Source organism: Gossypium raimondii, chromosome 6 (assembly GCF_025698545.1).
Source record: "Gossypium raimondii isolate GPD5lz chromosome 6, ASM2569854v1, whole genome shotgun sequence".
NCBI classification, from domain to species: Eukaryota; Viridiplantae; Streptophyta; class Magnoliopsida; order Malvales; family Malvaceae; genus Gossypium; species Gossypium raimondii.
The window spans coordinates 47,713,480-47,782,226 of record NC_068570.1 but is presented as its reverse complement, the minus strand read 5'-3'; the positions used below and the strand labels follow the sequence as shown (position 1 = coordinate 47,782,226).

Here is a 68,747-nt window from a genome sequence, read left to right as displayed (position 1 = left end):
CAGGTTCCTTTAAAGCAAGAATCATATGTGAAGCCAGGTACTAAAAAGCTTCAGTTCACGCCAATTTCAATGTCGTACAAGGAGCTGTATCAAAGCTTATTCAATACGCATGTTGTTGCTCCTTTACATGTGAAACCTCCACAGCCCCCGTATCCCAAATGGTACGACACAGGTGCATAATGCGATTATCATGCGGGAATTACGGGGCACTCAATAGAGAATTGCATTGCCTTCAAAAAGCTAGTTGAAAAATTCATCAACATGGGTATTGTCAAGTTGGATGACTCATCTAATGCAGGAAATTCGCTACCCAATCATGATTGATAATGGTATGAATGCAATATATGAAGAGGTGTTGAGAAGTGTTCACATACGGAGACACAATTGAAAAGGGACCTTGTTAGATGTCTGCCCTTATAAAATTTTGGAGTGTTCTAAGTAATTGGATTGCGAAAGAAATCTCTGTAGTCTTTAGAGCTTGTTTAGAGTAATGTTTGGAACATTCTTGTTGCTTTTAGCCTAAAAACGATAGGAATTCCTTTGTGAAATAGGCTCATGTCTGAACATCATTATTCTAATAACATACATCTTTGCATTTGAGCCAATATTTTTTCATTCTTTGCGAGTAATTATTCTTTCATTCTTTTGGATTTTCTTCCAGATCATTCTTTCGTTCATAATTATATTGTATAAATAATCATTCGTAAATTCACACATTCTTTTGTATATTCTTTTGCAATTACTATGGGTCCTCAGATATCAATGACATGAGTGACGCTGCTACTAACTCAGAATCTCCTTCTGAGCGAGACATGTGTTTAGAGGGATCTCATAACTTTGAAGATGTCATAGATCGTAGCCTATTTCTGGACCTGTTAAGGATGGTAGAACAAGTCGAAAACTGGATCTCACCCTACAAAGAATTATCAAGGTACATGACTTCTCCTTATGTGGGGCATGGAGGTCATTTGGTCGATCTCGCCAAAAGAGTCTGACGGTCATCAATTCATCTTTGTGATAGTCAATTACTTTACTAAATGTGTGGAAGCTGCTTCGTATGTCAATTCTTGAAGAATCATATAGAACGCCAAAAGGATCATATCTGACAATGTACTAAATTTGAACAATGGCTCAATATCAAAAGTTTGCAGTCTGTTCACGATTAATGCTATATTGCCCAAAGAAAAGATGGCAAAAAAAGAACTCTACCGGGGCAATGACTTTCTCTTGGGCCTATCGTGGTTTTGCCTATTGAAGGCAAGATTTTTTCACTCTGAGTTTTAAGATCTAATTGAAGAGGAATGTTCAAAGTTATCCATCATGGTCAAATGCGCCAAAAGAAAATTATGCGAGCTCACAAAAAAGGGTCCGCATTAGAGAACTCCTTGAGAGGGACCTGGTATTGAAGAGGATCTTTCCCATACAAAAAGAATTTTATCCAAGTTGAGAAGGACCTTATATTGAGGGCCTTATCTGGAAAAGCGTCGATCAGAAGGGATAACAAGGACATGCCTAATCCTATGAGTTCAGATTCAATCAAAAAATATTTCAAAAAAAAAAGAGGAAAAAGTAAAGGAAAAAGGAAAAAAGTAAAAGTAAAAGTAAAAGGAGAGGCAAAGGTGAAAATCTGCAAAGGACGCCTTGAGACCAAAGGGAATTTGAGTTGAAAACCCGAAAAGGGCGGCTCAAATATTGATCAAAATGGGGCATGAGGTGATCAGAGCAGTTCAAATTTTGATCAGATTGGGGCATATGATGATCTTGCTATACTTGAATCAACAGGAAAGGGTAGACGACATCTTGAGGCATCAACAGAGTACTGTAGATCTCTCAAACACATGTCAAACTCAAGAGGGTCTTCAGAAAGTTTGTACAGAGAAGTTCAAGCTGCAATATTTGGGGCATCCAAATTTTTTTTATATTGAATTTGTTATTCTTGGAATACTTCATTCTTTTCCAAGATACACATTCCCAATCAATTTCTTTTCTATCCTTATCTACTTTTGTTGATAATTTATTCCTTTCGAGCTATGCTCAGAACCAATTGTATTCGCATCCATTGTTATACCCTTTTAGCAAACATGTTGCATTGGAATAATGATTAATGGACTAATAAAACTTTCACAATGGAGGTTTTGCATATTACTTTAGAAGTTTTTAAATAATACAGGAACCTGAAACAGGACTATTGTTTAGAACGCACCAAGTTTTAAAAAGGTTAGAAATCTGAGAAGGAAGAGTCTAAATGAAGACTATCTCTTTGGATTTTGTTGTCAAAAAACATTGATCGAACAAAATGAAAAGACGTCAGGTGGGTGACAAAGTAATGATCACCGGGCAATAGAAAGAGGTTACCTTAAGGAAGAGAGCCTTCATTTGCGCATGAGCCTTTGGTACGACACCCTGGGAATGGTGTAAGAGACCAGAAAGATTTAGATCCTATATCCTTGAGTTGTGATAGGAGAAGATTGAAGAAAAGCCACATACCCTTAGGTTACAGTGGGAGAACAATGGTATGAATTTTTGCGCCCCAATGGATTAAACTTTGAGGTTTACAGTGGGGGCAACCTGACTAAATATTTCTTCAGAAAATCCAGCCAAGCAAGAAAGCGTTGTAGCACGTCAGTGTTAAAGCCTTAATAACCTTCGAACAATGACAACCCAGGTGGGATCATTCTCTTAAAAAAAACATTCATGCAAACATCATTCGCACATGTCTAGTTAGGAGCATTTGATGCATTTGGATCATGCCATCCTAATCTTAGGCATAATATAGGTTCATTATACAGGTCATGTTCCCCAGAGAACAGATCAGTGAAAATTGTAGATCTTATCTCCCTAAACAGTAGTGGAGCAGATCGAAGACTTATTTGACGAATCTTATCTTTCCAAGATAGTGGGAAGCAAATTTAAGCCACCAAGCCTTGTCTCCCTGAGCAGCAGCGGAGAAGGTTGAAGATTGTAAGTAGTGGAGCAGATCGAAGACAGCGAATCTTATCTATCCAAGATAGTGGGAAGCAAATTTAAGCCACCAAGCCTTGTCTCCCTGAGCAGTAGCGAAGAAGGTTGAAAATTGTAGATTTTATCTCCCTAAGCAGTAGTGGAGCATATCAAAGACGGTGAATCTTATATTTCCAAGATATTGGGAAGCAGATTTAAGCCACCAAGCCTTGTCTCCCTGAGCAGCAGCGGAGAAGGTTGAAAATTGTAGATCTTATCTCCCTAAGCAGTAGTGGAGCAGATCGAAGACGACAAATCTTATCTTTCCAAGATAGTGGGAAGCAGATTTAAGCCACCAAGCCTTGTTTCCCTGAGCAGCAGCGGAGTAGGTTGAAGATTGTAAATCTTATCTCCCTAAGCAGTAGTGGAGCAGATCGAATACGACAAATCATATATTTCCAAGATAGTGGGAAGCAGATTAAAGTTGACAATCCTATCTCCCTGAAGTTGCAGTGGAGCGGATTAAAATCACAGATCTTATCCCTCTGAAGTTGCAGAGAGCAAATCGCATCTAGTCTTATCTCCCTGAAGTTGCAGTGGAGCAGACTAAGTTAGCAAGTCTTATCCTTCTAAAGTTACAGTGAGGCAGACTGAAGATGGCAAATCTTATCTTCCTGAAGTTGCAGTGGAGCAGATTAAAGCCGACAATCATATCTCCCTGAAGTTGCAGTGGAGCGGATTAAAATTACAGATCTTATCTCTCTGAAGTTACAGAGAGCAGATCGCATCTAGTCTTATCTCCCTGAAGTTGCGGTGGACAATACTAAGTAAGCAAGTCTTATCCTCCTGAAGTTACAGTGAGGCAGACTGAAGATGGCAAATCTTATCTTCCTAAAGTTGCAGTAGAGCAGATTAAAGCCGACAATCCTATCTCCCTGAAGTTACAGTGGAGCGGATTAAAATTACAAATCTTATCTCTCTGAAGTTACAGAGAGCAGATCGCATCTAGTCTTATCTCCCTAAAGTTGCGGTGGACAAGATTGAAGCACTAATTCCTATACCTCTGAAGATGCAGTAGGAAGGAATAAGGCTACTTAAAGAAGAAGAGTACCAAGATCCAACAGGACCGGACAAAATCGGGCATTTTTAAAGTCTTTGTTTCGTCCCTGTTACACAAGAACGAGCAAAGAGGGGCAGCTGTAATACCCAATTTTAGCCCGGGCTCACATATGGAAACATAATTTTTGAGGATATGCAATCTTAGATATGATATGCAATCCAAGAGATGATATATAATCTTAGATATGATATGCAATCTTAGAATATATGATTTTGTAATCTTAGAGATTTAATTTGTAGATACCCTTTAATCTCAGCCGTTGATGTAACTGATCTGTACCGTTGGATTTGGGGAGGCTCAGCTATAAATAGAGGCCTCTCCCTTCATTGTAAAAAAAAGAGAAAAGGGAAGGAGGAGAAATAATAATAAAAAAAGAGAACGATTGGCAGTTTTTTAAAGGTGGCTTACTATTTTTTTCGTTCGATTATTTTTTACTTATTTACATTTTTAAAAAAAGGAGAAGGTGATACCACTGCGAATTTTATTTATCTATTTTTATTTAGCCCCTCCGCCTTTTAATGTTTTTGTAATTAAGGTTTTTTATTTTTTTAATTTACCCTTTTATTTATTTTAAATTCCAATTTAATCCTTTTGAACGGCGCCGTTTTAGAGGAGAAGGGAAAATTTCCTTTCCAGCCCCTCTATGTAACTCGCGCGTTCAAATAGTCCTTTTACTTTTATTTATTTGTGGATTTACCCCAGATTTTTTAATTGCAATTCAATTTAGTTTTTTATGTTCTTTTTATTTATTTTATTAATTAATAGTGTAATTATTATTTTTATTCTAATTCTTTTATTTATATATATTCCTTTTATATGTACACATATATATATATATATTTTTTAAAAACGAATATTTTCCTTTTTTTAAATGAATATTTTCATATATATATGTATATATTTACGTTTTAAGTGATTAAATACTCACCTTTTTTCCTTTTTTAAAATATATTTTTTTCCTTATTTTCATAATTATATTATGTGTTGTATTTATATATAAATTCTATAACCTAAAATTTTATTTGTAAATTATATGTATATTTTAATCTTCATAATTTCCATGTGTACATCTTTTGATCCTTATTTATTTGTTTGCTATCCCATCCATTGTATAATTGTGTTTACATTTAATATTTTGCATGTCATGGATTACCCTTTTTTTATTTCGTTTTATTCATTTGCTTATATTATTTTTATGTCGATGATGTATTTATTATTGTTATTATTATTATAGCATTTGTATGTATAAAATTACGTTACATCATTTTTTACTCAAATTTAAAGATAGAAATTTTTTTAAAAATTGAGATAATGTTCAAGGGAATTGAGCCCTAACGTATTGGGTTCCGATTTTCTTCGTTAAATCCGACAATCGAGCATTTCTCTTCAATCAAAAAAAATAAAAACTCATTATTGGGAATTCAACACGTTGTGTCCTAACGTATTGGATGTGACGCATTGATTTCTAGAAATAAAGATTTTTTTTAAAAATAATAAATGAAATATTCCGAGTTTGGGATTTTAAAGGAATTGTGCCCTAACGTATTGGGTGTGATTTCTTAAATCTTGGATAAGTGGATGTTCTTTTAAAGTAAAGGAAATATTCCAAGTTTGGGATTCTAGAGGAATCGTGCCCTAACATATTGGGTGTGATTTCTTAAATCTTGGATGAGTGGATGTTCTTTTAAAGTTTTATTGTACAAGTATTTTGGCCCAATTCATTTTGGGGAAAATTAGAATGCTGTGCCCTAACGCATTGGGTGTGGTATATTCTTTTTCTGAAATAATAAGGGTCTTAATACGTAGCCTTTTAAGTTTTGCTAAGGATTACGTTTTTTCCAAATTCTCGACCTTAAGATACTAATTAATTAACTAGGTACCAATTTTGGGCGTTACGAGGGTGCTAATCCTTTCTCGTACGTAACTGACTCACGGATCCGTTTTTTTAAAACTCGTAGACCAAAGCCGTTTTTTTAAGTGATCCAATCACACCTCAATAAAAGATTGGTGCCGACTCCCAAATTTTCATTTTTTTTAGAGTCGACAACCTAAATTTTTTGTTTTCAAAAAATGGTTTCGACAGATTAAATTATAAATGTGCAAAAAGTAGAGAGATTGAGAGCAAAACTAGAAAAAAAATCCCAAACCACGTTGACTAAAAATAATGGTAATTATTGTTTTTGAAATGCATGAGTATAATGTAATTGCAAAACAGATACTTATAATTCTGAAATTTCGGTTAAACAAGTATTCAGTTTTAAATTAGAAGGACGAGTTTCGTTTTAATTTTAATTTTTATTAGTATTCATTATTCATATTTTTATATTTCCATAAGTTTTAAAGGCGATAACTTAATCAAATATTTTTAAAATTTTATTTAAATTGAACCTAAAATGCTCAAATGGCAAAAACAAAAGAAAAATGTGAATATTGGGGATTGGCCCGATTAAGCAATGAACAAGTAAAAATAGCGGAAGAAATTGAGAAATTGAACACACAAATTTAACGTGGAAAAACCCCTCCAAAGAGGATAAAAAACCACGGGCAAAATAATTTTACTATAATGGCAAAAGAACGAAGAGTATAAAAGATAGAGATAAAAACTAAATCCCAAAAAACTCGAAAACAAATAACCCTCAAAACATAAACACAAAATTCTCTAAAAGTGTTATGAGTTCTAATCTCTAATGAATGTATTTTTTTAAGGTTGTAAAAGAGCCTATTTATAGGCTAAATTCATAGGTAATAATAATAAAATAATCTAGCCTAATCAAAGTTTGATTGAAACAAATAAACAAAGTTTAACTAGAAGATTATTTATCAAATTTGACTGAAATAGGAGTCATACTTAACAAATCTTCACCTTAACTCATATTTCCACAACGCCATCTTTGCCAAAGTCCGCCACGGCCCTATCTTGAACTATGTAGGGAATTAACTGAGTCGAATATGCGCTTACAAACTGGAAGACTTCTAGCCTTCGACTTGTACATTGCCAAATCAAAACTAACCCAAGTCTAATTTTTACGAACACAGTGTCCTAACTTTTCAAAACCTGCATTCAAAAGAGAACCTCTCTTCAACGAAACAGTCATACATTTTTCCCTCCTATGACCAAGTTGTCTCCGCTCCAAACAAGTTGACTTCGACTCCGTAATGGACGAGGGACGTCCCATTTCACCGGTCACTATAGAACCTTCCAGAATATAAAGAGTGTCAGTTATTTTACCTTTTAACAAAACGAGAGCTCCACGAGATACTTTAATGTCACTCGACTCGATGTTGATTCTGCATCCTTTCAAGTCTAAATACTCAAAAAGATGAGATTCTTTGGTAAATCAGGTACATAACTGACATTTGAAAGTGTCTTAATTGTCCCATCGTGTATCTTAATTTTAACAGTACCAATACCAATTACCTTACTGGATAAATCGATTCACATGCGCACAACTCCACCTTAAACCGAACTATATGTGGAGAACCATTTTCTATTGGGACACATGTGAAAAAACAACCCGAATCTAGGAATCACTCGAACATAAGCTTAGAGTTATCACTCGTTGACACTAACAAGAAATCATCACCGCTTTCATCGGCCAAATTAGCACCAACTACATCTTCCTTATTACTCTCAGCAGCTCTTTTATTTCGCAGTTTATAACGATCTACTTTAACGTGACCTAACTTTTTACAATAGCGACACCTTTTGTCTTGCTTCTTTGATGCTACCAAAATGGAAGTTTGCCTATCTGTCTTGCTATCCGAACCAAACTCATTGTCAAGTTTGTCTCTACTTAACAAATGGCCCTTCACATCTTCGAACGAGAGTTTGTCTCTGCCATAAATCAGGGCCTCTCTGAAAGACTTGTATGAAGGGGGTAAAGAGTACAATAATAGCATAGCCTGATCTTCATCGTCAATCTGAACCTCAATATTCTTTAAATCATTTAAAAGAGTAATGATTTGACTGATGTGATCTCTAAGAAGCTCACTTTCGTTCATGCGAAACGTAAATAGATGTTGTTTCAACACAAAATGGTTAGCCAGAGACTTGGTCAGATAAAAAGTTTCTAACCTTTTCCACAAGGCAGATGAGGTCTTCTCCATCAATACCTCCTGCAATACCGTATTTACGAGGCACAACTGGATTGTAGACAAGGCCTTTTCACCAAGCTCTTCCCGGTAACAATCTTTTTCAAGCCGGTTTGAACTAGAATTGTCATCTGAACTTGCCGCATATTGAAATTTGTGACACCATCGAACTTCTCAATTTCAAACCTTGTTGTTGCCATATCTGAATGGGCTGATCTACGAAAATTGAACTAGCTCTGATACCACTTGTTGGGGATTGACCCGATTAAGCAACGAATAAGTAAAAATAGCGAAAGAAATTGAGAAATTGAACACACAAATTTAACATAGAAAAATCCCTCCAAAGAGGATAAAAATCACAGGCAAAATAATTTTACTATAATGGCAAAAGAACGAAGAGTACAAAAGATAGAGATAAAAATTAAACCCCAAAAACCCCGAAAATAAAGAACTCTCTAAATGTAAACACAAAATTCTCTAAAAGTGTTATGAGTTTTAAGCTCTAATGGGTGTATTTTTTTAAGGTTGTAAAAGAGTCTATTTATAGGCTAAATTTATAGGTCAAATAATAATAAAATAATCTAAACTAATTAGAGTTTGATTGAAACAAATAAATTGAGTTTAACTAGAAGATTATTTCTCAAATTTGACTAAAATAGAAGTCGTACTTAACAGTGAATAATTTAAATTTGAAATTATATGAATCCAACATAATTTAAATTACGCACCATTGATTTAATCTAAACTCAAAATAATTTAAATATGAAATAATCATCTAAAATAATATATATATTCAACCCTCTCTATAACAGTCTCATTTGTCTATCAAAATTTTGCTTGTTACAGAGAAATGGTTGACAAGAAGTTGTTATAGAGAGATGATTATTATAAATTTACTATAGAATTCATATATTGAATTTTCATCAAATGAAAAAAGTGAAAATTATGTTTAAAAAAAAAAGAAAAGTGGAAATTAAAAACATACCCGTGCATGCATTATTACTTTCATTTTACATTATGAAGTTTATAAATCTAATAAGTTCAATTAATCAGTCTAAGTTATCAAATTAAATTAATTAATTAATCATGAATTATTAAATTCAAGTAATCAATTTACAAGTTTGATGTTCCAAATTCATACTATAAAATGTAATTAGAAATTTTAATAGTTTATTGAATTAATATATTTAATTCCACTCATTAAAAATTAATTCATTTAATAAAATATAACTAATAGATTTTTCATATGAAATTTAAACATTTTATTGAAATAATATTTTAATTAACATCTTTTTATTTAATAAATTATAGTTAACGGTTTTACTTGTATGAAATAGCTATAATTTTATTTTAAATTTCTGCAAATATATTATTTTAAGTAAAAATTATTATAAAAATTCAAAATAAAACATAAAATTTCAATTCTGTTAAATACTTTACTATTATAACGATTAGGCACATAGAAAGGGCTCACCCGCATGAATGGTCAAGGAGATTCACTATAGCAATCAGTTGAATTCTCCGATTGGCTGATTTTAGCCTCCTTAATCCTTCTCATGGAAGACAAACTACTCCACTCATGAATTTGACAAACGTTCTATGGTTACCCAAACTTTTCATTTTGTTTAAAATTTTTCATGTATCAAATACTAGACCCATAATGTTGATAAAAATATTTATATAAATAAACTTATAAAAATAAATATTAAAATGATATGCGACTTTAATTGAAATAGTAGCAACACCAATTATTCTGATGTATATGTAATTTTTTTTAAATTATCAGAAATTTAAAAAAATTTAATACCCTAAGAATAATGTGCAATAAATAATGGTAAATAGATAAACCAGATTCGAAATTCATCCGAATTTGTGCCAAGTGAAACAAAATTATCCTTTTATACGCTTTGATTCAGTGTTAAAGCAAAACCAAATTGCCAGTATTGCAACTTAAAACATTGTAATACAAGAAATTTCAAAATAGGTAAGTGTTAACATATTAAATGTCACAGCTTCAAAACGGTTTGCATCTCAGAGATGATAATGCATTGAAGACAAAAGCTGTTGCATCATACCAACTTCAGAAGTTAAAATACAACGGCAACATAGACAAAATTAGCTTCTTCATAACATTAATTCATTATAAATAAGGTTTGCAGAACAATTTCTACTGCACATATTAAACCCTTAATATAAACACCCACAAGCATACCAACACAAGCTAATCTACTATAAATGAATTTTGTTTATTTTTCTTTCTCAAGTTTAAAAACCCTCAAATTGCCTAAAAAAATGATTACTAGAATGTCAAAAGCAACCAGTGATTTTTCCATAAAAACATGCTAAAATAATTTGAGTTTCCCGTGGGATAGAGTCGACCTTGCGTGCTGCAGTTTACACGTTGCTCTCTCTGTTCCTTCCAAGCCAGAACATGTGTCTGTAGCTCCTAGAGTAACAGCAAAGTAAAGGTAGATAGTACATAAGAATGCTAAGAGTCCCAAAGCTGTTAAGAGGAATCTATGCCTCTGAACAAGTGTTGACCAGCTCCCCAACTCATCTTTTGGGAATTGTTTCCTCATTGATCCTGATCTCCGATGGGGAGAAGATACAATGCCATCAAGAACCATAACTTAGAATTTAGATACTAATAGTCCTTAGCCGATGTGACCTGAAATGATGTAGCCAATTCGATACATCACTACATGTAAGAGCAGACTCAAAAACAAAGAAAGTTTTAAATCACAATACGTCAAAATTACCTAATTTCTCAAGGGAATAACCCATGTAAACCCCTGCTTTAATGCAGCAGCCCGGACCTCACTCAAAATGCTTTTTTACGACAGCCTCATTTCAAATGCAAATATCTAAACTATTGGAAAGAATACACAAAAGATTGAATCGAACACATCTAGTTAAACACATATGCGAATATCTAAATGATTCACCAACCCTAACAGGAAAATCTTATATATATATATATATATATATATATATATCAGTATCAGCTAAAAGCAGGGTGCAAATTTCCCTTATCAACAACACTACAAAGTACAAACTTTTGTAAAATATTTTTCTACAGATTCCGTCCGAGCTTGAAGATCGATAACGCTTTAAACCATAATTGCCAAACAAATACATATAGCAACTCATGAATTAGCTTCATCAATGTTCAATTGTTATATAACAAAGAATAAATCCTTAATTTCCCTTTCACCTGAAAGCTATTTATACTTTAACTATTTGAGACAGATATTTAACCTAAAATGTTATTATTTCAGCTAGATCATGATAGATCTTTTCTAGTCCTTAATCGCGCTCATGAAAACATACTATCAACTCAGATCTTCAAAAACCCAAAACAGAAAAGCCAGAATAAAATGTTAAATGTACATTTAAAAAAAAACAAATCTTATCAGAAACAATTAACAAGCTGGATAATCAATACATATTTCTATCAAACAAACATAAAATTCAAAACCCATATCCATCCTAGAAAATTAAACAAAACCCAGATCTGCAAATAAATTTAATAGTTTAAAAAGGAAACATACTTACAGTAGAGAAAACCAAGGTTAGATGAAAGGGAAGAAGCAAATAAAGGGCGTACGTCTTGATGTTTTCTCTTTATAATCCCTCGTCTTCCCTTGTTTGTGTCACGACGCAAGGGAAGATATTAAAGAAACGAAATTCAAAAGAAAAGGCACTAATCAAGGAAATAAAAGGGTGTTTTTTATTGGGTGAGGAAGGAACTAATGTCTTCTCTATTGGGCCAATATTGACGTTTGGAGACGTTCAAAAGTCGTTTAGTGATAGGTTTAATGCATATTTTAGTCCTTAAATTATATTTTTTCACTTTGATCCTTATTTCTTTTCCACTTTAGTCCCTAACCATATTAAAAGTTCACTGGTTGAATCTTTTGAACATTAAAAAAAATTGGTTAAGATATCTGGCCAATTATAAAGTACAACGCGTCAAATAATGACATTATTATTTGAAAAAAAACTATATTTTTTAAAATAAAAAGGTTACAAAAATATATATAAAAAAACTAAAAAGATATTATAATATTATAAAAACTTGTTAAAAATTGTAAAAATTATAATAATAAAAGTTGCAAGAGAAAAGATAACATTGATGGGCAACACAAAATTTATCAGAGGTTTGGTTGTGATGATGAGAGTTGCATTAATGTAAGTATGGAACATGATGTGAAATTTGGCATGCATGAATGAAATGCTTTTGTTTGAAAACTCTAAATTTATTGCATTTTGGTTTATCTTTGAAAAGTAAGTTAGTTTGTTATGAATATCGGTTAATTGTTTGATACTATGTTCAGTCATAGAATCAATAAAACAGAAATAGAAATAACAAAATTAGAGAGATCTGTACATGGTCATTTGTTTACATAATTCGAAAATAATTTTACTTTACAGATTCTTACTCAGTGGATGGTCTCTTATTCCTCAATTGATCCAATCACCTATTGGTGTAAGTCTAAGCTACCCTTCTACAAAATGTATTTGCAAGCCTAATATCTAGTCCCAATTAGTTACAACCACTTACCCAAACCTCACTTACAGAAGTTTAAATTCACTCACAAGTAATGCCTAAAGTAGAGTGGAAAACAAACAAAGAGAATAATTAACCAAAATAACAGTTTTCAACTTTCTACCCTATTTATAGACATCCTAAGCAACTGCAATAAGTACCAAGTAACCTAGATAAACTTGACTTCTTATATACTTCATATTCAATCAGCGAAGTCCTAAGTCAATCAAAAAAGCCCTCCTTGAAAATAGCCATCAATGACGTCTTTGAGAAGAGAAAAATTCTCTCTCAAATCCAAGTCAAATTCAACTTTTTTTTTTCAAAAATCCAATCTATTCACATAATGCTCCTGTTGATAATTTTGTTTATGAGAACAAGAATGAAGCTTTCCATAAGGTCCATGTCAAAAAAGTCAACACATAAAAATGCCTAGGTTTCTCCTAACGTGGCTGACCGAGTCCATGACTGATTAGGTTACTAAACAAACACTGTTGAACAACCTTGGTCCTAAAAATATCTCTCTTAAGCTTTTTGACAAAACTTAAGCAAATGATTGAACTTTACTCTCTCTATCTGCATGAACTCCCCAAAAAAAGTATAACAGCAACCAGTAATTAATCAAGGTATACTGCAACATCTTATACCTAACTTGATCGTCGAGTTCTGGTACCGAGTGTCACAATTAAACCGGATTACTTAACAAAATCTCTAACCTAATTTATTTATGCACTTAGACTTTGTCAAATTACGCATGCATTATTACTACTCGATCTTACTCAGTTATAGGGACCACATAAATTTTTAGAATATAACTTCTACTATAACTCATATCATACGAGCATTAAATTCTTACAAACTTCCTACCTTACTAAACTAATAGTTATTTACAAATTTTAAATTAAGACTTTAATGTAGAAGTATCAAATTTAATCCTCGAGGTGTGGCCTCTAAGGATGCCCCTTTATACGCATGATACGGTTACCATGCCCTTTGCACGAATCTGGTGGTGTCTAGCTTGGTCCCCTCCCACAACGACTCCATAAATTTTGATCTTGCAACCAGTAATAGCTCAAAATAGGGCCTAGTCGGAATAGTGGTTTTGAGACCACAAACCTGAAGTAGAAATATTTAATTTCTGATTGTTTTAGAGTCTATGATATATTTGGGTGATGGTGTGCAAATTTTGTTAAGTAATTTTTTCATCAATAAAGTGCCCAATTTTATTATTGGGATTAAATTGCATTAATTGCAAAATATGAGTTTTAGAACATAAGTACTTGTTTTTAAATGCGGGTTTAAATTAGAGGTATTTAAATGGCAAATAGACCATCATATTTTGTTATGGACAAACTAGTCATGGAAAGGTAAAAATTGAAGGTTTAGTAAAAAGGACATTTTTGTCATTTGGGTATTTTAAGGCATAAAAGACAAAATTGAAACCCAAAAATCAGCTCCTTCTCTTTTCCATGCTGCCGAAATTTTCAAAAAGCCATGGCTAGGGTTTCAAGCTTTTTCAAAGTTCAATTTTTAAAAATTGACCCATGCTAGATATTTGTGCATTTTGATGTTTAATCATAGAATAAGGGTGCACAAGGTTAGGAGAATGATTTTTGCTAAGTGATTTTCGTTAAAAATGGTTAAAACTAGTTAATTAGTAAAATTTGTAAATGCTCCTAAAAGTGTGAAATAATAAGAATTTGAGGTTGCTTTAGAAGAGAAAAAGGTTCGGTTGACCTTGAATGTTATGAAAATTGAATAAAAATCATATTATGAGCCTAGGGGCAAAATTGTAATTATGAGAAAGTTTAGTGGCAAAATTGTAAATTTGCCATAGTATGGTTTTTTGTATTAAAATGAGTAATGTGAGTGATAATTAAGTGAAATGTGACATTTTAGATCAAAGAAATCGAGATTTGGAGCAAGTATGGGGAAATATCAATCATAATGATCGATTCGCGTTGAGGTAAGTTCATATGGTTAGTCTATAGTGATCGATTATTAAATTTGAATTGAGATGATGTATTATTTTATATATATATTTGTTATATAATCATGACTTTATGCAAGTACGAGATTAGATTGAAGGATAAATCATGAGAAATGCAAGGTCAAGTACATTTGTACTACAACTCGTGATGAATTGACGGAAAAGGCCATGGTTGGACCATGGCAGTGAGTGTGCCAGTGTAAAACCATGTTTGGGACATGGCATCGGCACAAACCGAGGAGTGCTAGTGTAAGACCATGTTTGGGACATGTCATCGGCACCGATATGTGATCCTATGTAAGACCATATTTGGGATATGGCATTAGCGTCCTACCAGGTGTACGAGATATCCTGAACATCCCTAATAGTACAAGTAGTTCAACGGGAAATTCAAGGAGTATGCTCAAGATAAGTAACAGTAGGATATGTGAGTATTGTGACTAGGCACAGGTATGTATATGAGACTCATAAATAATGTGCTCAGATTATGATGCATTATTGATAAGGATGCAAACGAGTAAGTTTGTATGTGATTAATTCCTTGTTTTTACTTACGTTTTAATATTTTTATGAGATATGATTGAATATGGAATAATTACTTGAAGTGATTTATGAATTACGGTTGAATATGGAAGAGTTGGAAAAATGTTAAAAAAAAGTGAGAATTTGTGGTTGAACCTTCGGAATGGATCGGATATCGTTGGAAATATAGATGGATGTTATGTGCTGATTCCACCAGATATTAATGAAAATAAAGGTGATTGCTATGTGCTGATTTCACCGGATACCAATGGTTATATAAGTGATTGCTATGTGCTGAATTCACCCGGTACCATTGAGTATAAAGGTGGTTGCTATGTGCTGATTTCACCGAGTACTATTGACTATAAGTGTGGTGCTGTGTGCTGATCCACCGTGTAACTGAGATTATTTCAAAGTGTTTATCGAGAAACTAATTAAGTGAAAATATGTGTTATGAAAAATTTGTTTGATCTTTAATCAACCCTTTGGCACAATGAAATGAAGCATTGAAATTAAGAATGAGTAAATTTAACAACAAAACAGTTTAGGACAGAAACAATTGTGTGATTGTGAAAAATCACCAAAAATGGTGGGAATTTATTAGAGGTTGTATGAGATATGAAATTAAACCTGAATGAGTCTATTTTCATATAAAGGAACAGAGTAAGCAAAAGAGTTATATGTTTTGAGATATTTTAATTCTAGCGAGACAGGGACAGAATGAATTCGAAATCCTTTGTTCCTACTTTGTAAAATTACTAAAAATTTTTAAAAAATAATTATGGACATGCTTAAATTTATAAATGAGTCTATTTTCAAGAGAAACAAATAGGGACATCATTTGAATTCTGTGCAAAGAGATAATTAATTTTTAGTGAAGAGGGGTCAGAGCTATCAAGCAGTGAAATAGAGGATTATTTAATGAATAAAATGTATTAATTGGCTAGACCAAAAATTCTAAAATTTTGTGCATGAAACAAATAGGGACATCATTTGAATTCTGTGCAAAGAGATAATTAATTTTTAGTGAAGAGGGGTCAGAGCTATCAAGCAGTGAAATAGAGGATTATTTAATGAATAAAATGTATTAATTGGCTAGACCAAAAATTCTAAAATTTCTATGGTAAGAAATCATGTTAGTCTAGTTTTAGGAAAAATTAACAGTTTTTCATTCGGAGCTCTGTAGCTCGAGAAATAAATAATTTAGTGATAGTGACTCAAGTAGACAGATTAATGTGAACATTAGTAATAAGGTGTAAGCATGTGATATAATGATTATATCATCTTAAGAAATTAATGCGAGGATTTGTCCACACAAGTTTATTAATTTCTTATTATTTTCATATGAACTTACTAGCATTTATGCTTACTTCCCCTCTAATTTCCTTTTCCTTATATTATCGCCAAGTTAGCTCGGAGATTGGTGGACGTCGGAGATTCTCTCACATTATCAATTGGAACACTTGGTATATCTAGATACATTAATTTTTGGGTTATGGCATGTATAGTAGGCTTGGTCGTTTTTTCATTTATGTCATATTTCTTATGGCCTAAAATGTTGGCCCTTATTTAATAAATGTTCTTTTTGATTAAGGCTTTTTGGAGATGGCCAATATTGATGGTTGTTATACGCCTATGATGTGGTTATTCATGTATGTGGTAATTGCATAATTGAATATTGTGGAGGTGGTTTACAAATGATTTCATGAATGACGATGTGTATGGGAATGTGTATGTAAAATTGGATATTCGGATGTCCAATTATAGTATGATACATGTTGACGAAATTTTATGACCCATTTTATATGTTCAAGAAATTTTAAGTCCGGTAACGCCTCATACTCTTTTTCCGGCGTTGGATACGGGTAAGGGGTGTTACACAACCAGTATAGTACAATCGTAAGTTTAGATGAACTTAGCGAGATTCTGTACAACAATAAACAAAAGGCACTAAATCTCACAAAATAAAAATAAAACATAAAATTTAAAACCCCTTGCATCTTAGGAAGTTTTGTCATTTTGCTAGTGTAACTAGTGCCTTGAAGTCTCCGAGCTAATCATTTAGCGAGCTAAATCCCTGGTTTATACATAGATGTGCTCTTCCACATGACAATTTCTTCTGGGATTTGACTCTATACAACTTTTTTACAAACATTCATATCACCTTTCCTGGCTTGATTCTTTAAAGTTAGTCATATACACTAATTAATCAAACTGTCGACTTCTACTAGTGGACTTGCAAATTTCGCCATCTAAATGGCAGATCCTTGCCCTGTTCCATTCATTCCACACTGAACTCAACATATGATTACCTTATTGCCCCGACAACTATCTCTCTTTAACTTAGCCCTTGCATAGACCCTTCCTTAAGGAAAACCCAATTCCAACATCTTCACTTGTAGTCTCGAATATAACATTTGGCTGATTAAAAAAAAAACACCCCATCCCTTACAGCCTTGTACTATGCAAGGTAGTTCCATAGGATCTTCGAACTGGAAATAGATATGCTTATTAAGTTCGTTGGTTGGCTCCTCTACAACAACGATTGGAAAGTGTGTTGGCTCTTCCACACCTTCACCTAGTTCTAGTTTAAGCTCATCCTCAATATCTAACTGTAAATAGAAATGCTCATTTAGATGTGAAATCAATGGCACCCAAAAGATTAATCCATCTCTATTTACAAAAGTCTTTAACAAGAAAGAAGAAATAAAACAACAAAAAATAAAATCTATTCTAAAAAGAAAAGGAAAGCCTAATTTAAAAAATAAGAGGAAAAAAAAGAAACCTAATCTAAAAATATGGAAAGTAAAGAAAATGTTCAGCCTAAAAAAAAACTCCACTCCCAAAAGCTTATAAAGTAGTATTTATAGTTCAATAACATTTAACCTAACAAAGACAATTATGCACTCACTTAAAGTCTAACTTAAGTCTTGTTGGATCGCAAAATGCCATTCAAAATTTTGGCCTTGTTAGAGTCAATGTCATGACACCTACATATTGGTGTCGGGACATCAGCAACAAGTTACTCTTGGATGTTTTGGGGCTTCAATGTCACGACAACAGCTCGTTGGTATTGTGACATCATCTTTAGGCAACTTGACTTCTTTATTTGCAAGGGTTGTGGCTAGTGTTACGACCTTTCCAGGTCATAGTTGCGACCTTAGGAGCTGGTGTCACGACACCAGCACCTTGATGTCGGGATTTCAAAGACAGTTTATTCAGATGTGCAATTTGGTGAAATCCAAATCCTTGGTTGATAGCAAAGGCATTGGTGTCATGACATCAACATCTTGGTGTCACGACTTTGGCTTAAGTTTAGGCTCTTCTCTTTATTTTTGTATTAACCAAGTGCCTGAAACAAACTTAACTAAAAGATTAAGTTTCTAATGGCATAAACTTGTCATTTTATTCCAAAATGCTTAAAAACACAATAAAACTAAAGTTAAGCATAAAATTTAATAATCACGAAAAGTAATGAAATATTGTATAAAGTACTTAATAATAAGCCCTTTAAGTGTTTAAAGAGCTTAATTTGACGTATATAAATACATAAGATCAACTATCGGTACCATTTTTTCCTAATTTGGTACAATTAGTATTGGATCTTTTCTTTCTCCTTCTAATATCTATCTTTTTTCTAAATTCTTTTTCTATCAATTTTCTTATTTTCTTCATTGTTGCAATTAAAAATAATAATAATAAATTCTTTGTTGCAAATTGTTCCAAATTACAAGCCATTGGTGATTGTCATACACCCCTCTTAAGAAAAACTAGTAACGACAATTGCAGTATACGTGTTTGGATCCTGATTTGATGGTGCACCATAGTCGTAGTCGTCGCGATAGCCGTAACCACCATTACATTTCCCTCAATGATGTCCTCCATTCCATTGCTAAAACCAGTTTCAAGTTGATTTAGCTCTTGCTAGTTCTTTTAATCCTCTTATTTTGCGTTTTACCATCATCTTAGTGGCGGTGCGAATAATGGTAGTGGCGGTGGGGAAGGGAAAGAGAAAGGTAAATTTTGAAGATTAAATTGAGATCATTTGTAAATTTTAAGGGTTAATTTTTTAAAATTATGACTAAATTGATATAATATGTAAAAGTTGAGGCCTAAATTTGTTATTATACTGATTTTTTAATTGTCACATCACCCTCTCATCAAAGATTTAACTCACTTAGCAGAAAATGGATAAAAAAACAATAATCTCAATTAGTTGGGTGACCAAATTAGAAAAAAAAAGGTAGTTGGGTGACCAAAAAGTAAAAAGGGCAATAGTTGATGACTAAATTAAAAAAATTGATAATTGTATGACCGAAAAAGAAAATAGGCAATAATTGAGTGACTGTGATGTAGTTTACCCTACCATTTTATAGAAAAGTAAATTTATAGGGAATGAAATTAAAAAGAAAGTAAATAAATATTGACAAAAAGTTAGCATTATTTTCCTTACCTAATTTTAATCACAACACCAAATATAAAATTTTTAGTGTAAACTAACTAGTAGTCACCTAACTATTAGTATTTTTTTTGCCATCAAACTACAACAAGTTATAAAATTATCACGCAACTATTAATAAATTTCTTTTTTTGTCACCTAAATATGAAAAGTTACAGAAAAATGGACAACTAACTAGTCAATCTTATCTTTTTTTTTTTATCAACAACTAGCTAACGATGACACCTTTTAAAATTGGCATAATAGCAACTTTAACCCTTAACATTCATATTGTATAATTTAGTCTTCTTTTTGCGCTTTTATTTTCTTTTTGACATTAAAGGTTAATTTTAAAAGGACGAGAAAAAATGAAAATCATTGTCTTAGATTTTTGGGTGTTTCCATTTTTAGTATATTTTCAATCAAATTTAGCTGATAATTTTTTTTTTATCTTTTAGGTGAAACGGTCACAAAGAAAAGTTGAATTGAAAAAAAAGATCAAATTACATAATATGTAAATGTTGAGGGTTAGATTTTCTAGAGTTAAGACTAAATTGACACAATGTATAAATGTTGAGGGTTAAAGTTACTATTATGTCAATTTTACAAGCTACTTAGCCTTGTGGTGACCAAAAAAGACAAAATTGAAAGGTTGGATTGGTTATTTTGTAACTTTTCATAGTTTGGTGAAAAAATTATTAATAGTTGAGTGACTATTTTGTAACTTTTTATAATTGGGTACTAAAAATGAATTGACTAATAGTTGAGTGACTATTAGTGTAGTTTACCCAAATTATTAACAAAAGACAATCTAAGTCGTCATCAAGGTAAACGAACGGTTGTGATAAGGAAATTAGGAGAAGTGCAATATCTAACAACCTTATATGATTTTAGGCTTTAGAGTCTGACTGAGAAAGCAATTCCGATCCCTCTTTTGGGTTTGTTGTGTTTCGAATCATCGTCTTCGCCTAACTTTTTCTCCTTCAATTTCTCAGGTAACACATATTTGCTCAATTATTATTTTTCCTTTTTGAGGGCTCTTCCGATTCAATTCTCAACAGTTAGGGTCTTGTACAGAATCTATTCATTTAATTTTAGTTTTGATCAAAGTAGTAAAGGTTTTAGGGTTCAGCGGGTTAATCTATCTTGTTGTGGTGAAGATGTGGGCTGCTTCATGCCTTGCATCGTGCTGTGCGGCGTGCGCCTGCGATGCGTGCCGCACGGTGGTTTCGGGGATAAGCCGGAGGTCTGCAAGGATAGCCTATTGTGGACTATTTGCCCTTTCTCTGTTTGTTTCGTGGATCCTCCGTGAGGTTGCCGCCCCTCTCATGGAGCAGCTGCCTTGTAAGTTTCGTTCTGTTTTGCCTCTTTTATTTTATTTTATTTTGGTTATTGTTAAGTGTGTTCTATATCTTTATATTAATAATTATTCGGAGCATAATTTGTTTGTTTTAAGATTCCATTACACATATCTTGGTAACTGTTGCACTGAGCGAATTTTGCTGCAATATAGTAAATAGTATCCAATCAATAATCTCTTCAATGGGCGGATAAGTCAAATTCTTTAGGCTTCGTTGCATTAGCATTGTCTTACACGGAGCTAAATGCATTTTAAACATGCTCTCTTAATTAACTATTCACCATATGAATCTGAAGAAAGCTCCGATTTCCATATGAATCTGGGTATATTACTATTCACCATGTTCAGTATATTGAATCAAAACTGTTTCCTGGATGAACTGTATATAAATATTTCTTTTGAGTATTGGATAACTGGTACTTGCACCTCATTTCTCCTGGACTGTGCTGCCCCATGTTAGATTGTCATTAGTTATTGGTATGTGGCACACATTTCATGTTTATAATGTTTTACATATTTCTTGATGGGGAAAAGTAAACTTGGTCTTGAGAGGTATAACTGAACTTGTTGTCTATGTCCTGATATACTTGATTTGCTGATTTAGTGAATATAATATTGTTATTTATACAGGGATCAATCATTTTCACAAAACACCCAACAGGGAATGGTTTGAAACAGATGCGGTGCTGAGGGTCAGCTTGGGAAATTTTCTCTTTTTCACTATCCTATCATTTTTAATGATTGGTGTTAAAAATCAGAGGGATCCTCGTGATGGTTTGCACCATGGTAGATGGATGATGAAAATTGTCTGCTGGTTCATTTTAGTTATTTTGATGTTTTTTGTTCCTAATGAGATTATCAGCTTTTATGGTAAGCAACGCTGCTTGGTATCGTTCTACTAAATTAAGAATGCCATATTTTGAAAGTCATTACATGCTTTAGGAGATAATTTCTTATGGAGCATTTTCCAATGATTAGAGGATATAATAAATTGTCTAAAATCACTTCTAGTTTGACTTCATCTGAAACTTAATTCTTACATTTGCAGAGACGATATCAAAGTTTGGCTCAGGACTGTTTCTTTTGATTCAAGTTGTGCTTTTACTTGACTTTGTTCATGGATGGAATGACAAATGGGTTGGATACGATGAGCAATTTTGGTTAGTTTTGCTTTTTGATGTCTTTATGGTATCTGTTCATTGTATTCTTCTGATTCCTGACCTGCGTGTTTTTATTTATAGGTATGTTGCTCTGTTTATTGTTTCACTTGTTTGCTATTTGGCGACATTTGGCTTTTCGGGACTTCTCTTTCACTGGTTCACTCCATCTGGACAGGATTGTGGACTCAATACCTTCCTTATCGTGATGACCTTGATTCTTGTCATTTTGTTTGCCATAGTTGCACTGCATCCTGCAGTAAGTCTCTCCTTTGGTTTTTCGTAATCATAATTGCCCGTCAACTATTAACTCAATTAGTTGCGTTTTTGTTAGTTGCTGAAGAGCTAATACATTAATTGGAGTAAGTTGATGCCACCATTTGCAAAATTTCTCATCTCTTGCATTGGAAACAACTAGCTCTCTTGTGGATTATATACCCTTAATGTAAAGTGGACCAGCCTAAACCTGAGTTGGTAATCCCAGTTAGAATATTGATACTGTTCCCATAATTGATCAGATGGATATACCTTTTCAAACATTGGACGATGATTAGAATGTGGATATAAGCATGCTTTTGTGTCCACAGTTTAACCCATCGCAAATAAAGGATTTACAACCAAAATATAGATGAATTGAGTGCAAAGATGGCTTAACCATTTAAATATTAAACCTTATCATCATGCTCTTTCTTTTGTTCCATAAAATTGAAATATTGAGGGATCATCTCTCACTCTTATCACCAGTCACTTGCATTTGAAATGAAAAAAGTAATGACTATGATTTAACGCTGTTAGTTATTACAATCTATGGAGATGCTTCTTTTCTATTCCTAGTAGGCTAATATACATATATATTGATGATTTCTTGTCTAATTATCTTGTCATGTAACAGGTTGGTAGTAGCATTTTACCAGCATCAGTTATATCACTGTATTGCATGTACCTCTGCTACAGTGGGCTTGCAAGTGAACCAAGAGATTATGAATGCAATGGTCTCCACAAGCATTCTAAAGCAATTTCTACTGGCACTGTGACTGTTGGCCTGCTTACCACTATCCTTTCTGTTGTCTATTCTGCTGTTCGAGCTGGGTCTTCTACAACTCTACTATCCCCACCAAGTTCACCTCGTGCAGGTATTCTTGACAAAATATTCATTCATTATACATTATATACCATTAGAAAAACTGTTAATGTTTATATGTTTTTCCCATTCTAAAAATTAGGGTCCAGAGTTGTCTGTAAATTTCATGGTTTTGCATCCCTTTTGTTTGTATCCCATTTTTTGAATCTATTCCGAGGGTAAAATAAGAAAAGAAAAGATGGAAAGATGATGTTAAGAGTAGAGTTTAACATTGAGTTTGAATGCGTAAAGGTGGTGGAAAGCCATTACTTCCATTGGACAAGGCTGATGAGGAGGAGAAGGAGAAGAATAAGGCAGTGACGTACTCGTACGCCTTCTTCCACATCATTTTTTCTCTGGCAAGTATGTACTCAGCAATGCTTTTGACGGGATGGTCTACCTCAGTTGGGGAGAGCGGGAAGTTGGTAGATGTAGGGTGGCCATCTGTGTGGATACGGATTCTAACAGCCTGGGTAACTGCAGCTCTCTATATGTGGTCTCTCCTTGCTCCTATTCTCTTCCCAGACAGGGACTTCTAAGTCTCTCTAAAACATAAGTTGTCGGATATCTTTGCAATAAATTTGCTCTGTATATGTATGTTTGTATGTGTGTGGGTGATCTGAGATGGATTTGCAGTCAACAAATTGATGTTGGATATTTATTGTTGCAGTAAAGTTACTGTATGTCTGACGGTCTGTGACAGATTGGATTACACCCCCCACTGATATACTAAGAACCTTCTTGATTGTATTATCTTTGTGTAATTATTGCAAGTTTAATAAGAAAAGGCATGATATTCATTTAGTATCTCGATTTAAGATTAAATCTGTTCTTATATTACCAAAGCTCAAAATGCGTAATTCGTCTACTTATTTCGACCTAGTTCAATGTTTATATTGGAAAAAGCTCTTCTAAGAAAGTGGTTTTGAAATGTGTGGTAAAAAAGAGTTCTAATTTTTAGTGATTTGTATTGTGATTACGGTTGAAATACTCATGGTAACTATTAGAGCCGACAAAATTAATAATATTATCCGTGAATGTATTGAGTAATATAATAGAGAAGTAAAGATTAAAATATTTCATACATATTTAATTGAACGAACTATAAATTTTAAATATTTTTAAGTAATTAATATAACTTATTTGTTTAATAACTTAAATATAATTGTCGAAACCATTTTTTATTTTTGAAAAAAAATAAAAATTAGTTATCGACTTTAAAAAAAACAAAAATTGGGAGTCGCCACCAATATTTTATTAAGGTGTGATTGGATCACCTTAAAAATAGCTTTGGTCTACGAGTTTCAGAAAAACTGATTCGAGTCAGTTACGTACGAGGAAGGATTAGCACCCTCGTAACACCCCAAAATTGGTACCAAATTGATTAATTAATGTCTTAAAGTCGAGAGTTTAAAAAAATACTATCCTTAGTTAAATGAAATTATTTATTAAGACTTTCTCTTTTTGAAAAGCAAAATATCACACCCAATGCATTAGGGCAAAACATTTTATTCTCTTCAAGATGAGTTGGTCCAAAAAACTCGTATAATAAAATTTAAGAAAATATTTAATTGTTTAAAATTTATGAAGAAATCGCAGCCCAATACGTTAGGGCACGATTTCTTAAAATCCCAAACATTCAATATTCCCTTTATATATATATATATATATATATTAAATTTTATCTCGAGAAATCAACGTGTCACATCGAATACGTTAGGACACAACACATTGAATTCCCGATGACAAGTTTTATTTTGTTTGATTAAAGAACAATCCTCGATTGTTAGATTTTACGAAGAAAATCGGAACCCAATACGTTAGGGCTCAATTTTCTTGAAAACCCTAAATACGAGTATTATCTCTATTTTGAAAATTTTCTATTTTTAAATTGATGATGAAGATGTAATGTTATATTAGATGTATGTATAAATGTCGCTTAACAAATAACAACAATAAATACAACAATAGTATAGAATTAATATAAACAAATAAATAAACAAAACTAATACACATAAAAAAAATCAATGACATGCAAAGTATCAAATAAATGAGCAGAATAAAAATGATATTCTTTTAAAATATAAATGAAAACATAAATCAAATAAACAAATGAAGGAAATAAACGAAATATATAGAATAAAAGGTACAAAATATATATATGCATTTGAAATTATGAAGAATAAAAGACATAAAGATAATTTATACATAAAAGTTTTGGGTTATAATATATATATATATATATATATATATATATATACATAATACATTTATGAAAAAAAACATATGTACATAAATTATAAAATATGTGTTAAAATATAAGTAGATAGTTAAACATTTTCAAAAATTAAAAATAAAAATAAAAAATAAATATATACGTATATATATATATATATATATATAAATATAAAAGAATATTCATTAGGAAAAATAAATATATATACATGTACATATGAAGAACATATATATATAGATTAAAATAATTAAATAATAACTACATTATCAAAATTAATCAAATTTAAAAAATAAATATATGTATATATATGTATAAATATGAGAAAAATATTCGATTTTTAAAAAAAATAATAAAATAACAAGATAATAAAATCATAAAAATCATAATAATAATAAATAAATAAAATTAAAGCTTAAAGGGCCTAGGACCTGAATTAAAATTAAAATAAAATTAGAGCGTATAAATTAAAAAAAACTGAAACTAGGACCAAATTTATACACATGCACAAAGTCAGGGACTAAGTGGAAAATAATCCCAAACACCCTAAACGTACAGCTTCATGCGAGACTAAAATGAAACAGGGATAAAATTACGGGGTCAATTTAAAAGAAACGAAAAAGGAAGAAAAAGGACTGTATTGCAAACCATCGCAAAGGCGGAGGGGCCACGCGCGTAAATAGTCCATTTAAAAAAAACACGCGGATCTTGGCTATGGGTCGGGTCAATGCGCGGGCTAAAAGCGAAACGACGCCGTTTTGAGCTATTGGAATCAGCCCCAAAACGACGTCGTTTTACAAAGCTTATAAAAGCCAAAATTTTTAGAAAAAAAACATCATTCTAACCCTCTTACCCAAAAAAAAAAATTGAATCCCTTCCCTCTTTTCTCTCTGCAACAGCCCCCAAGGCTGGTCTTCTCCGGTCGTCAGACCACCGCGTCGGCCGCCGATCACCGGCGACGGTGCCGCCATATGCGGTGGCCGGAAAAAAATTTATATATTTTTATGACCCAAAAAAATCGTCGTTATCATCGGAAACGATTTAACCTCTACTCTCGGCAAGGCTTATAGAATCGGGCAAAAGTGAATCCTTCTTTCTTTTTATTTTATTTTCGTGTAGAAAGAAATAAAAATAAAAGTAAAAAAATATTGAAATGAATCAAGAAAATAGATATCAACCTCCGATCTTTGATTGATGTTTTCGTTCTCTTTGTATTCTCTGTTTTTTTTGTTGTGAAATATTCGTTTTTTTATTGATTTTCGAATCCCATTACAGTGTATCAATGGCCATTTTTATAGCCAAAGTAAAATAAAAGTATAGAAAGTAAATCTGTTTTCTTTGATTTGATTTTCAATCTATTCTTTCCATATACTGCTTTGTTTTGTGCAAGTGAAGATCGTGTGGAGATTCGGAGGGCTGCGGCGCGAGACGTTGCTGTTGCTAGGGTTTCAGAAACTGTTCTCGCCATTTGGGCTAAACTGTAATTGGGCCTCTATTCATTTTGGGTCTTACAGACCCGTTTATATTTTGGACCTTTTACCCGGGCCAAAATCGGGTATTACAGCTGCCCCTCTTTGCTCGTTATCGTGTAACAGGGACGGAGCAAAGACTAAAAAAATGCCCAATTTTGCCCAGTCGTGTTGGACCTTGATACTCTTCTTCTTCAAGTAGCCTCATTCTCTCCTGCTACATCTTCAAAAGTATAGGAATTAGTGCTTCAATCTACTCCACTGCAACTTCAGGGAGATAAAACTTGTAGCTTCGGCTTGATCTGTTGCAACTTAAAGATGAATTTGATGCGATCTGCTCTACTGTAATTTCAGAGAGATAAGATCCATCATTCTAATCCACTCCACTACAACTTTAGGGAGATAGGATTTGTTTATTTAGTCTGCTCCACTGCAACTTCAGGAAGATAAGACTAGATGCGTTCTGCTCTCTGCAACTTCAGAGAGATAAGATCCAAGGTTTTAATCCGCTTCACTGCAACTTCAGGGAGATAGAATTATCGGCTTTAATCTGCTCCACTGCAACTTCAGGGAGATAAGATTTGCCATCTTGAATGTTAGGGAAACAAGATTCGCCGTCTAGCTTCAATCTGTCCCATTACACCGTCAGGAAAGTAAGATTCGCCGTTACGGCTTCAATCTGCTCCACTGTAATGCCAAAGAGATAAGATTTGCTGCCCACAGCTTCAATCCGTTCCACTTTAGCTAATCCAAGCCTTAAAGCTAGGGAGATAAGATTCGCCATCATTGCTTCAATCTTTTCCATTGCAACATCAAGGCGATAGGATTGATGTCTTCGATCTGCTTCACTGTTGGTGTAGGAAGGTAAGATCTGCTATTTTCCACCTACTCCACTGCTGCTCAGGGAGATAGGGTTCACGATCTTCAACCTATTCCACTGCTGACCAGGGAGATAGGACCAACAATCTTCAATCTATTCCACTACTGCCCAGGGAGATAGAATTCTCAATCTTCAACCCATTCCACTGCTGACCAGGGAGATAGGATTCACAATCTTTAACCTATTCCACTGCTGTCCAGGGAGATAGAATTCTTTAATCTATTCCACTGCTGCCCAGGGAGATAGAATTCTCAATCTTCAACCTATTCCATTGCTGACTAGGGAGATAGGATTCACAATCTTTAACCTATTCCACTGTTGTCCAGGGAGATAGGGCTGGGGTCATCAATCTGCTTCGCTGTCGGTACAGGAAGGCAAGATCTGCTATTTTTAACCTGCTCCGCTGTAACCCCGGGAGGCAAGGCTGATGTCTTTGATCTGCTTCGCTGTCGGTGCAGGAAGGCAATATCTACTATTTTTAGCCTGCTCTGCTGCAACCCAGGGAGGCAAAGCTGGTGTATTTGATCTGCTTCGCTGTCAGTGCAGGAAGGCAAGATCTACTATTTTTAGCCTGCTCTGCTGCAACCCAGGGAGGCAAGGCTAGTGACTTCGATCTGCTTCGCTGTCGGTGCAGGAAGGCAAGATCTGCTATTTTAACTCGCTCACTGCAACCTGTGGAGGCAAGGCTAGTGTATTTGATCTCGCTTATTGTTGGTGCGGAAGGCAAGTTCGCTATTTTAACTCGCTCCACCGCAACCTGTGGAGGCAAGGCTAGTGTCTTTGATCCGCTTCACCGCTTGCGCGGAAGGCAAGATCTGCTATTTTTAGCCTACTCACGCAACCTGTGGAGGCAAAGTCGGTGTCTTCGATCGCTTCATTGCTCGGTGCGGAAGGCAAGATCTGCTATTTCTACTGATCTGCTCTCTGGGGAACATGACCTGTATAATGAGCCTAATTATGCCTAATATTAGGATGTCATGATCAAAATGCATCAAATGCTCCTAACTAGACATGTGTGAATGGTGTTTGTATGAATGTAGAATTTTTTTTGAGAATGACCCTTCTTAGGTTATCAGTACTCAAAGTTTATTAAGGCCTTATCATTGACGTGCTACAACGCCTTCCTGCTCTACTGGCGTCTCCCAAGAAACACTTAGCCAGATTGCCCCCACTCAAAGTTTAATCCACTGGAACGTAAAAATTTGTACCATCATTCTCCCACTACAACCCGATGGTAGAAATATATGGCTTTTTTCAATCCACTCCTATCACAATTCAAGGATACAGAATGTGAAATTCTTTGGTCCTTTACACCATGCCTAAGGTGTCGCACCAAAGGCTCATGTGCAAATGAAGGCTTTCTTCTCCGAGAAAACCTCTTCCTATTGCCTGGTGATCATTGCTCGCTTGTTTATTTTAGCTTTGTCACCAACCTGACACCCAGTCACATTGCTCAATCAATGTTTTTGATAACATAATCCAGATAGAAAGTCCTAATTTAGACTTTTCCTTCTTAAATTTCCAACCTTTAAACTTAGTGTGTTCTAAACAATAGTCTTGTTTCAGGTTCCTGTATTATTTAGAAACTTCTAAAGTAATATGCCAAACTTCCCTTTTGAAAGTTTTATTAGTCCATTAATCATTATTCTAATGCAACATGCTTGCAAAACGGTCATAACCATGGATAAAATTAGCTCTGAGCATAGCTCGAAAGGAATAAATTATAAAAAATAGTAAAGAATGGTAACAAAGAAATTGATTGAGAATGTGTATCTTGGAAAAGAATGAAGTATTCCAAGAATAACAAATTAAATATAAAATTTGGATGCCCTAGATATCGCAGCTTGAGCTTCTTTATACAAACTTTTTGGCGACCATTTTGAATTTGACATGTGTTTAGGAGATCCACAGTACTTTGCCAATGCCCCAAGATGTTGCCTACCCTTTCCTGATAATTCAGGTATAACAAGATCACCACATGCCCCAATTTGGTTAGAATTCGAATTGCTCTGATCACATCGTGCCCCATTCTGATCAATATTTGAGTCGCCCTTTTCGGGTTTTCAACTCAAATCCCCTTTGGTCTCAAGGTGCCCTTTGCGAATTTTCACTTTGGCCTATCTATTTTCCTTTTCCTTTTTCTTTTTATCACTTTCATTTTTTTATTTTGACTTTGACCCTTTTTTTTTTAATCTGAACTCATAGGATTAGGCATGTCCTTGTTATCCCTTCTGATCGACGCTTTTCCAGATAAGGCCTTCAACATAAGGTTCTTCCCAACTTGGGATAAAGTTCTTTTTGTATGGGAATGATCTTCTTCAATACCAGGTTCCTTTCAAGGAGTTCTCTAGGGCGGATCCTTTTTTTTTGTGAGCTCGCATCATTTGCTTTTGGCACATTTGACCATGATGGATAACTTTGAACATTCCTCTTCAATCGGAATTGGATCCAAAAACTCAGAAAAAGAATCTTGTCTTCAATAGGCGAAACCGCGATGGGCCCAAGAGAAAGGTATTGCAAAGGTATTGCCTCGGTAGAGTTTTTTTTGGGCAATATGACATTAATCGTGAACAGACTGTAAACTTTTGATATTGTGCTGTTATTCAAATTTAGTACATTGTCAGATATGATCCTTTTGACGTTCCATACTGACATATGATTTTCACAAATTTGCTAACTGTCGACTTTGTGACATTGGCATATGAAGCAGCTTTCACCCATTTAGTAAAGTAATTGACGACCACAAAGATGAATCGATGACCGTCAGACTCTTTTGGCGAGATCGACCAAATGACCTTCATGCCCCACATAAGGAGAAGTCATGTATCCCAATGATTCTTTGTAGGGTAAGATCCGTCTCTCGACTTGTTCTACCATCCTTAACAAGTCCAGAAATAGGCTACAATCTATGTTATCTTCAAAGTCCTGAGATCCCTCTAAATACATATCTCACTCAAAAGAAGGTTCGAAATCTGTAGTAATGTCACTCATGTCATTGATATCCGGGGACCCATAGTGAATACCAAAGACTTTACACATGAATATATGAATTTATGAATAATTATTTATACAATATGATCATGAATGAATGAAAGAATGATTGTGGAAGAAAATCCAAAAGAATGAAAGAATAATTATTCAAAAAGAATGAAAAATATTGACTCAAAAATAAATGCAAAGATATATTTTATTAGAATAACGGCGTTCAGACATGAGCCTTTTTCACAAAGGAATTTCTATCATTTTTAGGCTAAAAATAACAAAAATGTTCTGAACATTACTCTAAATAAGCTCTAAAAACTATAGGAATTTCTTTCGCAGTCCAATTGCTTAGAACACTCCAGATTTATAAGGGCGAATATCTAACAAGGTCCTTTTTCATTTGTGTCCTCATATATGTCATTGATGTGAACACTTCCCATCATTATGTGCATATTTTTCTCCTCTTTAATTTCCTCACAAAGCTTCATCTCCTTGTCGTCCATCATGCCTTGAATCAAGACCTTGAATTTCACACTCTCTTGGGTCTCGTGCCCCTTCTCGTGATGGAACTCACAATGGTTCCTAGTCTTTCCATGGTTTCCTCCTGAACCAGAAATAACTAATCCCATTCTTGCCCTCACGTCTGTCTAGACGTGTATTGGATTGGGTAGTGGATTTTCTGCCTAGACGAGTCATCAAATCTGACAACACCCATGTTAATGAGTCTTTCAACCAGTTTCTTGAAGGCGGTGCAATTCTCTATTGAGTGCCCCGTAATTCCTGCGTGGTATTCACACTGAGCATTTGCGTTATACCATTTAAGAAATGGAGGCAACATTGGTTTCTGGTAGAAAGGGGACACTACATGCGCATTAAATAGGCTTTGATATAGCTCGCTATATGACATCGGTATAGGTGTGAACTGAGGCTTTTTTGTATTTGCCTTCGTGTAAGATTCTCACTTTAAAGGACTTTGATGGCTGGTGGTTTCTGTCTTTGGCCGGTCCACAGCGATTGGTTTTGAGTGGCCCTTGTTATATCGGCCTACATTATCCCCCTTATTCCCCTTTCTCTTTGGGGCCATTATAGTATCTGAGTATTCTATCCTCGCCTGTTTTATTTCTGCTGGATTATCAAGAGCAATAGGATTGACTAAATTGTTCCTCAGATTGGATCTTGAGCCTGTCGGGCGATTCATTGGTGTTAAGGTATTGGTCTGATATTGCTGGGATTTGATAGTAAGGGGTGCCCCTTGTGGGTGCATATCTGGCTGGACACTTATCGGGATAAAATTTGAGGGATAATTAGGGTCTTCATTATCCTCCCCAAAGTGGACCACTGGGCTTTCCTCTCTTTCTAACCCTCTAGCCAATAACTGGGTTAACTGGTTTATCACATTGCTTTAGAATTCTAGCATCTGATCCTTCACATTTTGTTGAAATTTGGTCAATTGCTCTAGCATCTGTACTTGCATCTGCTCTATTCTCTCCAATCTTTGATCCATGCCTCCTAACTTTGCTTGGGTACTATAACGGTGTTTGGCAGGTTGGTTGGTTTCCAAATTAACTGAAGAATGATTTTAATCGATTAGGATCTTTTAGTGGATTTTAATGCGTATGATGTCATGTAACGCGAATGCATGCAATGAATGCATAAAGATATGTTGATTCTGATTCAATTCCATTTAGAAAACTTTACTAGAAAAGAAATATCTTTACATAAAGTGGATATTTATACGGCCTTGCCCTCATAGGCGAAGATATTCGATCCTCTTCTTCATTTGAACGTTAAGATAAATCTCACGAACTCTTCAAAAAAAACGTCTCTTCTAGCTCCTTTTTGCTCGATCCGGGCCGTAACTTGTTACTCACTCATCCTCGTGATGCTCGTTGGCTTCTCTTTAAGAAGGTTCAGCAGCTCTCGAATAATCTTTGCCATCTTGAATCCTTGGGCAACGGAGCCATAGTCGTGTAGTCCTTCATTAAATTATCATCCTTCTCTTATCACATGTTCTTAGACCATATTTAGACAACCATATTGTCATCCCCTTTATCAAGAAACCCATTTCCTTATGACAAGCTCTCTATTTAGCAACTGAACGTGAATCAATACCTCTTTTTTAAGATGCAAATGCAATGCAATCATAATAAAAACAACATAAAAAACAAGTTAGTACAAAGTAAAAGCAAATAAATAAAGTAACTACTCGGGTGACCTCTAGGGGTTTGACATAGTTCTACCTAGGGCAAGTTCCTAAGGTTCATTATATGCGGTTTGGTTCTAAAGTAAAGGTACCCGAACCAGCAGATTCCTTGATCCTCACCCATTATAGGCTCATATAGATCAAGTTCGGTTTAGGGGAACACATTTTCCCTATGACTATACAGAGATGATAATCTCACGAAGGCATAGGTACCGATGTATTCCGAAAACGATCCATTATACTATACGGAGGTGAAAACCTCACGAAGGAATAGTTTCTCACTCCCACTTAGAAGGGAAAAATCATTCAACTCATGTAATGTATAATGCAAAAATAACTTAGATCAATTAAGCAATAATATAATGAATGCAAAAGGATCTTATGAATTTTTAAAATTTATTTTCTCGACCATAAGACAAAAATTAATCAACTTTGTGGCTCGACTCTCTTAAAAAAAAAGTCCCCAGTGGAGTCGCCAAGCTGTCGAAACCATTTTTTATTTTTGAAAAAAAAATTAGTTATCGACTTTTAAAAAAAACAAAAATTGGGAGTCGCCACAAATCTTTTATTAAGGTGTGATTGGATCACCTAAAAAATAACTTTAGTTTATGAGTTTCAGAAAAACGGATTCGGGAGTCAGTTACATATGAGGAAGGATTATCACCCTCGTAACGCCCAAAAATTGGTACCAAATTGATTAATTAATGTCTTAAAGTCGAGAGTTTAAAAAAATACTATCCTTAGTTAAATGAAATTATTTATTAAGACATTCTCTTTTTGAAAAGAAAAATATCACACCCAATGCGTTAGAGCACAACATTTTATTCTCTTCAAGATGAGTTGGTCCAAAAAACTCATATAATAAAATTTAAGAAAATATTTAATTGTTTAAAATTTATGAAGAAATCGCAGCCCAATACGTTAGGGCACGATTTCTTAAAATTCCAAACATTCAATATTCCCTTTATATATATATTTTAAAAAATATTTATCTCGAGAAATCAACGTGTCACATCCAATACGTTAGGACACAACACATTGAATTCCCGATGACAAGTTTTATTTTGTTTGATTAAAGAACAATCCTCGATTGTTAGATTTTACGAAGAAAATCGGAACCCAATACGTTAGGGCTCAATTTTCTTGAAAACCCTAAATACGAGTATTATCTCTATTTTGAAAAATTTCTATTTTTAAATTCGATGATGAAGATGTAATGTTATATTGTATGTATGTATAAATGTCGCTTTAACAAATAACAATAATAAATACAACAATAGTATAGAATTAATATAAACAAATAAATAAACGAAACTAATACACATAAAAAAAATAATCAATGACATGCAAAGTATCAAATAAAAAGGACATTCTTTTAAAATATAAATGAAAACATAAATCAAATAAACAAATGAAGGAAATAAACGAAATATATAGAATAAAAGGTACAAAATATATATATATGCATTTGAAATTATGAAGAATAAAAGACATAAAGATAATTTATACATAAAATTTTGGGTTATAAAATATATATATATAAAATACATAATGCATTTATGAAAAATAATTAAATAATAACTACATTATCGAAATTAATCAAATTTAAAAAAATAAATATATGTATATATAAGTATAAATATGAGAAAAAAATATTCGTTTTTTAAAAAATAATAATAAAATAACAAGATAATAAAAATCATAAAAATCATAATAACAATAAATAAATAAATAAAAATTAAAGCTTAAAGGGCCTAGGACCGAATTAAAATAAAAATAAAATTAGAGCGTATAAATTAAAAAAAAACTGAAACTAGGACCAAATTTATACACACGCACAAAGTCAGGGACTAAGTGGAAAATAATCCCAAACACCCTAAACGTACAGCTTCATGCGGGACTAAAATGAAACAGGGATAAAATTACGGGGTCAATTTAAAAGAAACGGAAAAGGAAGAAAAATGACCGTATTGCAAACCATCGCAAAGGCGGAGGGACCACGCGCGTAAATAGTCCATTTTAAAAAAACACGCGGATCTTGGCTATGGGTCGGGTCAATGCGAGGGCTAAAAGCGAAACGACGCCGTTTTGGGCTATTGGAATCAGCCCCAAAATGACGTTGTTTTACAAAGCCTATAAAAGCCAAATTTTTTAGAAAAACATCATTTTAACCCCCTTACTACAAAAAAAAAAAAAAAAAAACTGAATCCCTTCCCTCTTTTCTCTCTGCAACAGCCCCCAAGGCCGGTCTTCTCCGTTCGCCGGACCACCGTGTCGGCCGCCGGTCACCGACGACGGTGTCGCCGTATGCGGTGGCCGGAAAAAAAATTATATATTTTTATGACCCAAAAAAAATGTGTCGTTTATCATCGGAAACGACGAACCTCGGCCTCCACGGCGGCGCTATAGAACCGGGCAAAGGTGAATCCATTCTTTCTTTTCATTTTATTTTCGTGTAGAAAGAAATAAAAATAAAAGTAAAAAAATATTGAAATGAAGCAAGAAAATAGATATCAACCTCCGATCTTTGATTGGTGTTTTCGTTCTCTTTGTATTCTCTGTTTTTTTTTTTGTTGTGAAATATTCGTTTTTTATTGATTTTCGAATCCCATTACAGTGTATCAATAGCCATTTTTATAGCCAAAGTAAAATAAAATTATAGAAAGTAAATCTGTTTTCTTTGATTTGATTTTCAATCTATTCTTTCCATATACTGCTTTGTTTTGTGCAGGTGAAGATCGTGTGGAGATTCGGAGGGCTGCGGCGCGAGACGTTGCTGTTGTTAGGGTTTCAGAAACTGTTCTCGCCATTTGGGCTAAACTGTAATTGGGCCTCTGATCATTTTGGGTCTTACAGACCCGTTTATATTTTGGGCCTTTTACCTGGGCCAAAATCGGGTATTACAATAATAATAAATTATATTTAAATAATTTAATATAATCATAATGATATTTAGGTAATTTAATATAATGATACATAATATATAAATTAATCTAATATTTATATATCTTTTAAATAGTTAATATAAATAAATATGTTTTAATAATTTTTACTTTTTAAATGTAGCTGATGCGTTTGGGTGGAAAAACACTTTTTCCATCGTAATTTCGACCCAAAAACCATGGACAGTGAAAAAATAAATTTGAAAAAATAAGCCCAAGCATCTAAGTTTTGAGTATTATCGACAAAAATCATAAAACTAAAATAACACAATTAAAAAAATACTTAATACTATTATTAAAATAACTAGTTGTATAGGTGATTATCCAAAAATAATTTAAAACACTAATATATATAAATACATAAATAAAGATATAAATGCAAAATAACACTCTTGGGGCTCACATCCATTTGCCTTTTGCTCAGGGTGAAATTTGGTTGCTTCAGTTGTTTCTTTTCATTTTCAATATTTTTAACTATTTATTATATTAATTTTAGGTTTTGAGTTTTTATCTTTTATTTTGATAAAATAAATTTTTTATGAATTTTAAAATAAAATTTCAAAATCAATTGTTTATAATTCTTTTTAAAAAATAAATTTTGAAATAAATAAAAAATTAATAATTCTTATATTGTATTTCTTTGAAAAATAATAATTAGTAATTTAAAATTATTTTCACTATTTTAAATATAAAATATTTATGTTTACATCATAACATCATAAAATGATTGAAGTTAATCATTGTTGATACTGTGGTAAAACAAGGAAGGAATACGGAGGAGTGGTGGTTGTTGTGGAAGCCGGTTCACTCAACCGGGTGGAGAGTCGGAGGATACAAAGAGTGAAGATAAGGAGAGTATGAAGGCTGAGGGCTAAAGGTATGTTAGCAGAGTGTAGGCATGGTTTCTTGAAGAGTTGATCCATTTTTTTTTCATTCCTGGAGGTATTTATAGACAAGGGTTTTATGTAAGATCATGTTAACGTGTTGGACTTGTCATTAAGGCATCATTACAGAACGCGTGGGGTGGATGCCTTTAATGGGATGAGGATGTTTGTTATGGGACATATCTTATCATTTATTCTGAATTGATGGTATGAAATAGTTGAACTCGCGTGGTATTTGGTGACCAACAACTCATATTCATGATGAAACTAAAGACCTTGACGATAGATGGTACATGCTTGTTTGAATGATCATATTGGAAAGGGGTTTGCAGATTACCTTCAGACTTATTGATTGTCTTACTGTTTAGGTGTTTTCTTCACTTGTCACGTGCCTTGACGTGAATAAGAGTATAATTATCATAAATTAAATAAAAAATAAAATTTAATTTGCTGAATAACCATTAGAATTTTAATTTGTATTTCAAAATCCATTCAACCACTACAATTTAGATCGATTTTCTCTGTTTCTCAATTTTTTTTACTCAATTATTCAAAGCAATTTGTAATCAAATATAGGAAATCGAAATGAAATTATTATCAAATATAGGAAAATCGTATATATATACTTTTGCTTTTTAAAAATATAGGAATTCATATATATATTCTTTTAAAAATAAAATAAGTTATCAAAGCAAAATAAGAATAATGCTGATTTGTTTTATTTTCCTTAACTTTATTTGTTTGATTAAAATAGTACAAAACTAAAATTCTCGAAAAGAAATGAAGGAGAACAAGAAAAGAAATTTAACACAGTAAAGAAACATTTAAAGAAATTAGAAATTAATTCAGTTTATTTATCAATACATTTGTATAAATATAAAATTTTAATATATTAATAGTTTCTTTAATAACATACTGAATAATATTATAAAGACATGACACATAGTATAAACAATAAATGAATTACTACAAATTAATGCATAATAGTAACTACAACAAGCTAAAATTTGCATCCTAACCCTATCATCATTAAATCAACTTGACAATCAACACCGGTCGACCAAGAAACAATTGCCAAAAGCCCCAAGTGGTACATAGAAAGTCAAGTCTCAAATGACCTATTCTCCTCTTTATTATCTTGAATCTATCACCATCACTATGATATATCATAATAAAGTCCTTTGAGAATGGTTCCTAATAAATCTTACATGTAACACCCCTTATTTGGCTCGATCGCCATAGTACTCGAGTAATAAAGTGATACAACCAAATTTAACAATCATTATATATATACACTTTACAAAACAAAATCTCCGTTATTAATCATCACATCATTTATAATCAAACATTATGAAAATTTAAAATTTGTATGGACCTAATTGAGAAATTCAAGCATGAAAAGAATTGAAATGAAAAGTTTCAAAGTTTAAATGTTAATTTCAAAAATCCACAGTTGGTACTGATACCAAATCGATACCTTATTGAAAATCGATACCAAAATTCAATTATGTTTTCTTTGCAAAACAAGGGTATCGATATTTATTTCCTAGTATCGATACTCAAATAAAAATCGATATCATTTTGACATTCTATTTGTTTAAAACTATTCATTTGGTTAGGTATCGATACCAGATGTAAAAATATCGATACTTGAGTTCAGGAATTGTAAAAACTTCTCTTTAAAAGATCCACTTATGCTCAAAATTTACCTAAACTCAAATAACATACCTAAACACAATAAAAACATACGAATATATATACTTAATATCAACCAACATAAACAATCTACCATTGAGGTACTTTGGCATGAACAACTAAGCATCCAATTTTATTTATAAGCATACACCAAAGCATTACCATCTATTGAGATCAAATCATATATTAACTATTACTCTCACAACAATGCATTAACCACAACTTACGTAACATATCAACTATTCATCTATTTAATCACTATACATATAAACATTTTCAAGATAATCATCCTTATCAACCACACACACACATATATACAATACTTAAAAATTAAAACTTAAATACCATTAAGATACAAAATGAGCATTACATATATATACATAGAACATTCTAGGTACATGCCAAAATCAAAAGAACATTTCACCAATAGTTGAATTTCAGATTCTCACTGGGTGCTGAATCGACGTACGAACTGAATAATATCTAACCTACGCACGAACAAATGATAACGTACACTGAGTATAACTCAATGGTATTTCTTTATCCAATATTAAATTATAATATAAATTATGTAATGCATGACTTAATAAGAAGATCTAATACAAATTAATATTAAAAAGCTACATGTCATAATGTACCATTTAATATTATAATTTGAATTACTTATAATAATTCAACCTAACATAATTGTAACATATATACATTTCTCCGTATAACAATCAAAATATTTTTATCACATCAACATTATATACACATTTTCGGACTTAACTCTATTATCCTCTATTCAATTTCATTTATAATCAATATCCCAAATCCATATCATTATTTCATTCATCATACCTATATACATATACGCAATTATATTTATATATATCACATCTCAAAATTAACTTAATTTCATATTTATATTATTATACGACATTTCCAAAACTATTCACTTTAATCCTCATCACAAATAATAAATTTGAATCAGATCAATTCATCTCTTTTTATCATTTATTGCTTACCGTATGATCTTCTCATGCAATACAGCTCATAAATGCAACAATTGAAGTTGTTTGGGTTATAAAAACACAAACCGTGAATTTCGAGCTATTTGTCGATGATATTGTATTTTCCTTTCTTTCTCAAGGATTTAGGGTCGACGGTAACTACGTATTAAAACAAATATAATAAATTAACACTACACATCCCAATTCGAATTCAATTGTTAAATTATACAACTTTTGCATATGATTTAATTTAGTCCCAAAACCGAGACTATAAAGTTTTTCACATTTAATCCCAAAACCTAATGCCGAATTTTCTAGAGTCCCTATAGGACTTCCTATATCTCAATTACACCTCAAATTTTGAATTTTGCACAACTTAATTCTTATTATACAAAGTCATCAGTTGACTTTACAAATTAGTTCTATTTCACGTTTAACCTTAAAATCTATCAAAATAGCACCTTAAACTTCAACCATTCAGCTAAGACAACATACTCAAATTTTAACAATAATAAAAATTACAACATCGGTCAGTTAACTTGTAGTACCGAGATTCCGAAAACATAAAAATTATAAGAAAATGGACTAAAGCTTGAAAAAGCCTAAAGCCTTTAATCCGTGCGTCTCTTCTTCTTTCTTGTTTCGGAATGTAGAGAATGAAAAGAGAATAGCTACATTCTCTTTCAATCCACTTAGCATATTTTATTATTATATGATTTTATTACATATATTAATGTTAATAATCACATATATAACTTATATATAATACTTTATCCCATGACCGTCCACTACAATAATCAAAAAGGTGTATTTGCTTTTTAAATCCTTTAATCAAATTCTACCTTATAATTTAATATCAATTCATACTTTTATCATTTATGCAATTTAGTCCCTATACTCAAATTACACATTAATTCAACGAAATTAACTAACCGAAATTCAATTTGTTTCTAAAATAGCTCCATAAATATTTGATAAAAATATTTACAAGTCCCATTTACGAAAACGAGATCCCGATACCTCAATTTCTAAAACCACCGACTTTAGAACCAATACATTTATACCTTGTCTAACTTTCCAAATAACCAAAATTATTAAACCAAACTTCAATATAATATTGTAATATCTCATAAATATTAATAGATAATATTCAGTGATCATATCATCAGAAAACAACATTCTAAAACCACCATTTTTGATTCTATTGACTTTCGAGTCGTTACATTACAACACCCTTACATTGGCAAATTTCATATATACACTAAAACTTGATTAGAAACTAAAATAAACTACATATGCTTTCAAAGAAAATAGAGTAGATAAAATAAAAACCATGAAACTGTAAATAAAACCACGATAATGTGAACTGAAATTAAAAATAAAATAAACACTAGGAAAATAATGTTGAAGAAGTCATGACTAGCGACCAATTCAAAGGTTAGCGCCACCGAATCGAAACAAAGATATAGTTTGAAAAAGTTGAGGGGCTGAAATTTTTCCTATGAATTTTAATATATTAATAGTTTAATGCTTAAGAAATTTCATGATAATTTTTTGTACGTGTTAGTTGCTAGGTTCAAGAAACTATACAATCTTAGTGTTCGGCTGATTAGAAGTGGTTCTTGATTTTAACTCAAAATTTTCTTTCCTCGTTTTAGTACTTCAAGTATTCATCCGTTGTAACTTTTTTTTCCAGTTTTTAACACAATTAATAATAAAAAAAAACAGCAATGTTTAGTTTTAGCTAATAAATAGTGTCACATAGCTTTCTTTTATAAAAATATATGGACATTTTAAAAGTTATAAAATAGAAAATTTTTAATTTTAAAAAATTACCCAAAACTTTTAATTTCTTTGGGAAAATGTTTAATTATTCCATATATATTTGAAGTTTATATGTTTTTAGATTATACATATATTTATTGATTTTTATTTTTATTTTTAAAGTTCATATATATATATATATATGAAAAATGAAAAATTGTATGTTTTATAAGAAAAAACAAGTAGCGCTATTTTAAATGCTAAAACAACCAACAATTTTTTAATTAATCCAGAAACAATAATATTCTAAGTAGCAAAATGAGGTCAAAAAATAGAAAATGAATTAATCGTGTGAAAAGCCTATGGATCATAAACAATTTTTTATATAGCACTCAATTAATACCAATGCTTAGTTCCAAACAGTAATACCCCAAGTAAACATATCTAACAGATACATCCAAAACTATGAACCAAATAAGGTAATCAATCAATCCTCAAAATCTCCGGCGTTCTCCAATAAGTAATTTGCTGCCAATTCCTCGTTCCGGTCACATGCCAGAAAGGCTTCAATGACCAGGGCTCTCTCAAATCCCATTGCTTCAAGCTTCAAAAACCAGATTAAAAGAAAAAACTTTAGACGTTAGAGAATATCCAAATAAAATAATAGCAACAGATTCGCATACTCGTTGGATTGCCTCCTGTTCTGCTGGTGTAACACTGATAGCATGAGGCATTTCTTGTTCAGCTTGATCAAATACATCCCTGAAACACAAAATATTACTACCGATGCTATGCTAAGTCAACAATTCCATCCATAGCATAAGCACTAACCCTTCAGAACCTTCGAGAGGCTCATTTATTAGCTGAAGAAACTCTGCATGATGCTCTTGAATTTGTCTTAAAAGCTGGGGGTTTTGCTTCCCAAGCTCCTGTAGCATGGGCTGTAACCAAAGAAGATCAATTCCAGAACAATAAACTGCTGCTATGTTTAGATAGTGAAAACATAGAAATGTGAACCTGTAGAATTTGCGGGTTTGATTGTACCATTGAACGCAATGCTTGGAACTAAAATGCAAACAAAGGTCCACTTAGCGTTTCATATGTCAGAACGAGAGATCTTCATGGTTACAAGAGAAAGCAAATGAACAAAAATGTTTTAACAGGACTACACCTGTTGGTTGTTTCTGAGGAAATCCAAGGATTCAAGCCCAGCAGCAGCAGCCCCAGAGAGTGATTCCTAGTATCATTTCAGCATGTTGGGAATGAGAAATAAAATCCAGCGCACACGATAAATAACAACAATTGCGTTATGATTGAAGTACTTCAAAGTCCAAGCCTCTAAGGTTTTACCTGAGGAAACATATTCAAAGGAGATGAATTAGGAGCCCCTGAAACAGGAGCAATAGGAGCTGCACCAGTTTCAGTAGTTTGGTTTGTGGAAAAATGAGCCACTGGCACAGCGACTTCTGCCGATTCAGGAATCCCCTGAAGATAAAATAGCATCAGAACCGCATCCAAACAAATATGGTAGTCTAATGTTAGAATTCTAGCTTTGATACTATCATAAAGTTCCAGTCATACGGAATATAGATAATCGACTGCTCTCTCTGGATTGTTATAAGCAGCCCGAAGTGCATGAGTTACTGTTTCTTTGTCCCAGTTGCCACCACCCATATCCATCAATTGTTGGATAGTTTGTTCAAGATTACTTCCAGCGACTAAATTGGAAGCAGCTTGACTATAGGTATTGGTATTTGGACTGCATCAAGATAATCATTTCCCCATTACTTTCACAAAATTAAGAAAGTACAAGAGGTGCAGTAGAGGGAGAGCACTGCAATATACATTCTTTTCAAGAAACAAATTACAAAAGAAGTAATTAATCAGATAACACCTGGAAGTTTTGTCTCAATGTCGAGAGAAAGAGGAAAATATTCCTAGCATTATTTTTCAACAGATGCAATCTCAGATGAGACATAGAACTACTTACTACAGCAACAAAGCAACTGATTAAACAATCCCAATCAGTAAAGCAAACTGAAAATGAAGTGATTATCTTTCTGTTGACAGTTGTACTGCTTAGTTCTGTAAAAAGTTAGACAGGTTAGTATTTGGTTTATCAAAACAGCTCTAACAGAGCCAGCCTGGTTGAAATATATGTGACCTTCACAGCAAAAAGTATGCATAGGGAAGTAACAAATGACTGAATCCTCTTAGATAAGTGTTAGGCATGTTCAATACAGACAAGAAAGGACAAGAAACAGCAGTGCATAGTGTAAATAATAAGTGCTATTCTGCTTTCTAACCAGCCAAGTTAAAAAAAAAAAGGGGGGGAGGGGGGTTTCCTTCCAGACGTTGGAAATATCAACCAAAAGGAAATCAAAGTACAAACTAGCATCTCCTATTTTGTTATCTTCTTTCTTCGATAAAAACTAACCATAGGTGGTTCTTTTTTTTATAAAACAATAGGGTTGGGGGATGAGGTAACACAGTTTGAACCCGTGTCAAACAAGTGTCTAACAAGAACTTTAACCACCGCTCCATACAAGTCAAGCCTAATCATAGGTGGTTCTAAGTACTTGCCTATCATGACAATTTAGTGGTGTGAGATCCAAGAACATAATTTCAAGCATCTATTGACCTAATAAACAGGTACTTAGGAGATAGACACCACATACTTAGCTGTTGCAGCATCGGAAGCAGATGTGGTGCCCATTGAAGCCCTACAATAAAAGAATTTATGATAAGCATAAGATAAATATGGCTGAACCTAGAAGAGGGCATGTTCTGTGGGAGGAAGAAATAGTAGAATGAAATTACGGTGCTTGTGTTGGAGCTTCAGGGGTAGGGGTAGGATTAGAGACAGGTGCAATTGTAGATGGAGTTGAAGAAGCAGGCTGTCAGGTAAGACAAGGATAAAGTTGTTTATATACTGATATGAAACTAGAAGTGAAACTAAAATACAATGCTCAACCTAACAAAAAAAGAATCAAAAGAATAAGACACCTGAGCAGATGATGCCCCAGCTGAACCCAAGGACTTGCTCTGTAAGAACATCCAAATAAAAGAAAGTAAGTAATACTACAAGTGCATGTATCATGCTAAACCAGAAATTTCAAAAACCATTCGAAGATATCAAACTACTGTAGAACGTACAGGAAAGTAGCTAAAAGAAGAAATCATGAAACTCTCCACACTGCTTGTCAAATTTTCCTTTTTTTTCTTTGAAACACGTCAAGCTTTAGAGTATGAAGCCTTAAGGCTTTTAATAAAAGCCTCTCCAGACTACTATATAAACCCACATTAGTATAAGATTCAAACAATCAAGACAGCTTGATACAAGGAAGTGCAACCAGGCAAACTTAACCAAAAACAAAAAACCTATCCTAGGATCAAATCCCACCTTCAATTAGGAAAATTTATCACAACTAACCTTCCACATGCAGCTGCTAACAGATTATCTAAAAATTACAATAGTCCAAACACCTTCTAATCTAAATTCCATCTTGTAGAACATATAAGTACAAAATACACTACCAAAAAAACATTAAAAAGTACATTAATTAAGAGATTAGCCAACATAGTAATATAGTAGCCATTTTTTTAAAAAAAAAGAGAAAATTATACCTTGCTAAGCATGACGACAAGAAAACTATCCTCGGAGACTTTATTATCAGCTAAAGTAGTTTCATCTTTCAAAACCTTCCCATTATGAATCAAAAGCTGTTGGCCGCATGGATAATTGTCTTTCCCTTGTATACCTTCTATGTTTTTCTTCACAGCCATAACCTAATAAAAAGAAAAGAAGAAGATTGAAATTTCAATCCCAATTTTTAACCAGACAAAAAAAGAAGGAAAAAGAAACGAAGATAGCAATAGAAAGAGGAGAACCGTATCGTTGGGGTTAACAGTAATTTGAAAGTGGGAACCCTTGAGGGTTTTAACGGTGAGTTTCATTTGGGCGAATTGAGAAACCGCGGCGTTTCAGATTGGGAATTTGACTAACAATTCAGGACGAGAGAGAGAGAGAGAGAGAGAGAGAGAGAGAGAGAATCCTAAGAAAGATGGATTTATTTTTATAGGGATCCACACAGAATCAGAATAAAAGCGAAAGAGACACAAAGAAGCCTTTTCTTTTTCTTCTTTAAATTAATTTGTTTTCTAAAAAATGGAACAGAGAGTGCTCTTGTTGCAGCAGCTCTTAGATTTTGCCTGCCCTCTTCCTCACCCAGATTGAATATTATTAACTCTTGATACTCGATTTATGCTCAATTCAACATCTATTCTATTTATAAGTAATGAACGAGTATCATTCTCACGAGGATCAGATTGAGAGATAAAATTGATCAAGTTATTGTAATATGGTTAATATTATGCCAAGACGTCATGATTAAGATGTTATGATAAACTAAAGTAAGTATACAACGATAATTCAAATGAATGATGATGTATGCGATAGATGGAATTTATGAATAATTGGAAATGCTATGGCAAAAATGAGAGCAGAAATGTAATGACAATAACGAGAGTGCTTATCTGAATAGAACGTAAACAAAGAAATAAACAACTAAATATGATGTGGCAAAGTTGGTACAACAAAGAATAAGGATAGACTGATGTTGATTTGGAAGGTTGGGATTACCCATAATCAACCCTTACTGTCAATGCATTGGCAAAATCATATCTACTTTACTGCACAGAAGAGTTCTAAAATGGTCTGCCTCTCGTGAGAGCAAAACCTCAAGTTACCTTGCTCGTGTCTATAGGCTTTTTAGATATCTTGCATGGGTTCCTTCTGTATGATCGTGACTCTATGTCTAGAGTCGACTACAAGTTTCTATCAAATACCTGTTCATTTCATTTAATTTTAATCCAACCAAGTCGACCCTTTCGGAATTAGAATCAGTTTATAAGTATGCGAATAGTCTTCTATGTTTAGAGATCGTTTGCATTTTCATTGAGAAATAAGAACAATCAAATGAAATAGTAAATAAATTAGATATATAATCTATAAAAAATAATTTAAGGTTTCATTGAAAGTAATCTCAACCCTATGACATTTAGCTAATGGGCTGGAAAATAAAATTCCAAACCAAAATATTATTCAACATTGTGTTCAACTACTTCAATTCAATCTTTTGAAGGAACAATAATGGAAATAACGGAAGAAATTCGGGAAATAGCTTTTGCTTGCCTAGTCCACACTTCGGCAGCACAGCGTCCTATGATGGCTAAGAAGGACTGCCTTCAACTTCCTTACCTTTGCGCAGCCGAATCCTTATTCACGCCTAAGGATCTCTCCCAGTTTTTTTTGTTCATCGTTTAGGGTTTCCTCCTTTGGCTTTTATAGATAAAGTAGGCTAGGGTCGGCTAATAGCTCATGATTATCTTCTCCTCTTTTAGAGGGATTTATTTGGTACAACTTTGAACTTGAGCTGGGACTGTTGTGCGAAAAATGTTGACTTGGTCTTCCCGGCATTACCATAGCATCCGTGCTGGCAAACTGTCTGTACTTTGCCCTGACAAAACTTCACTCATTTATTTCCTCATTCCAAAACCTGTTCTTGCCATACCAACACATAAAAAACTCCACCGCAAGTGATTAAAAGCACCTAATTCCAACACAGTCCAAGTCCTAATGCAATATTAAAAATGCTAATTAAAATGTCCTAAAATGCAACAAAATGTACTTAAGTACAAGCAATTAACTATATTTAAATGCATGAAATATAACTCTTTTCAAGAGTTATCACACCCCCAAACCTGAGTTATTGCTTGTCCTTAAGCAAAATACACCTAAATGCATGAATGCACCCATTTTGCCTTGGCAAAAAAAAAAAAAAAAGAGCCTTATTGTACTGCCTACCTATTCGAAAAACAATTTATACCTCTATTCTCAGCAATATTCTCTTTTCCTAAAATTGATTCGAATGTCAAAGGTTTGTTCAGCAAGGGCAATGCAAAAATTTCTCCCTAGAAACAAAATTTCCTAAGTACCCATGCATTCTTTCTTTCGTCCTATAGCAAATATCTTTTTATTCACTTAGTTCATTCGTTACCTAAATAGAAGTCACTTGCTTTAATCCCATATGAAAAATATATTATTCACATTTTCATATATTTATTCTCCTTTTTCCTTTTCTTTATTTTTTCCTTTTTTTAATGGAAACCGTATTAGGGGATTTAGTCATGTCACAAAAATGTTTTTGTCTTGAAAATCACGATGGAGCATACACTGAATTGTCGAATACCTCATCATGTCACAATTTAAACCAAAAGTCACTCATGAAGCTAAGGCCTTTAACTAAAAAGATGGATGGAGCATACAACTACCTCTCTAGCTACTTAGTTCTTTGCTACAGCGGAATGCCCCTAAAATTATATCACACACTCTTACTTAGACCCTCCTGTCTAATCAACAACACGATGGAGCAAACAAAGTGATGATGACCTACTTAGCAACTCTAAGCATTGTAGTGCGTACTTATTTTAAAAAAATGCCGTACCAATTTAACTAATGTTTAGTTTCAAAAATCCCTAAGGATATTAAAAGATACTTACTATTTCAAAAAACCAAAAAGAGAGAGAGAGAGAGAGAGTATAGGATATCCCATTTTTAGAAATCAATTTCCAAGCAACTTAGCCTAAGCTAACTTCACCCAATCCATTGTTACTTGTTCTAGGTATATTGAAACAAAAATTTAAGCTCATCATCGAACATCATAAAGAAAAACTGTACTTCTTATAGATAAAGCAGTATTTCAATAGTTATTATGCCATGACAAAATATACTATATACCAAAATGAACATACTAAATATAAAATGCAACTTAAATGCACAATACACCCCCAAACCTAAGGGATACATTGTCCTCAATGGATGTAAAATCATGAACAGTATGTAACAAGTATGAATATGCACACAAATGTTAAAAAAAATTATGCAATGCATGTGAAAAAAACAAAAACAAAAATTAAACTTTCTTGGACTGGAACGTTGGCACTTCATTCAATTCTTTTTTGTCGACTTGCGAGCACTGACTTTGTATCGCATCTTCCTTTTGGGTAGGTTAACTTCCTTACATTATTTGTCGGTCTCCGTTAGTTCATCAATCAGTTGATCGATTACTTGATCCTGTGCAGTCATGGAGGTGGGTGAAGATGTCGGTACAAAAGTTTTACCTTTTCCAGTAGCAGTAGCTGGTGCAATGGTAGGGACATTTGTTTCTTCCTTTCCTTCTTCTACACCCTTTTCTACTTCGACAGAGATTGACTTTTCTAACTCCTCTTCAGTTGCTTTTCCTTTATCTGCAGTGACTCTTTTAGTCACAGAGTTAGTTCTGGCAGTGGATGGAACTGGCTCTTCTTTGCACTCATTAGAAGAGAGCAAAGTAGCTGGAACAGTAGGAAATTCTGGCATGGGTCTCGAAAATTTTTTCTGGAGGGATCTTCTTAATGCCAAATCCCTATATTTCATATACAACCAGTACCGAACCTAGCATTTGTTACTTTGTTCCAACTCTTTAATCATCTGGTATTGATGCACCTCAAACAGAGGCAACCTTTGTTTAACTGCTTTAGAGAAGTCAAAATTTTTTGGTCATGAGAGGTGTGAGATATTGCTATGGGAACATGTGTGGTAGGGGAAGAGTGATTGTGCTGAGATGTTGCTGCAAACTCAATTCCTCGTAGCTTGGCAAAAATTTCTCGCGTTATCCCACCCTTATTGGGGATAACATCCTCAGCATCCACTAAAGGCACATTTGCCATCTTACATAAGGCAGAAATAAGGGAAAGAAAATTCAAACTCTCGACATTCTTATCAGCACACCTATGGACCTCTTGGAAGATAATCTTTCTTACATTTATCTGTCTTCCTTGTAAAATAGAATGCAACAACAACATTATTTCTTTTGAAACAGTCGTGTTATGCGTAGACGGTATAAGATTACTCATTGAAAAATGGTACCACACCTTCCCAATTGGTTTTAATGCAACATTTTCAATCGTGTAACACTCTTGGCTTGAAATAATCCACTACATTCCTTCAACGCATAAATCTTCCAATACTTTTACCAACCCCTCCAGTGTAATATTCTCGACAAATTAAGAATGCTCATCTCTAGCCTCTTCGATGCCGAACTGGGCATTAATATGGTCTTCATCAAATGACACAGATTTACCCTTCACATAAATAAAGGGAGAATCTGGGGAATTTACATAAGTGTAAAACTCTCTTACCACTTTACCTACAACATCCCCTAGGTGTAGAAAAAATCTACTCCAGTTATGCTTTTATATAATCAAGGATACCGATTCATCGTACCCCATGTGAGGTTCATCCTTAAATAAAAATCTCTATTTAAAGCAAAATGGCCACTTTAGAATATTAGTTGAATACCTTGTGGTTGTAGCAGCATTGAAAAATAGCTTCGATTGTGGGGCGCCAGTGTGCGATGATTCTGCTGTTTAAGAAGTACTCTTTCACAAGCCATGAAGAGAAAGTCAGGGAAACAAAAAAGAAAAATAATGGGGTATACAACAAATAATAGAGAGGTTGAAGACGAGAGAAACGTAAAAGTGTGAACTTTGTGAGAAGTGGGAAACGTAAACAGTTTAAGAAAATAAAAAAGATAATGATGACAGTTTTTAGGGAATGAGAAACGTGAGGCAGAAGGTTTATGATGTGGAGGATAAATTAAAAACGAAAAAGACTTTTTGAGGAGAGGGGAAATGAAATAAACAAGCCCTACATTATGGGCTCCGTACTTAGGGTTTCCCAATATTCACTAAATGTAACTGCCTAAAACTCTTCCTTTTGGAATTTTCTAACCGGTCAACTCTTTTATTAACCCCTCATCATTTAGTTTGTCACAGTATAATGTTTTTTTATAATGCTGTGGTAAACTAGTGCTCAGTACATACTAACAAATCCTGCTTCTTTTATTCTACTTCTGTTCATAAAAAAAAACATAAATGAAAAAATAAAGAGACTAAAAATAAAAATAACAATGGGAAATAAAATAGAAAAAACTACTTATTAACAAAAACAAAAAATTCAAACATTACGAAGGCTAACGCTTTGCTTGTCATGCTCTATAGGAGCACCCCGATAATGCTTCAAATGTTGTCTATTAACCTTGAATGTAGCCCCTATTCTTAGGTTTTTAACAACGACAAGACCATGCGAATACACTTGAATTACTTTAAAAGATCTTGACCATCAAGATTTTAACTTACCAGGAAATAATTTGAGGCTAAAATTGAACAATAATACATGCTGTCCAGGTTCAAATTGCCTTGGAAAAATTCTAACATCATGCCATCGCTTGGTCTTTTCCTTCTACAAACGAGCATTCTCATATGCTTGTGTTTGAAACTCTTCTGTCTCATTCAATTCTAGTAATCTCTTGTCGCCAGCAGCAGCCCAATCCATGTTCAGCTTTTTAATTGCCCAAAACACTTTATGCTTAAGTTCAACAGGTAAATGATATAGCTTACTGATAATGGCTCTCGATGTACCAAATCGTGTGAAAATATTTTTATGTAAAAATTTCAATATCGACTTAGCATCATTAGAGGCTAGGGCTACTGCTTCTACCCACTTAGAAACACAGTCTATTGCCAAAAGTATGTATAGCTTGCCCATAAATGGTGGAAACGGACCCATAAAGTCTATTCCCCATACATCAAACAGTTCAATCTCTAATATATTTTGCAGTGACATTTCTTATCTCCTAGACACATTTCCTATTCTCTGACAACAGTCACACAACTTATAAAATTCATGAGTATCTTTAAATAAACTTGGGTAATAGAATACTGACTGGAGTACCTTGGCAGTTGTTTTCATTCCTCCAACATGTCCTCTATATGAGGCTAAATGACAATGTTGTAAGATACTATGCATCTCATCATTGGGGACACACTTCTGAATTATTTAATTTTCACAATGCTTGAATAGAAATAGTTAGGTGGCATTACACCACTTACTAAGAAGTATGCTATGTTGGCATACCAAGGTAATGCATTGGTAATGAGCAACCGTTCATCTGGGAATTATTCTTTAATAAGTTTGTTGCTTTCATATTCATTTCCTGACTCTATTCTTGAAAAATGGTCAGCCACATGGTTTTCGGTTCCTTTTCGATCTCTAATTTCCAAATCAAACTTTTGTAACAAGAGTATCCACCTAATCAATCTCAGCTTGGCATCTTTCTTCTGCACCAAGTACTTGATAGTCGAGTGATCTGTGTAGACTGTGACCTTTGCTCCGACTAAATAAGAATGAAATTTGTCGAATTCAAAGACCATTGCCAGTAGTTCCTTCTTCGTGGTGGTATAATTAAGCTAAGCTTTTGTCAACGTCCTACTAGCATAATATATTGCATGTAGTACATTGTTTTTCCTTTGACCCAATATAGCTCCCACAACATAATCATTGGCGTCACACATGAGTTCAAATAGCAATGTTCATTCTGAAGCAACCACAATCGGTGCTGCTACAAGTCACTTCTTGAGTTCCTCAAAAGCTTGCAAACATTGATCATCAAAATGAAAAGGTTTATTCTTTTCAAGTAAAGTACATAAGGGTTTAGAGATTTTCAAAAAAATCATTGATAAATATTCTGTAAAATCATGCATGTCCTAAAAAATTTCTAATACCCTTAACACTGGTTGGCAGTGGTAATTTTTTGATCACTTATATTTTCACTCTGTCTACTTCAATTCCTTACCGTGACACCTTATGTCCTAGGACAATGCCTTTACGGGCCATGAAATGGCATTTCTCCCAGTTTAATTCTAGATTCATTTCTTCACAGCGACATAAAACCATCCTCAAATTCCTTAAGAAATCTTTAAAATCATTTTTGAACACAAAGAAGTCATCCATAAAAACTTAAGGATGTTTTCCACCATGTCCACGAATATGACCATCATGCAGCGCTAGGAAGTTGCTGGGGCATTGCATAGCTTGAACGACATATGCCTGAATAGAAAAATACCATATGGACACGTGAAAGTTGTCTTCTCTTGATCTTTAAGTGCTATAGAAATTTGATTATATCCTGAATAACCATCTAGGAAGCAATAAATACCATATGGACACGTGAAAGTTATTTTCTCTTGATCTTCAAGTGCTATAGAAATTTGATTATATCCTGAATAAGCATCTAGGAAGCAATAAAATGCCTTACCAACTAATCTGTCCAACATTTGGTCGATGAATGGAAAAGGGAAATGATCTTTCTTGGTTGCCTTGTTAAGCTTGTGGTAGTCTTTACACATTTTCTATCCTGTAACAATACGAGTCGGTAAGAGCTCATTGTTGCATTACTTACTACCGTGACACCCTTTTCTTGGGAACACATTGCACAGGACTTAGCCACGAGCTGTTTGAAATTGGGTAAATAATGCCAGCATCAAGCCATTTGGTAATTTCTTTCTTGACAACTTCCTTCATAATTGGATTCAGTCGTCTCAGCTGTTCAATGGATTTTCTATGACAAACTTCCAACAAAATTTTGTGCATACAAAATGTAGGGCTAATTCCCTTTAGATCGGTAATGGTCCAACCTAGTGCTCTTTTTGATCACCGTAACACTTCTAACAACCTTTCTTCTTGCTCAGGTGTTAGCTTAGTAGAAATTACAACTAGCAAAGCATTGTTATTTCCCAAATACGCATATTTCAAATGTTGTGGCTTAGGTTTTAACTCTAGTATGGGAGATTCCTCTATAGATGGTTGAGGAGGCTTAAAAGATTGATATGATAAATCTAGGGATCCAAATTTATTCCCTGGCCCATCTACTATTTGTTGGGCTTCCATGAATTCACCAATCTCTTCAAAACTTATTGTGTCACCTTGTTCCATCAAATAGTCTTCATTGTCAAAATTGTCGTAGCAAAATTTTGTAAATTTGTCAACTGCTATTTCTATCAAGTCAATGGCATGACATTCCTCATTCTCATCTGAGCATTTTAACGCATCAAACACATTAAAAGTAACCTGCTGATTATTCACTCTAATGGTTAGCTTGCCTTTTTACACATCAATTAGGGTTCTGCCAGTAACAAAAAACGGTCTTCCAAGACTAATTGGTATATCATGGTCAGCTTCACATTCTAAAATAAGAAAATCTGTAGGAAATATAAATTTATCCACCCTTACCAGTACATCTTCAATTTTACCTTCTGGATGGGCATAAGATCTGTCAGCTAATTGCAACGTCACTGTGGTAGGTCTCGTTTTCCCGATTCCCAGCTTCCTGAAAATAGACAGAGGCATTAGATTTATACTTGCGCCTAGATCAAATAATGCTTTTCCTACATACTAATTTCCAATTAAACATGAGATAGTAAAACTTCTTAGGCCCTTTAACTTTGTAGGCAGCTTACTCATTAACATTACTGTGCACCTTTCAGTGAGAGTAACAGTATCAAATTCTCACAATCTGTGCTTTTTTAACAATATATCTTTTATGAATTTCACGTAATTAGGCATTTTCTACAAAGCTTCGACTAGCGGTATGTTAATAGGAAGTTGCTTCAAAACCTCCAAAAATCTTTTAAACTGAATATCATACTTAATTATGGAATCACTGTGGAAAAAGTAGAGGCAGTCATCCTTCTGGTTGCTGATATTGTTTTGCTATGGCATTTTTGTTGGCAACCTGATTTGGTTCTGCCACAACATTCTTCTGCTTACCTTTCTTAGATGCAGTATGTTTTTCAGATGGTTCTGAGATCTTTACTTGTTTGTTTCTTGTATTATCCTCTCTTTCCGCTGCATCGTGAACAACATCACTAAACTAAGTCCCGCTTCTAAGGGTGATAGACTTGCACTGCTCCACGCCTTGTGTTCTTGAATTCTCCGTATCAGTTGGCAATGCTCCTTGTAGCCTTGAATTTAGAGCATTCACTATTTGCCCCACTTGATTTTCAAGCGCTTGGAGAGACGCATCCTAACTCAGAATGACAACATCATTCTTGGCCATATATTCCTTTAACAAAACTTTAACGGAAGTAGAAGATGATGCTTGACCGTATTGAGTATGTTGCCTCGGTGTTATTGAAATTTCTTGCACCTTGATTACCCCAATTGTAATTCGAATACTGCTTCCACCCTGAATTGTAGGTGTTGGAATATGAATTACTATTTCGATTGGAATTACCCATGTAGTATAATGACGTTGGGTTTGATGGGCATTCGTCAAACACATAAATTTTCCCGTAATAAACACTTGACAACTCTACTGATTTCATCTCATGGACTACAGTTGGATTTTTCATGGTTTTAATCATATTAGCTAGAGAAGACACTTGGGCAATTAACAAAGTGATTGCATCAAGCTCTATGGTATAAGTAGCTCTCTTACCTATCCCAACTCTCGTGGTCAGATCCTGATAATCATTATTGGAAATCTTTTCCAAGATCTCGTATGCTTCATTATAAGTTTTATCCAACAAAGTACCATTGGTAGACGCATCAACTACAATCCTCATATGTGTATTCAGCCTATTATAAAACATCTCTATTTAAGTCTAGTGTTAGAATCCATACATCAGACATTTTCGAATCAACTCCTTAAATCGTTCCCAAGCTTCATATAATGTCTCGTCCTCCATTTGCCAAAAAAATGTAATGTCATTTCTTAACTTGGCATTCATAATAGGCGAGTTATACCGTAACAATAATCTCTAGCAAAGATCATTCCATGATGCCACTGTTCTCGAGACAAAGCATTTAGCCATGCTCTCGCACGATATTTTAAAGAATATGGGAATAACTTAAGTCTCAAGGCGTCTTCAGGAACAAACTACTATTTGAATGAATCATATACTTCTAGAAAGAGTCTTAAATGTAATCGTGGGTCTTTAGTAGGGAGTCCACCAAACTGTCCTACGTTTGTAACATCTAGAACATTACCAGTTTCAACTCGAATTGCTGAGCTTGTATATTTGGTCTAACTATCCCTGGATTTAGATCATCCAACATTGGGACAACATGCTCTCTAATTGGCCTATCTCAAGCATCCACCACACGTCTAATGAGAGGATTTTCATTATGATCATTTGGATTGCCATTAAGATCATTCCTGTTTCTAGCTATTTTTCTCAATTCTTTTCTCTTTCTCTGTAAGGTTCTGTCAATCTTCAGATAAAAAAGGTATTCTGTGTCCTGCCTCTTCTTATGCATTGATAGAAAACCTATAAAAAGTAAATACACTAAGTTAAATAAAACTACTAAGTAAAATAACCAAACCAAATTTCACCAAATTGCCGATCCCCGGCAACGGCACCAAAAACTTGTCGCGACAAGTGATGAGTGAGTATCGTTCCAATGAGGATTAGATTGAGGCACAAAATTGGTCAAGTTATTGTAATATGGTTAATGTTATGGCAAAACTGATGAATAAGATGTTATGATAAACTAAGGTAAGTATGTAGTTATAATTCAAAGGAATAATGATATATGTGATAAATGGAATTTAAGAATAATTGAAAATTCTATGGCAAAAGTGAGAGCAGAAATGTAATGGAAATAACGAGAGTGATTATTCGAATAGAATGTAAACAAAGAAATAAACAACTAAATATGTTGTGGCAAAGTTACTACGACGAAGAATAAAGATAGAGTGATGTTGATTCGGAAGGTTGGGATTACCCAGAATCGACTTTTACTATCAATAATGCCTTGGAAAAATTTTATCTACTTTACTGCACAGAAGAGTTCTAAAATGGCATGCGTCTCGTGAGAGCAAAACCTCAAGTTACCTTACCCGTGTCTATAGGCCTTTTAGATATCTTGCATGGTTTCCTTCTGTATGATTGTGACTCTTATGTCTGGATTCAACTACAAGTTTCTATCGAATACTTGCTCATTTCATTTAATTTTAATCCAACCAATCTGACCTTTTCGGAATTAGAATCAGTTTATAAGTATGTGAACAGTCTTCTATATCTAGAGATCGTTTGCATTTTAATTGAGAGATAAGAACAATAAAATGAAATAGTAAAGTAAATTAGATATATACCGCATCCATAAAAACAGTTTAAAGTTTCATCGAAAGTAATCTTAACTCTATTAGATTTAGCTAATGGGCTGGGAAATAAAATTCCAAACCAAAATATTATCCTACAATTGTGTTCAACTACTTCAATTTAATCTTTCGAAGGAACACTAATGGAAATAACGGAAGAACTTCGAGAAACAACTTTCACTTGCCTAGTCCACACTTCGACAACACAATGTCCTGTGATGGCTAAGAAGGAGTGCCTTTGACTTTTTTTCTTTTGCGCAGCTGAACACTTATTCACGCCTAATGATCTCTCCCACTTTTTTTGTTCGTCATTTGTGAGGTCCCCTTCATCGGCTTTTATAGATAGATTAGGCTAGGGTTAGCTAACAACTCGTGATTATCTTCTCCTTTTTTAGGGGGATTTATCTGGTACAAGTTTGAATTTGAGCTGGGGTACTGTTGCATGAAAAATGTTGACTTGGTCTTTCCGGCATTGCCACAGCATCTGCGCCGGCAAACTGTTTGTACTTTGCCCTGAAAAAAATTCACTCCTTTATTTCCTCGTTCTAAAACCTGTTTCTACCACAACAACACACAAGAAACTCCACCGCAAGTGAGTAAAAGCACCTAATTCCAACACAGTCCAAGTCCTGATGCAATATTAAAAATGTTAACTAAAATATCCTAAAATATAGCAAAATGTACTTGAGTACAAACAATTAGCTAGGTCTTAAGGCATGAAATATAACTCTTTTCAAGAGTTACCATTAGTTGAACTCGAATTCGATTAAACTCATTTATCAATATTTATATTGAAGCTCGACTCAATAATTAAACTTAGAATTAATAATATATATTAAGAGTAATAACGTAATTTGATCATATAAATATGAAAAACTTGATAAAACTTATGAGTCGTTCGAGTTAAGTATTACTAAACTCGAATTCAGATCGATCGATAGCACAAGCTTAACTCAATAATTACATGATCAAGTTCGAATATTTTTCAAATAAAATTCAAAAATACTTATGAATATCGATATCACATTTACACCTTAAACAAAACTCATAAATTCATTTAAAAAGCAAGAAAATAAAATAAAATCTAAATCTTATTTATAAAAATAATTAAGTCAAATCTAAAAGAAACCAACTATTGAAATGCTGGCTACAAATATATTAGAATTGAATTACTAATAATATAATATTCTTTTCATAAATTAATAACCACACCTACTTTTCAACCACCTAACCAGCACATTTCATAGAATTCAAAACGCATAATGATTTTTCTCGTCTTACAACTTTTAAAAAAATTATTTTATTCATTTATTTAAATTTTTAAATTTACGTTTTTCTTTTAAATCACTAAAAAGGACAAAAATTAACATTGTTGATATGGTATACACGTAAATTGCCACGTTAATTATTTTTTAAAATTTTAAAAATATTAAATCATATTTTTATAATTATTTACTAAATATTATAGAATTTATTTTAAAATTAAGAATCATTAAAATTATTTTAAAATTATAAAATATATATTTTAAAAATTTAAAAATTAATTAAATATCGACATATCATCCACGTAGTAATCCATGTGTTTACTACGTCAATAAAATTATTAAATATTTAACTTTTCTATCCATTTTAAATAATTTTTAAAAAATAAAATTTAAAATTAAATGAAACGGAAAATAAAAATTTTAGACCAAAATTGAATTCAAAATATCAGACTACTAGAATCTATATTACAGAATTTGTATGCATATTAGTTTTGAAAATGATAGACATTATCTCTTCTTTTTTTTTTCAATGTTTTTAGAATTTAAATTTTCACTCTCCCATTCCCATCTCTCTCAATTTTACTTTTCTTTTCATTTTTTTCCCCAATAAAAACATCCCCATCAAATGGTGTAACTGCAATTGTGATTTTGTCTAAGCCAAAAATAATTAATTTTAAGTATAGATGTTGCAATTGTGATAGCGTGAGCCGATTGATTGATAATTTCAAAACGTCAACAATGATTATCTACAAAACAGTTTACAAGAACTGATAAACTTATATAACTTAGTAAAGACATAGTATAACATTTAATCTAAATACAATTAGACACAATCCATATACTATTTGATTTTGGGTTACCACAATATAAATAGGGCAGTATGTGCATTCAGGGGTACCGAAGTACAAACAGGGGCACATATGTGCATTCAACAACAATTATCTATAAACATATTAACTAAAGAACAATAATATAAGATTAGAAGTCAAACATTATTTCATATTGAAATAATATGGGCTTACCTACGATTTAATTCCGGTCAATACATAGGGACTATTTTGCTATTTTCCCTTTTCCTCGGTTATTGTCTCTTTGATTCAAATCTTGATCTATATAATACTTAAAGACAATACATTAATCTCATACACATCACATTCCATTCAATGCATATGACCCTTAACTTTTCATTAATTACACATTTTTCCTAAACTTTTACAGCTTTTGCAATTTATTCCTCTAACCTGAAAATCATCAAATTAACCATTTTCTAAGAGTCAAATTATAGCCGAATATACTAGGCACTTTAACAGTCCATATTATACATCAAATTCCCTATCAAACCTTGAAATTTTGACATTTTAACAATTCAATCCTTAAATCAAAATATAACAAAAATAAGTTCATAAAGCAACCAAATATGACAATCAAAGCTTCAAACACATAGCTATCATAAAAAAACATTCAAGATTCATCAATGGCAACTTCTAAAATTTTTAACAGATTAAAAAACGAAGGTACGAGCTAGCTGGACCTAGTTGCAATGATATCAAAAACATAAAAATTATTCAAAACATGATCAAATGCACATACCATGCAAGAAGAAATCAAAACCGAAGCTTTTCTCCTCTTCAATGGTGAATTTCGGTTCTAAAATGACAAAAGCATGAAGATGATAAATTTGTTTTCATCTTTTCTTACTTAATTTTCTTTTTAATTGTTAAATTACTAGTTTACCCTTATCATTAATAAATAATTTCAATAAAACCATGCCCATGCACATCCACTAACTCTTTAAATGGTATATTTACCATTCAAGTCCTTTAGTTTAATATTTCAAAGCTATTGGATCCCTTTATCTAATAGAACTCAACTTTTACCTATTTTACGATTTAATTCCTTTCACTTAATAAATTATGTAAACTTCAAAATTTCTTAACCAAATTTTAATACAACTCTAATGACTTTGTAAATATTCTATAAATAATATTTACGAGTCGACACAATGAAAATTTGTGGTCTCGAAACCATTGTTCCGTCACCATTGAAAAATGGGCTGTTACAACTCTTCCTTATTAGGAAATTTCATCCTCAAAATTGTTACCTAGGATTAGATTCAGAAATTGTAATTTCATGAATTCCTCGGTTTCCCAGGTAGCCTCCTCAATACCATGCCGATGCTACAAGACTTTCACCAATGGTACTCGTTTATTCTGAAGTTCTGTGACTTCCAGAGCCAAAATTTTCACTAGTTTTTCAGAATATGTCAAATCTGGCTGTAATTCAATTTCACTATGAGGAATCGCGTGTGAAGGATCAGATCTGTACTATCTTAGCATTGAAACATGGAACACGTTATGAATTTTCTTGAGTTCAGGAGGTAAAGCTAATCTGTAAGTTACAAGACTGATTCTTTCGATAATCTCGTAAGGCCCAATAAATCTCGGGCTCAACTTTCCTTTCTTGCTAAATCGCATCATTTTCTTCCACGGAGAAAGTTTTAAAAATACACGATTTCCAATAGCAAATTCTATATCTTTTCTTTTCAAATCCGCGTATGACTTCTAATGATCAGATGCAACTTTTCCAAACATGACACGATAAAATTTGGTGAGAACAATTTTCTTTTATAGAAACATCAAGTTTTATTGATTCTTGAAGGATATGGTCTTGAAGGATATGTGTTACGCACTGTTAATGTTCTTGCACAATTTCTAACTAGCAATGAGGGGCAGCTGGTTGCCAATCCAACTTTTCTTGTTCACAAGAAATAGGACAAGTTACTCGTTTCTTGGTTGTTATTTACAGTCATAGATAAGGTCTTGGTGTATCTCACAACAGCCAAGACTAGCTTTGAAATCTGGTCAACTATTGACAGAAAGTTTGGTGCTAAGTACAATGTTAAAATTTCAAGTATGCGTCATGCTTTATATTCTTTAAAGAAAGCAAATCTTACTGTCAAAGAATACCTGTTCAAAGTAAAAAGTATGAGTGATAGCTTGATTACAGCTGTAGTATGGTGACTGATCAAGAATAGGTGAGCATTATTTTAGCAAGGCTTTTGATGGAATATGAGTTTATTCGTGTGTTAGCATAGGCAACTTCGGTGTCCTTTGATTTGCTGACAGAGATGCTTCTAATCACATTACCCCTGACATGGCCAATCTCACCAATACATCGACCTATACAGGTGCAAGTAAGGTGTCTATGGGAAATGGTTAATCTGTGTCTATAGTTAATGTATGGTCTTCTACTCTATTGGCTGGTGCTAGGATGTTGCAACTCAAGAATGGACTTCATGTTCCAGCTGTCTGTAAGAATTTACTATCAGTAGGATAGTTTGCAAAAGACAATGGCGTTTATTTTGAGTTTCATCATTTTCTTTATTTTGTGAAGGATATTCAGATAGGGAAAACACTACTAGTGGGCCACATGCATGATGGACTCTATAGATTTGATAATTCTAGAGTAACTTCTAGGTCGATTACTAATGTGGCTGCTAGGATACAAGGGTCAGCAGCACAACTAGCATACAATGTTCAACAAGGGCCTCCTATTGAGTTGTGGCATAAACGACTTGGTCATCCGTGTAATAACACACTTGGGCGAGTTTTACGTGATTGTAATATTATTTTCAGTAATAATGAATTGCCTCACGTGTGTTCAACTTGTCAACTAGGCAAAGCTCACAAGTTGCCTTTTGACTATTCCAAAACAATGTACACTTTACCTTTTGAGTTAGTCGTGTCAGATGTTTGGGGACCAGCACACAACCGATCAGATGGTTTTCTCTACTATGTTTCTTTTATTGACACGTATAGTAGATGTACCTGGCTATATTTCCTAAAGAATAAATTTGAAGTTGTAACGCTCGGGTTTGTGTAAGTATCGAGTTATCGTCTCCACAAGGATTGTATTTGTGCTCTGTCACTTAATTTATAAAATTATATTAACAACTTGAAAAATAAAAACAAAATATAGTTGAGAAGTGGTATAAACTAGATGCAATGATCCCTAATGTAAATTATCCTAAATTATAGACTATATGAAGGAAATAGATTTTAGCAAAATTTAACACAACTTGCAACAATTATACCATAAATAAACTAGGATAATTACTTTAAGTAAACTTAATTTATTATCATCATGCTTAATAATATTCGGAAAAACATTCCATGGCAACTCGATCTTTCATTTGGAAACCAAATTAGGTACTTTCAGAATCCTTTACTTAGTAAATACGCATTTTACTGATCCTTATTTACTAAGGGTTTCTTAGCATTCGTGTGAGGTAACAGGGACGTGTTAGGTTTGAAATAATTTAATCACACAAATCTAAAAACTATGCAAATAACAGAGCCTGGTTAAGGTTGTTACGCAACCTACAATTTAATCGGGTTAGGATCTAAATTGAGCATGCACATTTCAATTATGTGTCCATTAGTTGTGTCTGGTTAGGATCGCTCAGCTAATTCAGGTGCATTTCAATCATGTATGAACGAAATACAGACTTGATTTTAATTGAAAAAATGATCGATTGAGGCACAAACATTATAAGCATGAATCACATAAATATTATTTAATCAAAATAATCATCCTAGCTTAAATAAAATTTAAGCTATCATTGTTGTAAACAAGAACATAGAACTCATAGCAAACATCTTTAAATTAAATTAAAGAACAAAAAGATTAAACCCAATTCAGAGTGGCTGTCACCCAAGACTCTGACTGACAAGGCTCCTTCGCTTCTTTGCGTTGCTCCTTTGTTGATGGCTCTCCAAGGTGGCCGACCAAGGGCTCTTTAAGAGGGTAATTTTGTAAAATCCTTATGCAAGGATGATGATAGGAGTGAGAGCTAAGAGAGTTGAGAGAGAGGATGAGAGATGGGAGGGATGATGAGATAAGGGATGATTGAAAAAGTGTGAAATGAGCTATTATTTATAAGTGAGGCAAGGGAGCTAGTTTGCTAAAATTAGGAGTGTCCATCCTTTGAAATCTCCTCCAAGAGTAGCTGGCCATGAATTAAGGAAATGTGGTTGATTTTTCCTTGATTTTTGGTCAATTTGAATGCCACAACAACTCAGGACTAAAACTCAGTCTCCAGCAAATCTTTAGGTAAATCTCTAATTTCTTTAACACTTCAAGAGCCGTATGTAATTAAACCAAAAATTGGTTTATAATCAGCCATGTGCAGCTGAAAATTGGGTTGACTTGGTCCCCACTATGGATGGTTTTGCAATTAGAAGAAAACTCTCAGACCTGTCAAAAATAGCAGATAGTTTAGATGACTAAGTGAATTAATTTAACCACTTCAATTAATCAATTTACTTAATTAATTAAACCCAATTTTATTAAGGAAATATTTACAATGAATTATTAAGATATAACATTATATTTTATTATTTAATTTAATCATGCATGGCCCACTTCATAGCTTAAAAATATAATATGCTTAAATTAATATAAAATAAGTCATTTTATGCATGAAAACAATATAATAAAACATAAAATCACATTTTAATAATTTCTATGTCCTAATTTCATATTTTCACTTATTTCATTAATTTATTAAACAATTACTTGGTTTTAACAACAATTTTAAGTAAAAAGGTGATGAATTATATAGGAAAATCCTATATATTTTTCCGTTTACAGACCCCCAAACTTAAATCATTGCTCGTCCCGATTAATGTTCATGCACATCACAATGTCTTGCTAAGGCAAATTTTTCTAAGAGTGTTAGTATAAATCTTCGTCTCATAATCATACATCAATAAATTCATGCTCATAGATCTTCTTTATTAACAAGTAACTCGTATACAAATATTTTGAAAATTTTATTCTAAGTTTCAAGATATGCCAACATGAATCATAGTTTACATGTATGTCACAGCCATAGATAATATTCTTCATTCAACACAATTTCTCATCAATCAAGCAAACAATCATAAGGCTTATTTATGATCTTCATATGTTGAACTTAATACTTCCTCTCCTTTAATGTAGGTGACATAATCATCAAATCAATAGGTCTTTTATAAGGTTGTAATGGGGCTTGGTTTAAAGGTAGGGATTTTAAGAGATGGGACATTTCGGTTTCAAAAATCTTAACCTTTAACTTGTCCTGGATTTCTTGAAATTCAACCTTTTTCTTTAAGTGAACCTTTGGAAAACCCCCAAACTTATTTTGAACTCAAGCTCATATATTTTTCCTTTTTGAAGACTAGGCGAACTTTTCTTTGCTCTTTCTTTGTCTTTGTGATTGTGTTTTTTTTAAGCATGAGCACATACATCTTTATTAAAATTTCCTCAAATGTTGATTCCCAAAACACTTAAGTTAAAATAGGTGCACAAAATTAGGATAATTTTAAAAAGATGGTAACCGGCTAATAATGTAGGTTCATTTCAAAAACAGGCCTTAAAGCTCAAAATTGTAGTTTCAAGGGTCTAATATCATAAGGTGGGCTTGAAAAGGCTTAAACGGTCCAAAGAAAAATGGTGCCTATATCATTTTAGATTTTTATGTCCCCTAGGATTTCGCCTCAAGAAAGTTACTAAGTCAATTCGAAAGATACAAACCTTCATGTATGTCTGATCTCAAGAGAAACTAAGTTTTCATGGCAAATATTACCTAAGAGTAAGATTATAAAAACATTTCATTCTTCATGATAACATACAATCACTCAGATAAAATCATCATTCATACTTGCATACAAGCTATCTTATTAAAAAGAATTTCTCTAAACATTCATTTATTAAAACATACTTATGAAAGAAATGATTGAAACATACTTGAAAATTTTAAAATTTGAGCAATTTGCCTTACCCCCTTTAAAAAGAAGAAATGACCTCATTGCGAGAATAAAGTAATGAATGAAAACTGAACACCAGGTAGGGTTGTAAAGAAAGAGAGGTGAGTCATTAAGACTGCTTAAATACCAAGTCTTTCCTAATAACCCAATCCTAGACATGTTCATTCCCATTGCCACATCACTTAATGTCTTTCTAAAGAAGTATTTATTCATGCTTGCTATGTTTTATTTTGCAAATATTAAATCCTAATTACTAAATAAATAAATTCCTAAAGACCTAAAAAAATTAAATAAATAACAAGACAAGAATCCCCCCATTTATTTTTCTGACTCATTCTCCTTGTCTTCTTTAGTTCTATCTCTGCGTGCATCGTCAGTATCTTCCGTCCATGTCTCAAAGATAGCATCTAGAACTCAGGAACAAAAGTGTTAGAGATATTCTTAAAAGTATTTTGAATTGAATCATCCCTAATTTTTGCATATTTCCAGTAAGTTTATTGTTGATTGTGCATGAACTTGCACCTATTCATCAAAATTCACAACTCTGATTTCTTTGAAGTACTTGCAGGAGTCAGCATTAGAGTAGTAAATTCTGGTTCAACACTTAGCTTGACTGGTTCTTCTTCTAGCTCAACCCTTGGTTCAGAGTTTTCAGCTCCTTCAGCTGGTTGAGGACTATTTGGTTCCTTATCAGATTCTTCTTCTTTAGTGTCTGTAACTGAATTCGCTTCAGTTTCAGTTTTATTTGTTGACTCTTCGGTTTCGGGCTCAATTGGTTCCTCTTGCTCGCCTTGGTTCAGCTCATGCACTCTCTCTACTAACCTTTCAAGATCATGACTTGTGATGCACCCTTGGACATACTGCCTCTTCAGATTTGCTTGTGTTTTAACACGGGCCCTTAAGCAAAGTGAAGTGATTAATGATGGGAAATAAGCACTTCCTACCTTCTTTTTAGCAAAATCATGAATCCCATTGAAGATAATTTTCCCAACACTAATAGACTTTTTTGTCAAAATTGCATATAACAAGAGCATTCGTTCCATCGAGATGGTGAAACTATGTGAGATAGGCATAAAACTGTAGCGAACAAAATAAAACCATGCCTTTGCTACTGGTTTTAAATATTCTCTTCGACAAGAATGGCTTCCATACTTTCTTATAATCCATTGGGATCCCGGATTTGTCACAACATCAAACACTTGTTGAAGAAAATCCCAATTGATATTGTTCATCATAGGGTAGTACTCATCTTCCTCAACATCAGGTAAATTAAACAAATCATTGATGAACTTAGAAGTAAGAGATACCTTTTTCTTTCGAACGATGACTTCAGTAGCATCTTGTATAGTCAAACTAGCATAGAATTCTCGAACTAGTTCATCATCGAAAAGTGAACGAGCATCATAGAATCGTTCCCACTTTAGAGCATTGATTATCTTTCTAATCGGCACAGGGAAAACCATCATATCATTGCTCTTCAGGTTAAAACCCTTTTTCGACATTATAGGTTGATGCTTGAAAATTAAATCAAATTCTTATTTCACTTCTTCATCGATCAAAATCGGGTTTTCAGAAGTAGTTTTTGATGATCTAGTTCTTTTGTGAGACATGGTATTTTCTCAAAAATTCGGCAAAGTTTCTGCTTCTAGAGGCAAAAGAGGGTGGATCTTGCTTCGACAAACCTTGCGACGGCGAAAGAGTTGCGGCGACGACGACAAAGTGCGGCAGCAATGGTGGTTTGCGGTGACGATAACGGCTGTGTACGGTAGCGACGTTGATGCTTAGCAATTCTCTTGTGGCAGCACTAGGTAGTTTAAGCCAAAGAAAAGAAAAAGGGCTAGAGATTCCTTTCGGGATTTGAGGGTAACGGCACAAAAAGAAAGATTTTAAGGAATTTTAGGTAAGCAAATTACTTTGAGGGATATGAAAATTTAGTTGAATGGAGAGGGGTTTATATAGGGAAAAATTAGGGCAACATGTAGCAAAAATTTAGCTAAATTAAAGTTACTTGGGCGGCAAGTAATGGGTGTGACGGCAATGGTTAAATTTTTCCCTCCTTTTTGCTATCTTGGACCTCAAACTTAGACTGTATCTCACTAAAAAAAATTATTAGTATTTGGGCCAAATTTGACCCCCTTTATTAACATAAAAAATTAAAATTTAACATAAAAAGTTAAAATTTAACAAAATAACTAGAAAAACATTTTAAAACCTAATTAGAAGATTTCTTCTTAACAAATTACAATAAATTAATTTCCAAGAAAGGTTGGAGGGGTCACAGCGATCCCGCTTAAGTTCCAATCTCCTTAGACAGAATTAATTAAATGAACTTAATTAAGAAAATAAATTATAATTATTTATTTACAAGACGAGTTTATGAAAAATCAAGGGTCTGTTAATTTGAACGAAGATTCAACTCGCTCAACTTCACCATCACAGTAGTGTTTGAGATGTTGACCATTAACTTTAAACGTAGCTCCGTAATTGTCGTACAATTCAATAGCTCCATAAGGATAAACTCGGTGGATGGTATAAGGTCCTTTCCATTGGGATTTCAACTTCCCAGGAAATAACTTCAGCCTTGAATTAAAGAACAACACCTTCTGACCTTTTCTAAACTCGCGAGGTTGTATATGACTATCATGCCATCTTTTTGATCTTTCTTTACACATTTTGACATTCTCATAGGAAAACAACCTTAGCTCTTCCAACTCATCAAGTTGTAACATCCTTCTCTCACCGACTTGCTTAAGATCAAAATTTAACTGCTTCAAAGCCCAATGAGTTTTATTCTTCAATTCTAATGGCAAATGACATGCCTTTCCAAAGACTAACCGATAACGAGTCATTCCTAACGGAGTCTTAAATGATGTTCGATAGTCCCATAATGCATCATCAAGCCTTCGAGACCAATCTTTTCTGTTAAGGCGTACTACCTTTTCAAGGATACCTTTGATTTCACGGTTCACTCTTTCAACTTGTCTATTAGACTGGGGGGGATAGGCAGTAGCAATCTTGTGCTTCACATCATATTTTTCAAGCAACCACTTAAGCCATTTGTTTACAAAGTGAGAACCTTCATCACTAATAATAGCTCTTGCTGTCCCAAATCGTGTAAACACATGCTTATATAGGAATCGCATGACTACCTTAGCATCATTTGTAGGGTATGCTTCAACTTTAACCCACATGGATACATAGTCCATAGCAACTAAGATGTATTTGTTCCCATATGAAGAAGGAAATGGACCTAAGAAGTCAATGCCCCATACGTCAAACAATTCAATCTCCAAAATGTTTGTTAAGGGCATCTCATTCCTCCTTGATATATTTCCGGTTCTTTGGCACTTATCACAGTTCTTCACATAAGCGTAAGCATATTTAAATAGTGTAGGCCAAAAGAAACTTGCTTGCAAAATCTTTGCTGCAGTACGTGAACCACCAAAGTGTCCCCCACTTGGAGATGAATGGCAATGATATAAGATCTTAGCAATCTCACTTTCAGCTGCACACTTTCGGATTATATTATCTGCACATTATTTAAACAAAACGATCCTCCCAAAAATAATACCGACTATCATGAAGGAATTTCTTCCTCTGTTGGTATGTCATTTCTTGAAGAATTATTCCACATGCAAGATAATTGGAAAAATCAACAAACTAGGGTATTTCATGAATTCGACTTACCTCAATAAGTGCTCATCTAGGAAATTCTTGTTGATAGGCACACCAGACTGGGTTACCTTATCTTGCTCCAACCTCGACAGATGATCAGCTACTTGATTTTCAACACCTTTTCTATCTTGGATCTCAAGGTCAAATCCTTGGTGTAAAAGTATCCAACAAATTAGCCTTGGATTTGCATCTTTCTTCGTGAGCAAGTATTTAATGGCCGCATGGTCAGTAAATACTGTAACTTTGGTACCTATAAGAAATGAACGAAATTTTTCAAAAGCAAAAACTATAGCACATAGTTCCTTTTCAGTTACCGTATAATTGAGTTGGGCTCTCGTCAAGGTTCTACTTACATAGTAAATGGGGTGGAATACTTTATTTCTTCTTTGACCTATCACAGCTCCAACGACATAATCACTTGCATTACACATCAACTCAAAAGGTGAGTTCCAATTAGGTGTAACGATTATTAGGGCTGTAATTAACCAATTCTTTATATCTTCGAAAGCTTCCAAACATGCTTTGTTGAAATTGAAAACTGTATCTTTCTCTAACAACAAACACAGCAGCTTAGAAATTTTTGAAAAATCCTTGATAAAACTTCGGTAAAAATCGGCATGGCCTA

General features: G+C 33.4%; 3 protein-coding genes and 1 pseudogene across 7 annotated transcripts; 2 read left to right on the top strand and 2 right to left on the bottom strand.

Moving 5' to 3' along the window:
- Positions 1–10,258: 10,258 nt before the first annotated feature.
- On the bottom strand, positions 10,259–11,922 carry LOC105774301 (uncharacterized). Of its 4 annotated transcripts, none has more exons than XM_052631947.1 (3): positions 11,704–11,920; positions 10,912–11,021; positions 10,259–10,820 (listed from the first exon to the last, which is right to left on the bottom strand). In XM_052631947.1, exon 3 carries the CDS (start codon positions 10,777–10,779, stop codon positions 10,495–10,497), a length of 285 nt encoding a protein of 94 aa, XP_052487907.1. In that variant the 5' UTR covers positions 10,780–10,820; positions 10,912–11,021; positions 11,704–11,920; the 3' UTR covers positions 10,259–10,494. The 4 variants fall into 4 exon arrangements, with proteins under 4 accessions (XP_052487907.1, XP_012452204.1, XP_012452203.1 ...); XM_012596750.2 differs by having other exon boundaries at positions 11,708–11,920; XM_012596749.2 differs by lacking the exon at positions 10,912–11,021 and having other exon boundaries at positions 11,704–11,922.
- An 8,578-nt stretch (positions 11,923–20,500) lies between these two features.
- Positions 20,501–24,092, top strand: LOC105773339 (uncharacterized). Of its 2 annotated transcripts, XM_012595117.2 has the most exons (7): positions 20,501–20,643; positions 20,809–20,992; positions 21,639–21,878; positions 22,057–22,168; positions 22,250–22,424; positions 23,058–23,298; positions 23,538–24,092. In XM_012595117.2, the coding sequence occupies exons 2-7, from the start codon at positions 20,809–20,811 to the stop codon at positions 23,822–23,824; spliced, it is 1,239 nt and encodes a 412-aa protein (XP_012450571.1). In that variant the 5' UTR covers positions 20,501–20,643; the 3' UTR covers positions 23,825–24,092. The 2 variants fall into 2 exon arrangements, with proteins under 2 accessions (XP_012450571.1, XP_012450576.1); XM_012595122.2 differs by lacking the exon at positions 20,501–20,643 and having other exon boundaries at positions 20,791–20,992.
- A 17,600-nt stretch (positions 24,093–41,692) lies between these two features.
- LOC105774091 (ubiquitin receptor RAD23b) lies at positions 41,693–45,581 on the bottom strand. Its single transcript, XM_012596434.2, has 12 exons — positions 45,221–45,581; positions 44,957–45,118; positions 44,336–44,374; positions 44,150–44,226; positions 44,008–44,052; positions 42,911–43,088; positions 42,680–42,814; positions 42,501–42,566; positions 42,347–42,394; positions 42,161–42,270; positions 42,013–42,091; positions 41,693–41,933 (listed from the first exon to the last, which is right to left on the bottom strand). Exons 1-12 carry the CDS (start codon positions 45,284–45,286, stop codon positions 41,817–41,819), a joined length of 1,122 nt encoding a protein of 373 aa, XP_012451888.1. The 5' UTR covers positions 45,287–45,581; the 3' UTR covers positions 41,693–41,816.
- A 9,310-nt stretch (positions 45,582–54,891) lies between these two features.
- On the top strand, positions 54,892–54,991 carry LOC128042188 (small nucleolar RNA R71; annotated as a pseudogene).
- The last annotated feature ends 13,756 nt before the right edge of the window (positions 54,992–68,747 follow it).

What these genes read in the sequence shown, in the direction of transcription:
- LOC105773339 (XM_012595117.2), top strand. Translation starts at nt 20,809, where the DNA reads ATGTGGGCTGCTTCATGCCTTGCATCGTGCTGTGCGGCGTGCGCCTGC. An exon ending in TGAGATTATCAGCTTTTATG is followed by an intron (nt 21,879 to 22,056) that starts GTAAGCAACGCT and finishes TTACATTTGCAG; the next exon opens with AGACGATATCAAAGTTTGGC. An exon ending in TAGTTGCACTGCATCCTGCA is followed by an intron (nt 22,425 to 23,057) that starts GTAAGTCTCTCC and finishes GTCATGTAACAG; the next exon opens with GTTGGTAGTAGCATTTTACC.
- LOC105774301 (XM_012596749.2), bottom strand. Translation starts at nt 10,779, where the DNA reads ATGGTTCTTGATGGCATTGTATCTTCTCCCCATCGGAGATCAGGATCA.
- LOC105774091 (XM_012596434.2), bottom strand. Translation starts at nt 45,286, where the DNA reads ATGAAACTCACCGTTAAAACCCTCAAGGGTTCCCACTTTCAAATTACT. An exon ending in CTTTGAATATGTTTCCTCAG is followed by an intron (nt 42,567 to 42,679) that starts GTAAAACCTTAG and finishes AAATGATACTAG; the next exon opens with GAATCACTCTCTGGGGCTGC. An exon ending in TCCTCAGAAACAACCAACAG is followed by an intron (nt 42,395 to 42,500) that starts GTGTAGTCCTGT and finishes TTTGCATTTTAG; the next exon opens with TTCCAAGCATTGCGTTCAAT.